The sequence below is a fragment of the Emydura macquarii genome, unplaced genomic scaffold (assembly GCF_026122565.2).
Source record: "Emydura macquarii macquarii isolate MOO-44397 ecotype Brisbane River unplaced genomic scaffold, CSIRO-AGI_Emac_v2 contig_2863, whole genome shotgun sequence".
Lineage (NCBI taxonomy): Eukaryota > Metazoa > Chordata > Testudines > Chelidae > Emydura > Emydura macquarii.
In genome coordinates, this window is record NW_027133000.1 from 582806 (window position 1) to 654894 (window position 72089).

Consider the following 72089-nt stretch of genomic DNA (forward strand, 5'->3'; position numbering starts at 1 on the left):
TGAATTGATTTTTAGCACAAAATGATGGAAAAACTAGCAAGATGAAGCAACCTCATGAGTTCTTTTTGTCTTGAATCAAAATTTCATAATATGTTGGGTTAAAATAGTGTGAGAGATTGGCCACATTTTAACCTGCACTGAAAAATACAACCTTTATGGTTTGGGATTCAACACAAACCAAAATTGAGCTTGTATCTGGGGAAAGAGCAAGCAAACTATATTTATTGCAATCACTGTTTTGCTTTTGCAAGAGAACTGGTATCTGACCATAAACTTCACTTGCCTGATTTTAATTATATATACAAATTGGCTGACAGTCAAAATGGATACAAATGCAGCTATGTGTTTTTTATTTCCATCTAGTAAGGCATTATTTTACTGAGGAAGTAGCTTTTCATACTTCAGCAAGAGAGCACTGATCCATGTTTAACAAAAATGTCTTGATACAGACTGTTTTGTGACCTTCACTTTGAGGTTGTAGTCTGGTATAGCCCTATTGAAAGACACTCCAACTGTGGGTTCAAATAAACTCTACTTGCCTCACACAGGGTGGTATTCCCACATGCACGGGGGCCAGAACAAGGCCTATGACCCACATAAGACTAACACAAACCCTCAAAACAGGGCTTAAGTAGGATTTAAGGGGTGCAGAGGCAAACTATGAACCAGGGCTGAATTTCATCCACATTGACTTGAACGGGATCACTCACATGAGGAAGGCAAGTAGGAATGGGATCTGAGTTTGTACAATAGCAGACTGGATTTGGAATTTATCAGGACTTGATACAAAAAGAATTTTTAACTCAATATTATGTAACTTTCCTCCTGTAGACTTTATAAGTAATATAAAAATCCAGTACATTCTGAATTCTAGTTAGTTTGAAGCTGCTCGGTTACATTTCAGTCAGTAAAGCTTAAATATCAGCAAGTCAGCTATAGGTCAATATTTGATCCAAATGAAAGAGCAAGAATTTTATGTTGTGTTTTAAATAATCCTTACAAACATTTCTATGTTTAAAAAACAAAACAAAAAAACACTGTATTTTCATTCTGATGTAAACATATGTCTTATAATTCCTTTTTTTTTTTTTTTTTTAAAACTCAAATGTAAGCAGGGCCAATAAGTCATATGATATTTACAACCAGGGTTCATCAACTGAATCTTGACTGCCAACCTATAGCTTGGATATTGGTTCTAAGATAGAATAGCATTGTCTGTTTCATGCACAATACTACACTTTTCACAACTATCACAAATTTACTCAGGGCTTTAGGAATACTCATCCACTGACGTATAGGGTGAGCTGATAAAACTCGAGGTTGTAGAGGTGGTTTTGGAATCCCTGCATGAAGAGCCATTGAAGCTTGTGTCTTGTGAAGCAGCTCTTTTCTTACGGGTGGACTTGGAATTATCTCCGTTGTTGGGGACAAACACTACTGTTGTGCTAGACTCCATTCTGGAGACAGTATACAAGCTACTTTGTCTGGTGGGATGAAACCTAGCTGCCTTGAGCTCCAGCTCATCATAGCTGGACACCTCGATAAATGGGCACCAACGGAATGCTCTCTTGAAACCAGCTCGGAATCTGAGATGAAAGATACTTGGTGAAAGCATAAGTAGTAGTATTGACCACTGGTCATTCATTTAAAAACATAAACCCTTTGGCAGAAGCAGAGTGTGCTGCTGGTAAACACAAATACCCTATCAGATATATGTATCTTTTAAATCTTCATATCTTTATTCAAGTCATTGGCCCTGATTCAATTCTCACTGAAGCCAATGGAAGTTTGCCTGACTACAATCTGAGTAAGGAGGACCTGATTAACTGACAGAAGTTCTTTTCCAACTTGGACTTTCCATTTACCTTCCCTATACATAGCCTTGGTCTAATCTTGGACTCCCCTTCTTTTCCCACCTTTTGTAAATATAATAACTGCACCACAACATTGCCCACAGGATAATCCTTTCCTTTTACCTCTGATGAAATCCTCATTTGTGCTTTCATCTCTGTTCATCTGGGCTAACATGTATTTTTTTTTATTACAGCCACAAATTCTATTGTTCTAATCTATCAAAATATGGAGAATGTTGCTTTACTTTCAACACATACAAAAAACCACTTCCACATCATACCCCTGTCCTCAAGCAACTCCACACATTGAATTTCCTTTGCCTTGTTCAAACGCCTTATGTGCTACATTTAGCAAATGAATTGCTGGCATGAATGTTTGTAGAAACACCCAATTTTAAGCAAATGTTAGAAAATGTTTCCAGAAAGTGAGTTTTGAATTTTTAAATGACTTGCAAATATTTTTGGTTGTACTACCCAAATGACCATTTTGTAGAGTACAGGAGCCATGAGGGAATAAAGTCAAATCAAAAGACTGAAATGACAGTCTAGTTTTTTTTTAAAAAAGGTATTCACAACTTCTGTCTTTCAAATGATTTGAAGGAGCTGAAAAATTCAAGTATTATGACCATATTAATTCACAATACTAAGTCTGACTTTTCCCTGCCTTCAATCTTGTGTAGTCATTTAAACCTGAGCAAGTTGGGTAAAATCCTGGCCCTAGTGAAGTAAATGGGGGAGTTGACATTTGGGCCAGGATTTTATCCATTGTGTGTAAGATTCTACCATTCTGATATGGTAATGCCTTTTCTTTTGCACAGGGGTAAATGACTACACAGGAAGTAAGACTGTCGAGAATTAGGCCTGCTGTACATAAAAGGGACATGATAAACGTGGACATTTCCCTGACATTTTGAAATGACCATTAAACAAAATTAATGTTTAGGGACATAGTCTGCCACGCCTACACTGTATGTCTACACTGCTATGACAGCAGGCATGGATGCAGCATCATCAATTGAGCGGGTCTCTGTAGACCCACTCAGTTGATCAGAGAGCGCTCTCTGGTAGACTCAATTAGTCTCCCTCCCCAAAAGGAGTAATGCTGCGTCGATGAGAGAGCATCTCCTGTCGATGCATGAAGATGCCTCAGCACATCAACATAAGTACATTGATGGGAGATAACACTTGCGTATCTCGCATTGACCGCCCTCGCCAGTGTAGACCAGTCAAGGGGAGAGAGATTTCAATGTTGTTGCATCAGATGTAAATCCTACTGAACTTAACCCTTTTATCTTAAATTAGACTGCAACTGAGAAATGTTGGATAATCAGTGTGCCAAATGACAATTATATTCATTAGAGTGCTGCAATCATTTAAAAATATTTGCATAAATATTGTAGCAATTATACTTGCCACTTGAGACACTTTCAAAAAAGATTAAAAAAAAGTCAAGTTACGCATTGATTTAACTTATGAATTACGTCACGGCTCTTGATGGCTTTAATTTAATACTACTAATGCAAACACTGAAAAAGAGCAGATATGTAAAGATAAGGGCAGTATCATCTGTGAAGAAGTGTAATGGCACATATTCTGAATAGAACTTATTTAGACCCTGATCCCGCAATCTCATCCAGGCAAAGTGACTCATTCCCATAGAATAGAATGGCCTGATTTTTCAAAATGGTAAGCACCCACAACTCCCAGTGAAGTCAACTGCAGATGCAGTTCTCTTGAAAATAGGAACCTAGGAGTTTGTCTAAATTTTGTTCAGCATCTCCGACTACCTATGTTTTATTAGAGTAATAAGGCTATGAACATTCATTTTATTATCTGATTCAGACTGCAATGTATACTAGAAATATCTCAAATATGATCTAAAATACTACCAGAAAAGTTTTATTTGAAATGGCATCCTGCCCTGACGGACTGCTCTGCAAAGTCATGCTATAAATATCTTTGGAGTAATGATTAACTAGCGAACATATAGATTGCAGCATACACCACTAACAGGCACTTTCATTTACATTTGTTGTATTTTAAACAATTAAAGCCCAGTTTTGCAAGCCCTGACAAGTGGAACTTCTGCTGATTTTTATTAGGCACTCTGCATGTGGAACTTGGCAGGCAGACCGGGCCCCCAAGGCTAAATTTTGCCCTTTCATTTGTCAATGCCACAAGTGTTCAATGGAAGAATAATATTAGCATTGAACAGAAACCTGAAGGAGGCTTTCACCTCACATGGTTATCTTTTTCTTTCAGTGGGAATCTTTACTATTGAAGTGAAAATTACTCTGCTTCTTTCACATTCAAATCCCTTATATTCTGGGTAAGCTCACACATACCCAATAGTTTCATAATTCTCTCTTACCTCTTATTAAGGCAGCAGTAGATAATGGGATTGTACATTGTGGAGCTCATGGCCAGCCAAAAGCTGGCTAGGTAGATTTGCTGAATGTATTTCCACCGGTTTACATTTTGGTAGATCCCAGTAACTATGAAGTAAATGTGGTAGGGCAGCCAGCAGATTGCAAATGTCAACACGACGACAATCATCATTTTTACCACCTGAAAGAAGAAAGCAATAAGGCCATTTTATAATGTGTTCTCTTGTTTTGTTCCTCGTACAAAGGTGTCCACATCACAAGCACCACAACAGCTAGCACCAATTGGGCCTCATCTTAATAGTCTATTAGTTAGTGGTGTTAAAGCAGGAATGAACATTTTTATAGCATTTTTGTTTTTAATCTGAATTTCTTGTATTTCCATTTTTCTCTGGAGAACAGCATCCTCCTCAATAATAGCATGAGAGACTTTTATAGCATTATCCACATTGGACTTCATACAAAAAGTGACACTTGCTGTTGGAAGCTTGGACTTCTACAATATTATCATTTTCCTAGGTCATTAGCCATAGGATAAGTTTATCCTTTAGCCACTCTTGCATGGCTTTATTGCCCCAATTATTTTGTAGAGAAGAGACTCCTCTCTAGCAGCTAAACAGCTATATCTCTAGGACCTTTTTGGTAAATGGGAATTGAGTGAGCAGCGGTCAGCAGGGAATGCCCACCAGCAGCAACCTCCATTCTCAATTTAGTTTCTGAAGGTCTATGTCCAGTAGTTTGACAGGTTGATGATCTTTCTTCATCATCTTCCCTGGTTTGTGTGCAGCCACAAATCACAATAAATGACAAATGAAGAATGGCTTTGGTCAGTGTGAAAGGCAAGGAGAGAAAGTCATGCGAGACAGAGGAATTAAGCATTAAGCAAAAGAGTTTCTAGCTGCCATCTTGCCCTCTTCAGCTACAGAAATTGGTAGTCCAGTCACTGTTTCTCAACACAAAATATCAGAAGTAAGCATGGTAGATTTTATTTTGTGTGTAAAATGAAAACTAGCCTAATTAGGCTTATAATGTAAGTCTGTTGGGCGTGTGTGTATATATGGATGTGTGTGTGTGTGTGTGTATATATAACAAGCAGAACTGGTATTGCCACCTACAATTAAGTTTGCCTATCACTTCCCATTATAAAGTCCCTGTTTTCATTTTGCTTTCAAGTTTGCCAAACTTTAAGCACTAGAGCTGAAATTTTCAATGTCAAGGGTCTCTCTCACAGTGTATTATTATTATTATTATTTTTTTTTTGTGTGTGTGTGTGAAAGTTTTAGCTAACCCTTGTGATTTCCACGCTGGCTGTGAATCGCTTCTGACTGCAAAGTGGGGTGAATGGCCCCTTTGGGGGGCATGTAGGAGCTCCTCAGAGTCCTGGCCAGGGCGACTCACAGGGGCAGCTCAGGCGGAGCAGGGGTGCTGAATGCTTCGAGGCCAGATTCAAGCTGCGGCTGCACTGGTGTGTTGAGACCTGTGGGGGCAGATTCTGAGCACTAAAGCCCTGACTGGCTTCACCCCTAGTGGTCCCAGAGCCTGGTTCCTGTGGCAGTGACTGTTTCCTGAATATGGACTTCTGCCTCCACTCGTTTTAGAAAATATAGCCCTACGCTGTGATCTTACATGAGTAGAATTTGCCAGGCAAAATTGTTGCATACATCCGAAACAAGGTCCTAAATCTTGTGTTGACAAATCACGGTTTGAATTGGGATATATTTCATTCCTTTGGACATGCTTTCCAGCTGTTCATCTGTGATGAAATTACTCCTGCAACTATATATTGTACTGCTCGAAGACTTGGTGTATATTTTCACCACAGTATTTTAGCATCTAATCCCTTTATTTTCAGAAGGCCCTCCTCTTGGCCTCCAGTTTTGCATCCACATTTTTATGCCTGCATGGAACTGCGAGCTCAAATGATAATTGCAAGCATATTTCATAGCACTTGGATGTCTAATTGTTTGCAGCCAAAAATTAGTTAGCTACACATCTGATACACCACATATTATAATAAAATGTGCCCATAAAATTACCCCTGAAATTATTTACCAATGGAAAAAAATTAGGTGCAAAATGGGAGGCTGCTAATGAAAATCAGACCCCAATTCTTTACAGTTCTGAAAGTCAACTCACTATCTATACAGCACACTCCACCCGTGCAATGCTTGAGAAACTGAAGCAGCAGAGCCATTCAATATTGTATTCGGTTTAAACTGGCAGCACACTGTGATTTTTCATGCCCTAGAGCTGCAGGAATTGCTATGACAGTAACATTACAGGTTACCAATTCTGGCAGCACTAAAATGTGCTAACCCTACAATTTCCAGAGAAAGTAGCCTTTCTGTTTCTAACACCTAAACTGTTACAAAAGCAAGTTAATGTGTAGTCACATAAAGGGCAAGTCAAGCCACTCTACAGGAGTTGCAGAATTAAAAGATCATCTGAAGGTCTTCTGAAACAACACAAACAAGCCAGTGAATGCAGGGCTGGCTTAAAAACTTGTTGCTGTCTCTGCCTTGAATTTAGTGTATGAAAATTTAGCACAAGCACTGCTGCAGAGGAAAAATTGCTTAGATAGTTGTACTGGATTTGTGCAAAGTTGACTTGTTTGGATGGCTAACACTCTTTCTGTTTAGTCGGCCACAGGAAGTTGTGCACCCTAGAAAGTCAGGCAATGAAGCACATCACAATGTGATTGTATGGAGCTTTCTTGGGGTAATGATTCTAGGTGTTCTTAATTGAAAGACAAAACTACTTGACAGTGATATGGTCTGATACTCCTCTCACACCAGAGTATATCTGGAGTAGTTCCACTAAAGTAAATGGACATGTATGTTGTGTGTGGCCTATAGATGTCCCCCGGGATTTTGGGGATTTTGCTATGAACTTGTAAAAGGTGTCATTTTATGAGAGAGAAATATTTCACCTATGTACACATAATTCTTAAGCAAAAAAGGACCAAGGCAAAAAAACCCAAAAACTTGGCTTTTTAAAATTGAGCATAAATTTGCATTTTTTGTATATTTACAGTGTAAAAACCAGACATTTCATTGACATTTTGCTTGAAGTGAAAATTGGGAACTGTGAGGTGTTCCAAAACCACGAAATGAAAGTGTGAAAAATTTCATACTCAGAAATCTGCCCTGCTGTGTGGCTTATAATTTGATATCGAATCAGGCCCACCAATTCACCTGCAAATATACTCCTACGTTCCTCACCTGGCGAAATGCATCATCAGCACTGGGAAAGACAGGAGTACCTGGATCCCATCTCAAGGGGCTTTTAAGGGTTGAGAGCAAGGGTGTATGTGCAGAAGTTGAGGGGAGAAAGGATCAAAGGGAGTTGAAATGGAGTGAGGGGATGTGGATATATTGGGACAGAAGGGGAAAGTATGGGGGAAATGGAGAGGAAAGTCAATTTGGAAAGGAGCAGAAAGAGAGAATTATAGGGAGAAGACAAAGTGAAAAATTTCTCACAAAATATAGGCTACATTCAAGTAACTGTGTGAACAAGATTTCCTTGCTTTTCCTTGCTCTCCTTTGCACATGTGTCAATCTCTCATTAGTGAATAGTACAACGAAGGAAAAAAGAAGCTGAGAGCAAAGCATGCATATTAAGAAGACAGATAAACTGAAATACTGTATTGCCCGGAATGCAGGTATTCAAACTCAGTCTGCATACTCCATGATTCAAATAGCAACTTTAGATTCTCTTAATTCAGTACTGGATGTATATATAATGTAACAAACAAAATGTAATCCACTATAACTCAACGTGGGACCCCATTCAGTCCTCTTGCTCTATCCAAACGCTATTACATATAGGTTTTTTCTCTCCTTCACAGTGACTGGTAGCTAACAAATAAGGTCTACATTCATGGTTTATAAATACAGTGCCCCTTAGTTTGACTCAGTTAAATGAAAAATCCTGAAAAGAAGGAACTCTGGCATGAGTTCAAGCAAAGAGTTAAGCTAGAACACAAGAAGTGTTTGTACATAATTTCCCCCCATCTCCAGATTATATCTACATTAGGTATTTTAGAAAAAAATCTCTTCCGGTGCTATTGCTCATTCAACTCCAGACAAGAGAAGTGCGTCTTAATAATTGCAATTTCTCATTAATCAGCAGCATGCAACACAACAAAGGAAAGAGTCAGCTGAAATGTAGTGTATCAAAAAGAACAAAACATGCTTATCTAGTGTGGGTAAGGATTGCTTATGGCAGTGAGACCTTGTAGGATCCCCTGCCTTGTAAAATATTTGATGCTATTTTAAAAATGAATGGGAACTAAAGAATTCTATTAAATTCATGAAGAACAGCAATTCTGTTTTATTTTGCACACATGGAAATGGTTAGCCTAGGAAGGGCTGAACAAAGTGATCTATCTGATTCAGATGTATCATAGTGAGACTGGCTTTGACAAGATCATGAATGGAAGTCACACTTTGCTGAGCCACTCAGAATACTTAGCACAAGATTCTTAGGCATGGCAAAATCCTCCTGTCCACACTGTACTGTAGCATTTTATTGCCTTTCTGTTGCAAACTTGACCGTTATTTCTACAAGGTGAATGAGATTGGATTCTGATCTCATTTGCCCCATGCTGTGTAACTTCATCAGCTTCAGCAGAGTTACAAAGAGGCCTGCTATATTAAAGTACATCTGTAAGTATGTCTGCATTTATACTTTCATGGATTGTTTAGCTACAGTGAAGTGATAAAATTTGCAACATGTTGTCATGCTGGCTGGATTGGGGGAGGGTCATTTATTACGTTATTTAACATCAATATGTCAGAATCATAATAATTCATGTGAGATATGCCATGTCAGGTACTATTAGAAAGGCTGTAATGTGCTAAGTAAGATGATGATGTTTATGTTCATGTATTATATTTGTAATGGAAGTTATGGGTATAGTTGATATATCTGTATTTCAAATTGTGCTGTGTCTGGGCGACACCCCAGACAGGATGGCTGCAGCACTAGCCTGCTTAATGGCCCATTAAGAAAGTCACAGGTACAAGGGGCCCAGGGGGAGAAGCCAGGGATATACCTGATGAGTCACCAGGACTTACTCATGTGACTCTGGACTCCATTTTATTCCTGTAAATTTCCACAAGCAGCATGGCCAAGGCCAAAGGACATAAAAGGCAGCTGCACGACATCCATTTTGGCTTTAGTCTATCTTTAGTCTCCAGCCTACCTCTGGATCAGCTCATCTACAACTGAACTGAAGCTGTGAAACAAAGGACTGAGACCCATCCAGGTACTGGATGTATACCAGAGGGACTATACAAGCCTGCAGACTCCACAGTTTTTCTAGAAACCTGATATATATGGACTTTCAAATCATTTGTATGTATCTGATTGATTTAATCCTTTAACATTTCTCTTATTGTTTGTTTCTTTCTTTTTATAATAAACCTTTAGTTTTAGTTACTAAAGAATTGGCTGGCAGTGTGGTATTTTGGGTAAGATCCAAACTTATATTGATCTGGTACTGTGGCTGACCCTTTGGGGTCAGGGGAACCTTTTTGGTAAAAAGCATAGAATTTAAATAACTGGTCTCTTTACTGGATCTAGTAGCAGATTGGGAGCCAGAGACTGGAATGCAGTAAAGGGGGCTGTGTGTATTTTTATTTTGGCTTCTTGATAACCAGTGTGGGGAATCAGAAGCACTGTTTGTGGCTGGTTGGGAAGTCTGACTTCAGTGTCACCCACCAGTGCTGGGAGAATCTGTTCTCCTTTTACAGCCTGCCCTGACCTTGGCATTTTCAGGTGGCTACCCTAGGCACGGACAAGTCACACATGTATTTTAAGGTTTGTAAATAAATGGATATTTTAAAGTAAAACTAAATCAAGTGTGTTTTTGCTTTTGAGTTTTGCCTTCCTTTGGTAGGTGCCTTTTCTCCCATTCCCCAATTGCTTGCTAACACTTAACTATTCGTTCTCCTAACCTTTGGCTTGAACTTTCCCTTTTCTTGATTAAGGCTAGATTGTGGCTTTGCCACAAGCCTTCCAAAAGGGGCAGCAGTTAGTTGTACAGCTCCAGATCAGACTGGAAGCCAGTCTCAGTCTGGTTCCTTCCTTTCTTCCTTGCCCCTCTTTAGATGGGGGGAGGGGGGGGGGAGAATAATCTATCAGCCCTATACCTACTGCAGCTGCCTTGGAAGGTATATTTGGGGGGGTGGAGCCAAGGCTCTGCACACTTCCCACCCTTGGCTACCACATGCTGTGACTTGGGTGGCAAGCCAAATGAAAAAGGGATGTTATTACATCCCTTTCTTCCATATACTGTGCATGTAGGATGAACCACAATCAGAACCTTTTTAGATAATTAGCAATTGAGCCCATAATCATCACTAGTGTACCTTTATTGATGTGAGTGGACTTATGCCACAGATGAGACAGCTCTTGAGAAATCAAACACTGTTGGAAATAATAAGGTTTACCATGACTCACTGTCCTTTCTTTATTAGTCCAAAGGCCACCTGGTGTTGGTTACATCCAAAATATCAAATATAAGCATATATAACATCCTTATATTCTGTAACCAAGCCACAATACAATTATAAGCTTTGGCTAAAACACCTACAACAGGTTCAGGCCCAGGCGATACCTTCACATCATGGTATGACTCCAGAGGGGTAAGAAAAGCTCTGACAAAGAATGCCTAGCAAACTTTGCTTTACATACACCGCAACAAACAAGTGTTATCATTGCTGGTTATCGGACCTAAAGCTAAAATTAGCAGAAGCAGTTAAGGGCTGAACTCTGCTTTCTTCAAGGTTTTTCACCTTATCACACTTTGCCATATTTCTTTTCAAAACAAACTTGTGTACCTCATTATTTTACTGAATCTGGCACCTAATTAACCATGTTTCCTGTATTTCTATTACTCAGTCCAGACCTTAAATAAAACTGGTATTTCCAGGGTCACTACAAATTTAACACAAACAATACCTCCGTCTCATCAACACATTTTTTTGGTCATATGCTTCAGGCCCATCACTCAGGTCAAGATCCAAACTCAGTTTAAAACTATAATTCATTCAGAGCTAGTGTGGGCCTGTATTCCTAGAAACACTGTGATTTTTCACATCATTTTCACAAACCCAGTGATTTTGTTACCTTTTTAGTCTCTATCAGCAATGCTTTCCTGAGAATAGTAATGTATGCAGAATGGGAACAGTAAAGAATCACAAGGTTTGAAAGCACATATAGTCTTTCAATCAGATAAGACAGGTGCCAAGTTCAGCACTTCATAAATTGTTTTGTTATTCAGATTTTTAAGCCACTTTCTGCCAGTCTTTTTAAAAATCTACCTCTACATTCCACCTGAATAACCCAAAAATAAAAGTTAATGATCTCCTACAAGTTGTGGACCCTTTTACAAAATCAAAGCCATTCTACCATTTTTAGAAACAGATTTGGCGACTGGCATTATTAAACTATACTTCACTGATCTTGTCTGATCCTCTGGACTTTTATTAAAGCTGGTGATACCTCTGAGTTTTGTTAAAAGAAAATCATCCAGTCTGACTCTTTGTGAAATTCTGCCAAATAAAAGAAATGCACATAGAATTTCCTCCAGTCTTCATAATTTGCTGTTGGCATTTGCTTAAAAGTCACAAACTTGGATTATCCACAGTATAAAGAAGGAGAACTCCAAATGGGCCTCCTGGGATGGCATGGAGTAAGAAAAGGACAAAAAGAATCAGAACCTAGAGATGGGAAATGTCTGTTAGGAAATCTAGTCCATCCCCTGCCAATGCAGCATTGTTGTGTAATCAGAGCTTCTCCTGTTTTTAACTGACTTAAGTGAGAACAATGTGATGCTCAACTAAGGTGGCTTGTAGCCAGGAGGGGTGGTCCCCCTCGGAGGAGGACCCAGAGAGGGAGCCAGACCCACCCTGGCTGACAGAGGCCTGCCCCAGGGGAAACCCTGACCCGAAGCAAGGGGGCGGGCCTAGGCCTTTAAAGGGCCCAGTGGCCCCACCTGACCGGAAGCAGGGGGCGGAGCTAGGCCTTTAAGAGTCAGGCTGGTGAGCTTAGTTGGGGAGAGATGGCTGAAGGGGAAGGATGTGTCACCTCCTAAGCTCCTAGCTAAGGCTGGGCAGGGGAGCTGTGCTGAGAGGGAGCGACCGGCCTTAAACCCAGCCTGGGGATTGACAGAGGCCTCCCCCAGGTACCCTACGGCCTGGGAGTTGGAGGAGGGCCCACCAGAGGCCCCCATGGCCTGGGAGCCAGAAGAAGGCCCATCGGGGCTCCCCGCTGGCTACGAGCCTGAAGAGAGCCCCCTGGGGACACCCGGGGCCTGGGAGCCGGATCTGCCGGAGCAATACCGAGCCTGGGACCCCGAGAACCTACCGGCCCTGCCCGAGGCCTGGGGACCGCAGGACATGGAAGAGCTACCCTCCGAAGATGAGCCCATGGAGCTGCCCGAGCTGCCGCCTGTGGACGAGGAGGGCCTAGCAGGTCTACCACACCTCAGCGACCCAGAGGAGGCAGGTACCGGGGGTTTTGGGGAGGAAGAAGCCCAGGGATAGCCGCACGTTAGTGGTTGAGTCAGGGGCAACCCGGGCAGTGTGTTGTGGCCGGAGCCCTGCCGACCCTGTGGCAAACGCCGTTGCCATTACCTGGGCTGGGACGCAGTGGAGACGGGCGGGCCTGCATCCCCCTTCCCTAGCCTCTGTGAGAAAGCCTTCCCCGCCGTGCCGTTCCAGAGAGCGGCTGGCTTGCCTGGCCCGCCCCGCCCCGCCTGAGGGCCCGGCTTTAGACTGCTTGCCTGGCCCGCCCCGCCCCGCCTGAGGGCCCGGCTTTAGACTGCTTGCCTGGCCCGCCCCGCCTGAGGGCCCGGCGCTAGGCTGTTTGCTCTGAGAAGGGCACAAGACTGCTCCCGGTGAGAGGTAGCTGGGAGGGGTGGTCCCCCTCTGAGGAGGACCCAGAGAGGGAGCCAGACCCGGACACTGCTCCCCGGTTCCAGGGGCACGTCCACATGGCTGCTTATTGATTTATATCCTTTAGCCCTGCCTGCCTTTTAAATAAAAAATTAGTTATCTTTCTATCACTAAACTTCATATTTAACCCTTAATTTATGGGCCAAATGAGTCTCACTAAGTCAATGAGGATGCATGATGTGAAAGTGAATGTAGGATTTGGCCCTAGCTCATTGTCTTCCTGAAGTACTTGAGATAAAAAGTTCAATAGATAAATTAACTGGAAGTAAGAGGCCAAAACATTTTTCTGCATCACCAAAGAGGAAGTTAATTTTACTTAGCTCATAGAATTTATATTTGCTACTTCAGAGATAGCAAAAGGTTACTGTTCCTGAGAAAAAAAGTTACACTTGACTAAGTATTTCACTGCTTGGCTAAAATTAAATCAGAAATAATTACAGTAATAGAAGAAGTGCAGAGGCTTTTAACGTAGTCCTTTTGGAGGAGAGTGCAGGATTTGTGATCTGGAAGATGGACTTAATTTGACAAAATTGCTCAAATTTAGAAGATCAAGGAGCTCAAAGAGGCAGGAACATCCTCCATTTTTATGAATTACCAGAGGAAAATAGAGGGAGAAGGCCTCATAGCATTTATCTAATTATACCTAAGTGCCAAGTTTTGAATGAGTCAGCACAGGGGGAGAAGGCACAAGAGTCCATTTTTTCCCAGTGCACCCATGTAGGCATCACTGCTATTTTTTGCTACTAGGGTTCACTCTAGCATTGCTGATAGTGCAAAATCAGGTCAGAGGGGCCATGTCTAAGGGTGTATCTACACTGCAGTCACAACATGTGATTACAGCTCCTTTAATCTAGCTATCTTGGGTACTAGATTAATGAAGCTGTGACAGCATGGACTAGCTACTCAATAAGGTTGTTAGGCCACAAATACATCCATGCTGCCACAGCTTGACTCCTTCAGTTCCCAAGCCAGCTAGATTAAAGCTAGCTCAGGTATGTTTACGTGACTTGCATGCACATTACCAAGCCCTGGCAAGACAGCACAGGAAGAGAGGGAGAACAGCTTATTCACTGTTCAGTCCACTTTCACAGTGTCCATTGTAGGCTCATAATACCTCTTCCTGCCACCACAAGGGGGCATATAGTGCTTACTTTCTGCAATGCTCCACAGCTATAAAAGCCATAATTTAGGTCTACACTGCTACAATGACCTTGAACACACTGTTCTCTTCTTTTCTTTTTTTTAAACATTTCTGATTTGTTATTTGAGTCTAAATTTTGTACTCTACCTAGGTTGAAATTCATCCCTGTGCAGTGGGCCAGTACAAGGCCTATACTCCACTTAAATCTCACTTAAGATCTCAGCATAGGGTTTCTGTGGGACTTTAAAATAGTGCACGAACCTTGGGCTGGCCCTCGGCACAGGCGGGAATACCTCTAAACAGCACTGATGGGCACAGATTACTTGATTTACCTAGCTAGTACATGCAGGTAAGGCAGAGCTTTACATTCCAGCTCTAGAAACTGAGATCTCATTAGCCCACCCCTAACAATGGGAAGTGGTGCCTTAGAATTAAAAGGAGCCTACACAGCTTGGTACTCTTGGAGACCTGTGGAAACTATGACTGGAGAGTGGCCATAAAGGCCTTCTCCCCCCCCCCCCCCCCCCCCCATTTATTCTTTATTTTAAGATGAAATAAATGCCTGCTTTTATAAGTAAGCCCTTTTCCGGTAAATTTATACAATAAGACCCTTAAGGTCATAGAATGGGAAGGGACCTTGAGAGGTCATCTAATTGATGATGATTACTGTGTTTCTTTAGCATTTATGGTATGAAAGCAGCATGGAAAAAAAAACACTAAATATTTAATAGAAGAACCACTTATTCTTCTGATGTGAACAAAAGTGTTGCCTGAAAATGAAAGGCAGTACGTGTCTCTAACAGAACTTTTTTCAAAATATATGGCTTAATGCAGCTTGTAAAGCAGTTAGAGCTATTCTTTTATTTCCATCATAATTGTGCATTTGCAAAGGTAGTAACATCTTTTCTTCAAAAGTTTGAAGCAAAACTTTGGGTTTATTACCGCAGAGGCAAAATCCCAAACCAAACACAAAAAGCATGTGTAGTTAGAAGTAAATTAATGTCAATGATGTCTGAGTTTTACTTATTGTATTTGAAATACTTGAATTCTTATTCAATAAGGGATTGTACAATAGTATCAAGTATCAACTAGACAAATTGGAGAATTGGGCCAAAAAAAAAAAATCTGAGATTCAACCAGGACAAGTGCAGAGTCCTGCACTTAGGACGGAAGACTCCCATGCACTGTTACAGACGGGGACTGATTGGCTAGGCAGCAGTTCAGCAGAAAAGGACCTGGGAGTTACAGTGGACAAGAAGCTGGATATGAGTCAACAGTGTGCCCTTATTGCCAAGAAGGCTAAGGGTATATTGGGCTGCATTAGTAGGAGCAAGGCAGCAGATCTAGGGAAGTGATTATTCCCCTCTACTTGGCACTGGTGAGGCCACATTTGGAGTACTGTGTCCAGTTTTGGGCCCCACACTCCAGGAAGGATGTGGGCAAATTGGAGAGAGTCCAGAGGAGGGCAACAAAAATGATTAGGGGGCTGGAGCACAAGACTTATGAGGAGAGACTGAGGGAACTAGGCTTGTTTAGTCTGTGGAAGAGAAGAATGAGGGGAGGATTTGATAGCAATCTTTAACTACCTGCAAGGGGGTTCCAGGGTGGATGGAGCTAGGCTGTTCTTAATGGTAGTAGATGACAGAACTAGGGGCAATGGTCTCAAGTGGCAGTGGGGGAGGTCTAGGGTGGATAGTAGGAAAATCTTTTTCACTAGGAGGGTGGTGAAGCACTAGAATGGGTTATCTGGGGAGGTGGTGGAATCTCCATTCTCAGGTTTTTAAGGTGTGGCTTGAGAAACCCTTGGTTGGGATGATTTAGTTGGGGTTGGTCCTGTTTTGAGCAGGGGGTTGGACTAGATGACCTCCTGAGTTCCCTTCCAACCCTAATCTTCTGTGATTCTATGATCAATTTGTTAATTTAACGTAGACTTGCACCCAAAATGCGGAACAGTACTTCTGAGGACACTTTGGGAATCACCACTGACATATAACCTTTAATGGAGTATATCAAGAGTTTCAATTGTGCCTGCCCAGCTTTGCTGGCTAGTGTGGCAATAGCATACTAGTGCTGTCAACACCCTGCTTTTCCTCTCCCTCCCGCATGGAGTGTCTAGTGCCACTGTTGGCTGTGCTGGGGTGTTCAGCCCACACTTGCCTGGAAAGGGTTAATGTGGAGGGAGACGGGACTAATTAACCCAACGGGCCACATGTGGGGGGAATCTGGTGGTTAAGTAATCCCCTGATGGGATGAGGGAGCCCAACTGAGAAAAAAATGAGCTGGTCTGGCAGTATAAAGGCAGGAAATTAGAAGTGGGGGAGACTGCTGGGAAAGTTTACTTCCTGGGAAAAGGGAGGTATGCTTGGAGCTACAGAGGTAGGTAGCCTATGGCTACTCCCTGGGAAGAGGGAGTTTGGGATGGCAAACCCAAAGGAGTGGAGAAAGCCAGAAGGTACAGAAGCTCAGATAAAAGCAGAAAGAAATAGATCTTCTCCGCTGACTAGAGGGTCCTTGCGCTGGAACCTGGAGTAGATGGTGGACCTGGGTTCTCCTATGAGCCACTACAGGAGTGGCACCTGTTGCAGTGACTGGGAAGACTGCCTGAGATTGCTGGCTAGAAGAGACTTTGATATTACCCCTGGAAAGGAACACATGTATCGTGACCTGGCTGGAGGGCTGAGTCACAAAGAGGCGGCGGCAGCAGCAGCAGCTCGTGGAGCGAGAGAGGGGCTGCAGACCCAGAGAGAGAGAGATGGGGAGATAACGAGAGGACGTGCAACTGCGGTAAGGGTTGTTGACCTCATGAAGCTAATCCCTAGAATGGCTGGGAGGAGTTGCCATCCTAGTGTTGAGCACCCTGTCACACTGGCATAAGAGTCCCCAAATACTTGCCCACTAATGGCCAGATTTTGCCAACTTGTCAACCTTAGTTAGACTGATTAGTTCCTTATTCCCATATGGCTATTTGTGGAGTATGGTACAACCCAACTTGAGAAAGGGTGGCAGGATCTAGCTGTAAGAGGGCTGATCCAAAACCCATTGAAGTCAGTGAGAGAACTTTCATTAAGTTCAGTGGGCATTGGCTCTGTCCCAGAAAGTAAATACAACAGCCCCTTGGATGGGTGCAAAAAGTGCAACAAACTCAGTTGAGGATCAGTCAAGGATTATGCAAGGACTGGAATTGTGCCTAGCTTCCTTGTAGGCACACAAAAGAGAATGTCTTCTTGCAGTCTCTCCCCACCTGTGCAGGGCTGTATATGACCACAGGCTGTTTCACTTCATTCCAGTGTCCTGTTTCATTTTCACACATGGCTTATCAATCGCAGACTTGAGGGGCCAGATTTGTGTGACACTTCTCAATTTTTTTCTTAGAGTAATAAATACCCAAGTATTTCAGATATTGACAAGTAGGTATCATTTGGTTTTTGTGCAGAAATTTTGACTTTGTTGCTCTCTCCAATGTGTTCACCTCTTTCCTAAAGTGTGGTGCCTAGAATCGGAAACACAGCTCTCCAGATGAGGACTCATCCATGCTGCGCAGAGCAGGACAATTACCTCTGTGGTTTTGTTATTGTCTCCCATACAATGCTCCTGTTTATACATCCCACAATATTAGCCTTTTTCACAACTACATCACATTGTTGACTCAGATTCAATTTGTGATCTGCTGTACTCCCGCCTAACCAGCTATTCCCCATTACATAGCGGTGCATTTGACTTTTTTTTCTTAAGGGAAGTACTTTCACTTACTTTTGAATTTCATATTGTAGAATTCAGACCAATTCTCCAGTTTGTAGAGTTTATTTTGAATTTTAATTCTGTCCTCAAGTACTTGTAACAACTCCCAGCTTGGTATCTTCTGCAAATTTTATACACATTCTCTCCACTCCATTATGTAAGTCACTAATGAAGGTATTGAATAGTAGTGGACCCAGGACTGAGCCCTGTTGGACCCCACTAGACATGCCCTCCGAATTTGACAGTGAACCATTTTTAACTACTCTTTGAGTATGGTCTTTCACTTAGTTATGCATCCCCCTTATAGTAATTACATCTAGACTACAGTTAGCTAGTTTGTTTGAGACTGTCATGTGGGACAGTGCTAAAAGCCTTACTAAAATCAAGTTATATCACATCTATTTCTTCCCCCTATCCAACAGGCCAGTAACACTTTGAAAGAGAAGACCACTGGGGGGAGGGAGAGAAGGGGGAAGTGATTGTTGGTAGGGGGAGCCAGATGAGGAGAACCTGCTATGCCATAACAAGGCATGCTAGCAGTGAGTATGCTCTTCAAAAGTCCCTATCCCGCAAACTCTTCCTCATATGATCATCCTAACTTATATGAGAAATCCCTTTGAAATTAATGGGGCATTTTGTATGTCTGGGCACAATACTGGAAACACAAATGAGAAACACTTTTTATTAGAAAGATTTTTTTTATATTGCTAGAGAAAACAGATTTACATGAAAGCATGGGAAACAAGAGATTTGTGACAGGATTCATAAGCATTCCCCTGGCTCCTCACATCTCATTTGACATTTATGGATTCAGGCCATTTGTGGAAAGATATTTAATTATTAGTTTAATCACTGTAAAGGGTTTATTGATGTTGTGCTGAACACTATAATTTTCACAGGCCTGTAATGATCTAAAACATTCTTTTCCACTTAAACTTCATGCATTCATTCCAAGTAACATTTTCTAATGTTAGATCAGAAATTGACAAAATGTTTGTATTATTAATTAAGGATCCAATAGAAGAAAATTTACAATTGTTTGGCTAGGTTCTTCCAAAGATAATGTTCTGCAATTAGAGAGGTGTAAATTATTTCAGCCAATGGATTATAAAATTCCTTTAATTAAAAAAAAAGGCTGAAATTCATCCTTGGATGACAGAGCTTGCCAACTATTTTTTCCTGGAGGGAATATCCAGTTAACAGTACCACTGCAGTGGCATATAGTTACAGGGCAAAACTGCGACCAATCTGTACTTGAAATAACTTGGTTAGTGTGAACACGCTACATCATTGCCATGTACAATGGTGCTATCCCACCAATTAAATTATCAATGACTCTCTAGTGTAGACAATGCTTTAAAAGGACAGTTCAAAGGGACTGAATTTGTTGACTTACTCCATGGCTTCTGTGCTCATCCATGTTTGATGCTAATTTCACATACCATAAAACTGGAATTAATTTTCATTAAGTCCAAAGTTCATTCTTCTAGCTTCATTAACCAAACCGCCTGTCCTGCTTGTTCACATTTAGCAAACCTGGCATTGAAGTTTAATGATCTAATAAATCCCATAATTAATTTTGATGGATGTAATAGGTGGCTGCATGAATTGTGTGGCAGGCAGCTGACTCCCCCCTAGCGGGTCTCACACTCTGGTGGCTTGTAGTGGGTCAGGGCATCTTCAGTCACCCTGTCTTCCCCAAGGAGGGGGTAGGGACCCGGGCCCACCCGCTCCTCCAGGTCCCAGCCCAGGGGCCCTATGAGAAGCAGTTATGTGCTGCTGGCACCATACTCCCAACTGCACTTCTCTTCCCCCGGGCTAGTTTTCCCCCTCCTTCTGGCTTCTTGAGCCTGGTACCTTCCTCCACAGAATCTCTGCACTCTGGTCTGTTCCTCCTCACAACTCAGCACTCCCAACACACAGCACAGCACTTCTACTCCTCCCAGCTCATGCCCTGTCTGTTTGGGGGCGGAGGGTTTTTATGGAGCACCTGGCTGGTTCCTAATTGCCCCCAGCTGCTCCTAATTGCCCCCTAACGACCCTCAGCTAAACTGCAGGGAACAGAGCCCGGAGCATTCTGAGGCTTATATATCTGCCTTCAATCACTTTCCTACAGCCTTCTGCCTTCGCTATATCACAACTGTCATAATAGCCTCATGTTTTGGGATATGGTCTCTATCAACACATCTGAACAAATTACATTGTCCACTTTATGCTATATATTAAAAATGGCCTTTTTGTAGTATTTCTTGTCTTGTAGCTATGTCGTCTGTTCTTATCAACTCTATTCTTAACATGCTTTAAACTACCCTGCTTTACAGCATGTTGTGCATCTACCATGTAATATTATTGCTTCATTTGACTTAGATGGTGAGGCTTGAGAATAAGTCTGGCAAATCTTGATAGGGATAATAATATTGTCTCATTAATTGCAGCTTTAATCCCTTGGCTTTTTCCTTTTCACACACTATGGGGAAGCTGTTCATATAATGAATTCCATTATCTTCCCCTGATATGTATTTTAATAGCCAGCACATCTATTTGTTATCTTTTCTACAGGTGGAAAAATTATCTTTTCCTGTAAAGATTTGGTGTTATCTTACAGATAAACCAGCTTTTATTTAGAGAACATTTAATTTCCTTTCCGGAGTAAAAAAGGGCTTGTGTCAATGACATCTGTCTGAGATGCAGCAAAGGAGGACAAAGTACCAAAAGTGATTTGACTTGTAAGATACTGCTTGGGAAGCAGTGCTCCTTTAGGTTTAACGCGATAGTGGCAAATGCACAGGATCGTGGCATGCATGCAGGTCTAGTGCACTATATATATAAATGCAGGTACCTGCAACTTTGAGACTGCAGTGTCTTGGTGAGCGTGTATGTGTACACAGATGGCATGACAGATGTGCATAAGTGTATTTGACTATATTACCATCAAGTAGCAGAAGTTTAGGAAATAGAAATGCTAATACAACTATGGTTAATTAAGATTTTACTTTTATCTCAGTGATTATTTATATTATATTAAGCTCCCTAAATGAGACTGGACCCCCATTTTGCTAGACCAACATATAGTAAGAGGAGAAGTTACAATGCTTTGACAAGACAGATAAAGCGTTTCCCTAATTTTACAGATGGGGAACTGAAACACAGTTTCAGTGGCTTGTCCAATGTCATTGAGGAAGTCTTTGCAAAGCAAGGAATTGTATCTAGACCTCCTGTGTCCCCAGTGCACTACCTTAATTGTGAGACCAAGCTTCATCTTTAGAGGAAGAGGCCTGTAATTTTCGAGATGTGTGCTTGGTTCTCTCCTCCATATCATGTTTGTGCAATTGAGTTGGGAAATGGTGTGTGGAGGTTGTCATTTCACTACCAGGATCAGTATTGCCCCTTGTTCCATTCATCTCTCTTCTGGAAGGATGTAGGTCTCCTAGAAAAGATTACCATCCTCTGATATAGTCATTCCAGGAAGGATTCTCTATGGAGATTTCTGTGTAGGTGGTGAATTCTTAATGTTGGAAATGCTACTTTTGAGGCTGACTTCTGCTGGTGAGAGAGACAAGCTTTCCAACTTACACAGAGGTCTTCTGGAAAGCTTGTCTCTCTCTCCAACAGAAGTTGGCCCAATAAAAAATATTACCTCATACACCTTGTGTCTCTAATATCCTGGGACTGACAGGACTACAACAACACCGTATACAACTTCTGAGGTAGGCAATTCCAGAAATAACATGGGAGTAGCAGATAGAAAAGGAAGAGTCACAGGGCAAGGCAAGTGACAGTCACTTGGTTGTGGAACTTTGTAATGATGCGTTGGTAATGTATAATTTAATGTCCTGAAGAGTATTTCCAAGAAGGAAATAATTTCTCTCTCCAGTGTACTTAGCCATTCAATATGCCATTCAATTTGGTCTATTAACTGTGGAGGCAGAATCTAAATCGGTCAGTGGAAAAAAAGGACTAAGAATGCCCGACAACTGATTCAAATAGTATGTCAATTGTTCCGGAAACAGAAACAGTAGCTAAATAAAGAGAAAGGGTCCTTCTGTGATCAGAAATTGTGAAAGCATGAAAGAAAATATTATTTAAGCTTGCCAGTGATGAGAATTCTAACCCTGAAGTAAAAAGTATGAGAATTCAAGAATGTGAAAACACTTTAGACTACTGTCTAATGTCAGACCGTCGCACCAGTACTTCTCCAGTATTTTGTGTATTTCATATAGCATAGAGTGAATACGTATTAACAATGGGTTCTCTGCAGTGATGTACAACAGCATTGTATGATGCCGTATACAGGAGCCTGTAATGCTGGATATGGAGTCTGGCCACAGCTTGTCATTTGTCCGTGTTCTGATAACCTGGGCAGCCTGCTCTCTCTGGCCTGGGTCGAATGCCAGGGAAAAGCCAAGAATAGTTCCCGAGGATTCATTTGTTGAGCTATATTGATAAATACCTTCTCAGTCATGAATTTGTCAAGGATCACAGTCTTAATATTCTAACAGTGATGGAGACAGGGCTCAATCATATATGTAAGGTGAATCTAGCAGAGTCCTGTCTGCTTTGTTACACGTTGAGGGTGGAGAAGTGGCTATGTCTTAGAGTGCTTTGTTTTTAAAATTTATACTGGATATTGTTTTCAGCACATTACTTTGAAGTGTTTTTGCTTTTGGATATCTTAATCTAATGTTGTGTTCAGCCTCTAGAGGTTCACTTGAAAAAAAAAAGTGTGTGTGTGTGTGTGTGTGTGAGAGAGAGAGTGTAAATTTATTGTTTACCTACCATAGCTTTTCACCCTTTTATTCTGGCTGAGTTTTCCAATTTTCACCTCAGTCTTCTAACCCTGCGTCAGAAACAAGTAATCCTGTCTTTTTATATTTGTCTTCCCACAGCTGGTAGCTTCTAAAATTCACATCAAAGATCAGACTTTTGACTCTATTATATCCAAACAATCAACAAACTATTTGGAATATCTTTTTTTTTCTTTAGTCAGCAGTTTTAGTTATCTATCTTTTTGTACTTTGTGCTTCTTTATCTCACACAGTTTAACTGATCAGAGAGATGGTTCTCAGCAATCACTGTTTTAATATCTAACTTTCCAAATTTGTTCACATAATTGACACTAATGCACCTGCATGCTCACGCATTTACTTCCCAGGATACTATGACACAGTATGTTACGTGTACTTCCAGGCTCATAGAACCACAAACACTTGAAAACATTTTGATACAGGCCACATCTGGTTTATATTTATACTGCATTGAAGAAGGATGTTGAGTTGAGGCTGTATGTTGGCAATGTCAATAGAAGAGAGAATGTAGACAGTCAGAAATGTTGGAGAAGTCATGAAAATTGTCAAAAGACACACACAGTGGAGTATCATTAGCATAAAGTTAATAGGTAAAGATAAAGTTAGAGAAAAGATGGAAAAATGCAGTGGGATGAAGAATTGAATTTCCGATTCTTGGTCTAATCATTGGCCCAAGACACTTACTTCATCTTATCAAAACCATCTTTGTCACAAAAATTGTACCAGAATTGTATTGCTTCCATCTACTCTGTGAAAGATGATAGTAAGTTACTACTTTGGCCTTTACAGTATCTCTTGGCTATTCCCTTTTTACAGTCTCCGTAAAGTTAGAAGCGGAATTGGAATTGATGACCAAATAAAATACAGAGTGGTTGAAAAGCTAGGGATGAAGGTGTATTTTAATTATAGGGTGGTTTTGATACTAAAACTTGATGGTTCCCCATATTTATAAACGTATTGAAAGTTTCTCAGCTTTTGGGCATTGAAATTGTTTCCTCATCAAAATGCTTATAGAATGAGAGCAAAGCAGAGAAACATGAGTCAATTCTCATGGCAAAGATTTTTATAAGAAGGAAAAAATCTCCTAAGTCTCAGTCTTGTTGCCGTTTTAAAGTTCAGATTAGTGTTGGGTAAATCTCAAAGAGATGGGCCACTGAATTAGGTTCTGGGAAGTATCCAAAAGTTCAGATGTGTTTCCAGTGGTATCCTTCAGACCTGTATATGTTAGCAAAAAAGATCTCTAACCACATTTCCAATTTCTGCTCTTGGCTTTGCCAGAAATAATGCAAAAATTGCCTCTGTTGCAATATTTCTGTCCTTTCCTCTGAGTCCTGGCTGAAGCAGGAAGCTGAAAGATTCACAAATGGAGGACAGGGGGGATCCAAAACAAAAATCAGTTCCAAATATTGGGGGAGGCTTAATTCAAGTTTTGAACATAAATTAGGGCAAGTGCCGCTGCAGCTGGGTAGGGGCCCAAGACCACTGTAATGGTTAATCTGGCCCTGGGCTGGAGCATCATGTGGGTGGTGGATCCTCTTCTGTCTCTGTTGGGAAAACTAATACTCTCCAAATGAATTATCACAACAGCACTCAGGATGGATTGGGTGGCAAACGTTACCCATGTTGTCCTGAACTTTTGAAATGCTGAAAGCCTGGGGCCCTCCAAAATGCCAGGAATGGTTTTACTCATCTCTAGTTGTAATGTGATCTTCCTCAAATTCCACGTAATTCGGAAGTTACTTTGAGAAGAAATATGGGTGTGTTGCAGTGCTGCATATAGAGAGACAATGGGAATGTCTTCAAGTGCTGATAAGTTGTTTAGGTCTTAACCATTTTCCTGGCAAACTTCTAATGATGTTTTTAGAAGGGTTATGTGTACTATTCATTAATGGCTAGTATTTTATTAGCATTGATCACCCTTCCAAATAATCAGTACCATTTGGCTGTACTTCACTGCTCAATGTTGTACACGCTGATTGCTATTGTATATTTACTTTCATAATAAGATGCAATCAGCACATGCCCTCCATGTATTAAGGTAACTAACCAAGTTTATCTTAATTTGAATAAAGGCAGAGCAGTAGCGTTTTTTTTTTTTTTTTTTTTTTTTTTTAATTGAGTTTTGTAGGAAGAACAAATGAGAACCTAATTTGGATCCTGGTCTATTAATTTGCCTTTTGAGTGACAATTACAAATGTATCTTTCCAAACACCAGTTGCCTCACAAATCATACCTGAGACCACAACAATCTAACTGAGGAGCTTGCTAAGGGCTCCACTAATAACACTGCTGATGCAGTTACTGTGCATCCCAGGCACTATTAATTCCCTCCATATACACTTGCAAAGCATGAATTCCAGTGCATGCCTATTGTAGGCAGAGAGATAATATGGAGAGGCATAACGAAAACAGGAGCTTGCTATCATGTTAAAAAGCCTTTAATTAAGGAGTCATTTCTTGTCTCTTGTGTACATTTGAAGTCCTAAATGGCCATTGTGTTAAAGGATTGAAGGGATTTAGTTGGACTATTAGCAACACAAAGTAAATGCCAGCTACTCTCTTCAAAGCCTTCTAGCTTTCATCACAAGTTGTTCATTTCACTTAGCCACTACAATCAAATGTGCTGAATTTCTGTGATAACGTGGGAAGGTTTGGCTCCCCAAGTTCAGGAGCTTGCGTTTAATATTTTCTTCCAAACTCATTTTTGCAAACTACATTTGTCACACACAGTCATTTCTCAGTTTATCTTCACTATTAAATCCTTGGACCCTTCGTGGTTTCTTTCTATGACTTAAAGAGGAGGTGTAGGTAATAAGCCATATAATTGCCCACTTAAGAGTTTGCACTGCTAGCGTTCTGTAATAATGTTTTCTTTGTAAACATAGAAGACATGTTTTTGGATGGGTGATATTGTCCATGACAGATTCATTCCTATGGTAGTTAAGGACCCTGTTAAAGACCAAAAGAGAGCACTTTGGACATGCATTCAGAATTACTGGAAATGAATGTAAAGCATTTAACTTCTGGGGAAAAATATAATTAAGTACATTTTCCAGATTTCCTTCATAGTGTGTCAGTTTTCACTTAGTTTAAAATGAACATGTCCACCTCAGTATTCCCCACAAACAAGAACAGAGTTAAGGCAATGGCTGGTAAGAATGTCTGTCAAAAGATGGTTGCTTAGGCACTGCTCAACAATTGCTTTTTTTAAGAGATGCTGTTCCTTTGCCCTCCAGAAAGGAGCTGTTCAAAATCCTCACCAATGTTTTCTCCATTGGGTTTTACTCATCATTAAAGATGTGGGTTCAACTTGCAGGTGGTAACCTAAACTTCTTTAAACATCCAGGACGTGGGTGAGTGAAATGGGTTGCAACCTATACATAGAAAACATTGCATTTGTCCCCCTGAGAGACAGCTCTGCTATCAATACATGAATGTAAAGAGGGACTCAGGGCTATATGATGTATCCTGGGCTCAGAAACTCTCTTGGTAGCCCTGACCTCTCCCTTTCTAGGTTCTCTATTCTAAGGGTGTGATTATTAGTACTGTCTAAAAAACCCTACTCCTATGTTTCCTTTTATGTCTACAAAACAACTGAAGCATCAAAGAATCTATCCTATAGTTTAATGCATGCTGCATCAGGACTTTAGGAGGTTTTTTCTGTTATTATGGTGGAATGGTAGCAAGCCAGAGTTTTATATGTCGATGTCCAACAAGTATGGATGGGGTTTCATTAAGGCTGGTAGTTATTTACATTAACATAATCTTTGTATTCCAGGATTACCGCAGTCTAAAACAACACTAGTAGCATGCAGAGTTTAGTGGTGTAATCCTATGTGAATTTTAATTGTGATGGAGAGCTGGCGGAAGAGTTGAAATAACTGATTCACAAGTATTTCACAAAGTGTACCATTCAGTTTGTTATGACTCATGGGATCATGTTTATTATTCACAAGTGTTTGGATAACTTTCCTATGACTTCAATCAGACTAAGTATGTGCTCACCAAACAAGTTAGGGTTCAACAACTGGCCACAGTGTTGGCAAATCCAGAAATCTTAAAGAATTTTAGAATGAATAAATATTTATCTGAAAATGAATAACAGAAGGTCTTATTTATTCGTTACTACCCTACTTAAAATGTTCTGTCACCCACTTAAGAAGCAGAAGTAATACAATGTGATCTGGGTGACCAATTGCACAACTGGCGAGTGAATTGGTAAACTAAATGGTTCACTAACAACGTATGATGTGAAATATTGATTATACAAATAGTTACAACTAATGAAATACATTGGAAAAAAGTTCCAGAGAGCATCACTTCAGCTCTGTAATAATAAAACAGGACTCGGAGGCCCCTAGAATAGGAGTAGAGTTTAAATCCAAATATTTACATATTCTGTTTGAACAACAACCAAATTAAAAAAAACCCAAAACCCTGTCAAAATCAATTCCGATTTTAATTGAGAGTTCTTTTATAACTGTCTCAAATGCCAGCCTGTTTGAAATAAAATACTTCCAATACTTCACAACATAATTGCTAGTGATTTCAGCAGGGGAAAGAAATCAATATAAATGTACTTAGCAAGGCTTAATGGAACAGTACCTTTCTCTTCGCTTTGAGCTGCTCGTGGTATTTGTCAGATGTGTCACCTGGAATCTCTCCTCCCCAAAGGGTAATTCCAACTATGGTATAAGTGATACCCATGACAAGCAGTGGAAAGCAGTACACTAATATAATCACAATGACTTGATACCTGCAACAAAAGAGCATTCAACTGATAAATGCTTTGAGAAGAATTATTCGGATAGAATTTTCTGATATTATGAGAAATAAACAAGACATTTCTGTATCTAATGGGTTGGATCCTCAGATGGAGTAAATGTATGCCTATTTTACAGCAGTTGGGGATTTGGCCCAGTATCTTTTACTGTCATTCATGCAAGTCTTGTGTAAACTGCATTAAAAGCAGACTGAAAACTGTTTAAGATCTGAAATTATTAACAACACCTATAGATCTGATTCTGAACTCATACCAGTAATAATCAGGAGTAAGTCATAGAAATCAATGGAGTTACGCCATTGTAAAATAGTGTGTCAGACCAGTTTTCTGGGTACACTTCAATATTGCACAATAAAGTATATATAAACACAACTTTTTAAATCAAAATATTTGAAAAACTGGCATCTTTAACTATTGAGACAGGAGTACAGACTTCCTCATTCACCCTAAAATGCATGGTGATGCTTCAAAAACCTATATAACACATGTCATAGTTCTGATGGCAGTGTAGTGAACTGTTATCAAAGAGCAAACACAGAATTTTATCTTTGGTCTTGACAGGTAGATGAAAGAAGATCTCCTTCCATATAAATTTGTCACTCATTAGTAATGCGCCATCCCAGATTCAGGCAGATTAAGGGCTAGATCTTTAGCTAGTGAAAATTGGTGTAGTTCCATTGTCTTCAGTTGTGCTACGTCAATTTACACCAGATGAGAATATGGCTGAAAATCTCTGGACCCCTCCAGGTGAGCCTGGGAGAGGTACTTTAAAAATATACTTCAATTTATACGTAGACTTATTACGTAAATAAATGTATTCTAGGTATAATTTAAATACATCAGCATTATATATGAGAAAGTTTGCTTTACATCTTTAAAATATCAGTACTTGGTTTCTTAGCCTGCAAGTTATTCTTGCCATCCCTCTACAAAATTAAAATAAACCTGCAGTTTAGGTATAGTCACGCATGAGTTTGAAAGAAGAAAAACTTACGTAAAGTTCTGTTTTGGACCACCAGGCCATGCTACATAGCAAAGGGCTCTCTCAGGCATCACTTTGGTTTTGGAGTAGAGGCACTGGGGAAATGCAAGCAGGAAAGCCAAAATCCATATACTCCCAATGACCACTTTAGTTACAGTTGCAGACAGTCTGGGCTTCAGGGGATCGATAATGGCCATGTATCTGTACAAAAAAAAAAAAAAAAAAACCCACACAAAAATCCTTCACGTAAGAAATCTCCAGTGATTACTTTGTTCCTATAGCATAGCAGATTATACAAAGGAGTGAAAAGATGCCTATTTTCTTGTCTTGGGAAGGCCTAATGGTATTATATTCTTCAGATGATCAGTCACCTGATCCAGCTCCCATAAACTCAATGGGAGTTTTTTCCCCCATTTGCTTCAGTGGAAGTTGATTCAGGCTCTTACTGTATGTCTACACTGCAATTAAAAACCCATGGCTGGCCCATGCCAGCTGATGCGGGATCACAGGGCTTCAGCTAAGGGGCTGTTTAATTGTGGTGTAGCCATCCAGGCTTGGGCTGGACCCTGAACTCTAGGACCCTGTGAGGTTGGAGGGTCCGAGAGCTAGGGCTACAGCCTGAGCCCAAATGTCTACACTGCAAATATTCCATGTCTGGAACCCCAAGTCAACTGGCATGGGGCGGGCCAGTCCTGGGTGTCTAATTACAGTGTAGACATATCCTAAAAGAGCATTTTCTAGTAGGATGTTCTATAACTAAGAATGAGGTTGCGTAAGAAGGAGAGAAAAAAGTAGATTCATTTCACTATGTTTTTAAAAATCTATGGTATGCATGGTCAACCATATCAGTACAGCAACTGATCCTCAAGGAACTAGTTAAAGCTTCCAGTGAAGGAGTTGATTCATGAAGAAACAAAACTGTATACCATACAGTGTCTCTTTTGGACACACAAGGCTTGATCCTACTCACTGCACATGCTGAAGTTGTGTTGTAATGATTGGGCCAACAAATTTACCTTAGTTGTGAGCTTAAATGATAAACAGTTTATAAGATGATACAATAACCTATAATAACAAATATCGATGGAAAATAGGTCAAGTTGTTTTTAATAATGAATGTTAGTGCAAGAAAACCAGAAAGAAAAACTAAATTAGTCCAAATATAAAGGCCAAGTTCATACAATTCATGGTAAAATCATACTTGGTGAAAACAAGCTGTGGAACTGAAAATTAATGAACCAAAATTGGTGTGTCTGATATTGGGACTAACTGGTGGACAAAATAAGGGGATGGGCTAGTCCACCCCCTTTTTGAGTCCTTAAAGAAAGAGTTTGGGAGGAAAAAATGAGAAGAACAGATAGAGGCTACTGCAGTGAATTTCACCATCCTGCACCCACGCCATTTGCTGGGAAGACGAGCCTTAAGTCATCCTGATCCTGAGAGATGTCCTAACCAGACCGGGCCAAGAGTGGGATCCAAATGACATCACCACCCTTACCAGCTCCAGTTGAATCCTAAACACCACCTGAGATTCAACAGGGTCAGACTTTAACAACAGCAGTGCCAGCTCATCTCAACTAACTTCTTTTACTCAAAAAGGACAGTTATTACCATATTTAATACAATCTAAAACACTGTCAAACAAGGGTTTTTTTTAATTTATTTTTTTTCTCCTGCTAAACGGAATAAGGAATGTTGTTAAAATGAACATTTTATGTTTCAAACACTTTGACTGTTTTCCCTACTTTTCTGTATCTTTAATAAAAGGGTTTAATAGTGTGTTTGCCATGATACTAAGCAGGCTGAGGATTCTTTATACCAAACTTCATTTTACGTGGTTTGATGCTGGACAGTGACTGGATTATGTTAACACTTTGGCCCCTATATTCCATCTAAATTAATACAACAGTGGTCCCACAGAACTATCTGTTGGAGTATGACAAACCAGATTTGGCTCATGATTAAGCTCTTCATCTTAGGATGCTTCATTAATCTTTTGCTGTAGATAACAGATTTGTTGTAAAAATTAACAACCAAATTGTAAAAGTTACATTGGTGTCCAAGATGAGCATATGGTTACAATCTACTTTAAGAGCTGCTCTGTATCTAGAGAAACCTGATACATACCCATGTGTTTTATTAAGTAGGCATACGTTTCCTTCAGTTTCATGTAATCAGCAATACAAACAAGTACAGATTCTGACTTGCCCCTGCTTAGGCAAGCAAGGTGGGAGGAGGGTGAGAGAAACTTTATCTCCTTGCATCCCTGCACGAACAACAGCAATGATGAAGGCACCAGTAGAAATATGTGGCTAAGGTAGGAAAATGATTGCAACCTCACGTGATCTCACAATTTTGTTGGTGATGCTTGAGGCAGAATAGCATCTGTCTTGTTCTCCTGTGACTGGTTGGCTGTATGTTTAAGGTGGTACCTCATAGAAAACTAGCAAAACATGGGAAAAGACAACCTTTTAAGTAACTACAGTCTCTTCAGGAGAACACAGGATAAAGAGCATGATGGAAGGAGCAGGAGATCTGGGGAGAGGTGTGAAATAAAAAGTGAAAATTAAGTTAATCTTTCTGCCTTTTGATCTCTGTATTGATGGAAAAAGCAAATCAGAAGCAGGAACTCCAGTGTGCGTGCGTGTGCGTGTGTGTGCGTGCACGCAGGCTTTTTACATCTCTCTGCATAGCTCTGCTTTGATCTCTAAAATGAGCTCCAAGTTAACTCCTTCTCCACTAAATTCCCTGATCACTCCCTCCTCCCACTTTACCTACCAACTACTGATTCAAAGACTGATTTACAGACTTGGCTTTTGTTATTAATTAGCACATTTTGCAAGGCATAGGCCCAAACTGTCTTTTAAAAAAGAGATTTCTTTTTGTAAAAAGCAAACTAACTTGCAGTTACTGAGTACATTTATTTGATCAGACACCCAGCAGTTTTCAGAGCCACAAAACTGGAAGCCTGGACACTCTTTGGGCTTCTAGAATCCCCACCAGAGAGCCAACAGCCTGGAAGTCTTGGGATGGACCTCCAGGGTCTGTGGCTGTGGGGCAATGCTGCCACATGATTCTGGAGACCTCAGGGCTTTCTGGCTCCCCATGCTGCCTGACTCTCAAGCAGACAGCCCTGGGATTGTGGAAGCCTTGGTGTTCCTGGTACTCTGTTCCTAGATTATTGGGGTTGCTTTGGGACTAGAGGTTAAAGAACTATAAATTAAAGATGTAGTACTCCGACCAAGAATGTCTGCTATGTAAATAAGAACAAATTAGGAGATCACCTTTGGTTATGTTTGTTTCAGTGTTGTTTTCTTTCCACCCACTCATGGTATAGGGAACCCAGAAGGTACCCCATCTTCAGTTCCCTCTGTCTGGGGTCTAGTTTAGTGTGTGTCTTTACATATATAGTTTCTAATGGTGCTCCAGTCCCAAACCACTCCCTCTTAGTTAAGGGATTCCCCAGCCTCCTATCTGAATTTGTGCTGTGCTCTTCCCTGGTTCCTTTAAATTGCCCGCCACTGTGTCCACCTAGGTTGGCAACAAAGCCTTTATGAAACAAAACATTAAACACAACCTTCATAGCAACAGTCATTTGTCCAAGGCACCTTTACTAGGGTGCTTTCTTTTATGGCTAGGAGACCAGGTCCCACCACCTCAGTCCTTCCTCCACTGACCTATCTCCCTTTCTATTATTACAGAAGTGTTCTAACTCAAGCCTTTGCTTCATTCAGAGTCTTTCCACGGGGCTCTCCCTTATTTACCCCAGATGCCTAATTGAGTCACATGACTTTCATTTTCCCCACGTGGGGAGGAGAATTATCTGTGTCACAGGTGGACTTCGACCCATCTCCTCTGAAAGAGTCAGCCACCCTGTGATAAGCACATAAAATAGTGTCATATGTAGTCTGAAGTGGAACAGCAAAAGGAAAGATTTACTCCAAGTCAAGAGAAAAAGCCTTAAGAGTCACCGAAGCAAGTAAAAAACCTCTCAATCTCTTGTTTTATGGAGCACCTCTTAATACAGGTAGAGATTATCAAGCATTTTTTGACAATATTTGGCAGTGCACACTTCAGCATGCCAGTTTAATTTGACTGATAAGGTTTATGACTACAAGGGTATCATCATTAGCAGATTGTGCTTAATACTAGGGAAAAACAACAATCCAACTAATAATGATTTTCCAGGCATCTAATAGACTATCAGCATGAAACACTCAACAGTACAAGAATACAACTGTTTCATGCATGCAATGCCAAAAGCCTTAATGTTAACTGAAACACAAATGGTAGGTTTAGCAGCCAGGAATCTAAATGCTTTATGGGCATAACAAATAAAAGCACATACAAAATGGGGCAAAATAAACCAAACTGAAATTCCAGATCTGGATATAGATTATTCTGAACAGAAACTTCTAAAAAGCTGTCTGCTCTGGATGGCTGTTTAATGTTGAGTAATAGAATGGTCAGATTTCTTAACCCTGAGATACAAACAATGATGATGGAAGATGCTGGGCACATGCTGGGATTGGGAATGTTTCCAAGCAGATACTTTTCCTGCATATAAATAGTTTTTAAATGGCTTGTCATGTCAGTCTGTGACCCTTGTCAGGGTCAGACTTTTCAAGAGTGAAACAACTTGCATGTGCCAAACGTGTGTGTGTGAGCACAGCTTGGGTAAATGTATACACCTCTGGCCATCTCCATGTTCCTTCCCCTGATTTATTATTTATTTGTATTGCAGAAGTGCTTAGGAATCTCAAACATGAACCCATTGTACTAGGCCCTGTACAAACAGAACAAAAAGACAGTGTCCTGTGTTCTTGCCCCATCCTTGCTCTAAATAGGAGAAAGGAAAAGTGGGGGGGGGGGGGGAGAGGAAGGTGAAAGCAAAGACAAAAGAGAAATCTGTCTGGGAAGATAGGGGACATTATCTTAAGAACATACAATCCCATCAGGGATAGCATGAGCTGCAGGGACATGTAGTGCTTTGATATCAAGAGAACGATTGGGGCAACACCTTATCTAAGTGTGAGGGTGGGGGAGGAGGTAGGTGAAAAACACTGGGCAGTGCTTCTGTCCTTTTAACCTCTAGAACACCTCATCTCAATTGCACTGTACTCAGGGCAGTGTCACAAGTTCTCCTTTGTGCTCCTCCCAGGGTGCATAATGACCCAATATCTGTGCCCTGCCTCTGCACTATCCCATAGAGCAACCTGATTTTTCAGAGATACTGAGTACTAGCAAATCCCCCCGAAGTCAGTGAGAATGGCAGGGGCTCAGCACCCCTCAGAAGCAGACCACTAATGATTTTGCAGTAGTTTGTAGCATTACAAAATATACAAGCCACACACCTGCAGAGCTGAGGGTAAAACCTGTAAAGACCTCTGACATTTTGATTTAAGAGAAGTATGTTGCTATCAGCAACAGAAGGATTCCTAGTGTATATCTAAGCAGTAACCAGCCAACAGAGTGCAATGTAGTCATACAAGTATACGCTTTGATTCTTCAATTGACTATGCATGTCTGGACTGCTGTGCCCAGGCAGAAACCAATTTACTTCAGCGGGGCTCCACACAACATCCCTGTTGATGTGCAGGAAGTATAGAATTGGAACTGGATAGTGTTCAATCTTGCTCTCACTGAAGTCAAGGGCAAAAAATTCTCATGGATGTCAGCTGGTTCAGGATGAGACCTCAAAAGCCTTTTGGCTCCAGTGGGAATGAGCAGATACACCGTGCCTTTGAAAAATCATGCTGCAAATGACTAATTGAACAAAAATAAATGGGGTGTGTGTGTGTGTCTGTGAATCAAAAATGCAAATCAACAGAAAAAGATTTAGTGCAAAAAAATTAACTCTATGCTTGTTCATCATAACAATCAGTTGAAAACTGTTATTATCCCATTCAGCATAAACGCCAAATCAACACTTGGAAGGTAATTACAAGATAGAATATACATACCTAGAAATGGATCTATGTAAATACAGCTAAGAACCGATGACAAGTAAATATGTGTGTTCAAAAATTTCAGTTAAGTCAGCACCTGCAAGAATGACTTGTGAATTATTCATCCTCTGCAGTAAGTTCTGCATATAGATTTCTGTTTTTAAGAATCTTTAGGTGGTAGTTAATTCTGAACTTTCATCATTAAACTTTGCTATTTGGGTTGCTGTGATCATATTAGAGCAATCATATGGCTACTGAGAATTTTCTGAGGTATCCGTTTGGCAGTCTCTATGGTAGTCATTAGGCTTGATCCAACTCCTATCAAAGTCAATGGGAGTCTTTCCACTGATTTAATCAGAGTTGGATTGGGACCCAGAATACCAAAGTTGATGTGTAATGGTGTTATGAAACTCTGGACTCCTTTTCCTTCACGACTGATCTTACCAGCTGTGTTCAAGAGAGAGACAAATTTTGTTTCCTTCAGGTCTGCTCAGTTTGTCTGGCCAGAGATCAGGATTTGCTGTATGATACTTGCTTATTATAAGTTCGCCAAATCAGGAAAATCTGGCCAACTCCTGAGGAATCATTAAAGGTCCAGTCCTGACCCAAATAACATTGATGAGAGCATTTAGTCATTGAGCAAAATCAAATACCCTATATTTGTGTGAGTATTGTGCTCTGTTGGCTTGTTACTGCTCACAAATAACACAAAGATCCTTCTATAGATGATACATAACATAAAACTTCCTTTGTTTTACTCATGTGTTTAAAGGCCTGTATAGTATGTTTGGAGCTACAGGACTAAGAATTCAGTCCCAGCTCTGCAGGTGTTATGTTCAGATAATAGATTCTAAATAGTTATGGCTTATTTTGATTTCGCTTGAGTGAAAAGGAAAAAATCAGCCTGCTCTAGTGGTGTCTCCCTAACACATATTTTTAAAATTGTGAAACGACTGAGCAAATACTTTTCTTATATCCCACAATGTGAGGGAATCAGGAAATGTGTATGTTTAAAGCAAGCTAAATGCCATCCCAGATCACAGAAGCATAGTTCAGTCCAGTTAAGGGTAATAGAACCTTCAGAGGATGGGAGGGAAAAAAAGCAGCTAAGATGGACAAGGGATTGTGAACTGTGTGCTAATAAACAGAGAGCAATTTTTCTGCATTTAGTACATTGTTTGGACAATTGCAATAAAAATACATAGACATTGTAAAAACAATGCCAAGTTCTAAATTGAATTTTACAAATGCCCATCTGTAGACCCAGTTGGAATCCATTAACACTCCTAAATGATTTGTCTAGCTTACTTACAGTTTGCTTGTAAACTCATGTAAGAGGAAAAAAATTAACCTCTTCAGCACAAGTTGGAACAGGTAACTGGGATATTGATAGAGGGAAAGGATTAGAAGAAAATTATAAAGTTTGCATAAAAAGGGTCATCTGCAGTAGAGACCACTACAGTACTTGACAGTACATAAACTCTGTTTCCTCAAAGCTGTGATTGGTTACCCAATATTGTCTACTGCATTTCCATTTGGAACTGACTGATAATTAAGAAACTCAGAGATAGAGGGACAAGAATCCTAATTCTGGGTGGATCTAATTAAAAACACTGTGGTAAAGAATCATTCATGTGATACCTGGGAATAGCAACACAAGCTAGCCAACGCAAACCTGGAGGTTTCTAAGACATTTTCTAAATGACTAAACATGCTTAAAATATCATTGAATCATTTAACTGATAAGTTATGTGATGTCAGTTGAAAGTGCTTTAGATGATTGTAAGCTGTTTAGTGACCTGTTGGACTCAACTTTCTATAACAACAGGGCAAACATCTATGAATCATTATTAACCCTTTAAAATTATTTATAGATGTACCCTTAATAGAAAGTGTGACCATAAAATGTAAACACAAAAAGGAGTCTCCCTCCAGTGGAACTCTTAGGACTATTCAAATGAATGCTAATGTGTGTAAATGTACACATGTATGTAGTTGAGCTTGATGTGTTACAGTAGGGTGAATGTGTCAGACAACTACAAAGTACAAATTATAAGCAGCCTGACTTTCACCTATGAGCGCCTATAGTATGAGGACATAAACACAAAGTGCCATATTTTAAACAGCAACTAGAGGACACCCCCACCTGGAATTCCTACATTTATTAAGCTCCCTGCTGTAACACATCCTGATCCTCTCTGGTGAGTGTGGAGGACCAGGAACTCTGTAAGCAATCCTCGTCTTCTTTTCTTTATATTAAGTTCCAGAGGGGTAGCCGTGTTAGTCTGTATACAGCAAAAACAATGAGAGTCCTGTAGCACCTTAAAGACTAACAAATTTCTGTGGGCATAAACTTTCGTGGGATGCGTGAAGTGGAAATCACAGATAAGAGGTATATATGTACATCCAAGGGTAAGAAACATAACAACGGGGAGGGCAACTGCTAACAAAGTCAGTTCAGTTAGGGTATATGAGGCCTATTCACAACTATTGATTAGAAGGGAGAATGTTTGAACAGTGAAAATTACTTCTTGTAATGAGATAACCATACCAAGTCCCTATTCAGACCCAGTCTGATTGTGTCAAGTTTGCAGATGAGTTCCAGCTCTGCAGTTTCTCGCTAAAGTCTGTTTTTGAAGTTTTTTTTGTTGAAGAATGGCAACTTTCAAGTCAGCTACAGAGTGTCCTGGGAGATTGAAGTGCTCTCCTACTGGCTTATGGAGGTTACCATTTTTTATGTCTGATTTGTGTCCATTTATTTTTTTGCATAGTGACAGTCCGGTTTGGCCAATGTACATGGCAGAGGGGCATTGCTGGCACATGATGGCATATATTACATTAGTAGATGTGCAGGTGAATGAGCTCCTGATGGTGTGGCTGATGTAGTTAGGACTAGAGTGTGGTTAGGACTAGGATGTGGTGTCACTAGAGTCGATATGCGGGCAGAATTGGCAACGGGGTTTGTTGCAGAGGTAGGTTTCTGGGTTAGTATTCTTGTTGTATGATGTACGGTTGCTGGTGAGTATTTGCTTCGGGTTGGGGGGCTGTCTGTAAGCAAGGATAGGCCTGCCTCCCACGGTTTGAGCGAGTGAGGAATCATCTTCTAGGATAGGTTGTAGATCCTTAATGATGTGTTGGAGAGATTTTAGCTGGGGGCTGTTGGTAATGGCCAGTGGTGTTCTGTTGTTTTTTTTGTTGGGTCTGTCCTGTAGTAGGTGACTTCTGGGTACCTATCTGGCTCTGTCAATTTGTTTCTTCACCTCCCCAGGTGGGTACTGTGGGTACTGTAGGTGACTTTGTTAGCATTTGCCCTCCCCATTGTTATGCTTCTTACCTTTGGATGTATATATATACCTCTTATCTGTGATTTCCACTTCATGCATCTGAGGAAGGGGGTTGCAGCCCACGAAAGCTTATGCCTGCAGAAATTTAAGGTGCTACAGGACTCTTGTTGTTTGTTCTTTATATTAAAAGATTTAAATTATAAGCTAATGTATATACACACAACAGTTCAAAATAAACTACAAATTCCTGAAAACTATTTACACTGTGTCCCCATATCAATTGCATTTAGATAGCCCTGAGCAGGATTCTAAAGATCAAGTCTTTGAGGAGGTCTGATCAGTCTTCCAGAGCGTGTTCTCGCTTCTGTTGAGTTTGTGCATGGAGTTCCTTGTGGAGGGGGCTCACTTCCTGACAGAGTACTTACAGAATCCAGATCCTCTCTTTGTTGGGTTGGGAAATATTGAAGTTGAACCCAATTTCTCTGGAGAAGTCCTCTTTGGAGTCTCCACTAGGTGGGATCTGGGAGTTTCTGCTAAGTTCCGAACTGTTCCAAATGACTAAAGCTTTCGAGCCAAACTCTGTTCCTGAGTCTCAGATTCTGAGCTGAAGATATGCCAAATGAAAGATGACTGAAACAGTACCTTCCAAATGGGGTGATGAATGTAGTTGATGGTATAGATTCTTTAGCAAGGAGGATTTGCAAGGTGCCTGCTGTAGCATCCAACTTTGAGAAGACTTTGGCTTCTGATAACTGAGCTAATGAGGGAAGCGTGTCTTTGGGCTTTGGTACTATAACCATGCCTACACACCAGTCAGTGGTTTCTTCTATCTGGGAAATAACCCCCATCTCTTCCATTCTCTTTAATTCTTCTTTGACTTTCCCTAGCAAGGGTATAGGAATGTGCCAAGGGACTGTAAGATCAAAGGGAATTGCTGATGGCACCAGTTTTATTTTGTATTCCCCTAACAGCTTTCTAAGCCTTGGGAAGATGTGTGAATACATCTCCGGTATAGCTTGCTTTTTGCCATTAATGCATTCCCGTTTCTCTGCTAGGTGTAGTACTTGTGTAAGCAGGGGAATGGTCCCACTATGGTGGGGAACTTTCCTGCTCATACACTACCCCAGTGGAGTTAGATAGCAAAAGGATCTGAGTCCTCGCTCCCAATTTCTTTACCCAGAGGTCTGCCTGACCTCAAGGACTCCCCTTCCACTCTCCTGTGTGGCAGAGTCCTTGTAATCCTGACAAGGCCGGGCCCAGGATTCCTGTGGGAGGGGGCGCCCAATCCCCAATCTTCTTGTGGTCTCTTAGGAGAGGGGCTACTCCTGGGTACTCTCTCCACACTGGACATTTCCCCGACCCACTGATCATTGCATATAGTTCCAAGCAAACACAATTTATTAAAGAGCAACCAATTTAAAAAATAAGGAAAAAATGGGAAAGGTTAAAGGAAAAGACATAACCCCACTCTGTGGGCAGGGAGAAACCACAAACAGCTGTCTCTGGAAGGTAAGGGAAGATCGCAGTCTGTTCCTCACATGTCCCAGGCCTCCTTACTAGGCTCTGGCTATGCTGCAGGGATGCAGCGACTTGGACATTTGCTCTGGGGGTGGCCATATGCCCTTAGGCTCTAGATGTCAGGACCCTTCTTCTCAGCATTGGCCCTCCCTTTGGGGTTATGATACCCCTCCAACTCTGTCTTACCCCCGGCCAAGAGGTCTTGCATTTCCCTGCACTGGGCCCTCTGCTCAGGGTCCCTCTCACTTTTCCCAGCTGCTCACTGCAGTTGGCTCCACTCTGCCTCCAGATCAGCTCAGCATTCTGAGCTGCTCCTCTGGTTCTGGCTACTGCTGCTCTGCTCAGGCTGTTTATCTGGCCTCCAGACTCACTCACTGTCCTGCCTGCCCTGTCAATCAGGCTGACCTGGAGCATTGGCCTCTCCTCATTGGCCCTGGGGACTCTCAGTCTCAGGGTCCTGATTTCTCATCAGCCCTTCCCCTTTCTTTTGGTAATGGGAGATGGCCAACCAAAAAACCCCACTAAGTTTCTGTAAGGGGCCACTAGTCCCCTTACATTTGCACGGTTGGCAACCCTAGTAGGGGAGTTATCAGTCCTTATATTACATATTAATTGTTGAAGAACTTTCTGTCCTGTCTCCAGTTTCCCAAGGAACTTGCCACAAACATACAATGTCATGTTTCTAGCTAGCTAGTGACAGAGTGCAAGGAGTTAACAAGTGAGCCTGCACTCTGACACCAATTAGTTCCCCTGGAGAAGGCTGACAGTGGTAATTGAAGCTAATTATCTAATTAGATGGGGAGCCTGGGTGAATTAAAGAGACAATTAGCCCAAGACTGATTTTAAAAAAGGCACAAGAAAAGTGAGGGATATAGGGGAACTGGGCTCACAGAGATCTCAGAGAAAAGAGATCTTTGCTCCTCTCAGGCCTGGAGAAAGGGCTGGAAACCCAAGGAATACTACACAGTTTTGCTGCACAGGACTATAAAGGTGTTAGTGGAGGGAACATAAATAAACAGCATGGCGTGGATACACAATCACTGGAGATTTCAGTGATTGTGTATCCGCGCCAGTCTTTACGGCTCTCCATCCTGGAATCAATTATAATCTTTTTTTGGATATGTGACTGCTGTTCTTGTATCAATTTTAAATTTAAGGTTTCAACCATTTAGATTCATGACTGTATACCAAGGTATTCTCTGTTCTATTGAGGATATAGCCCCTAGAAGTATGAACTCGTTGTTATCTGATAACACTCTCTGTTTCCACTACTCTTGTTGACCTGCATGCTATTGCAAAATGTTCTATTTTGTGTCATCTCCATGCATAGGTGGTTGCCATGCATGTTAGCTGGACATAGTTGCAAGCTGTGTCTTGCCACATCTTCAATAGCTTTTCCAAGCTTCCCTCCTATCAAGGTTCTTTGGTCTCCTGTTTTCTAGTTGTGCAGTGTTCTTGTGGTGTAAATCTGGTCTGCCTGCTCCTTTCACATCTGTGTCTTTTTCTCATTACTGTTTGAAGTACTTTCCCCATATACTGCTAGCATGTAAGTCACAAAGCTATTTCTTTATGGCTTCTTGGATTCTTACTTTTGCTAGCATGAACTGGTGTCTCTTATTAGTTCTTCTATTCCATATTTGGAATAATCAGCAAAACTATGTACTACGTTAATAAGAGTCTGAGACTTTTCCCTTGTCCCTGGCACCTCCTACTAAATTTGGCTCTTTCAGATATAATATTCTGTCTGCCTATGAAATGGGAATCAAATGCCTCTTTCACTTTGGAGTGTTTGTTCTTTTCCTCATAAGAAAATAACATCAGAATGGCCATACTGGGTCAGACCAAAAGTCCATCTAGCCCAGAATCCTGTCTTTCAACAGTGGCTGGTGCCAGATGCTTCAGGGGGAATGAAGTGAACAAGACAATTGATCGAGGGATCCATCCCCTATTGTCCAGTCCCAGTTTCTGGCAGTCAAAGGCTTAGGGACACCCAGAGCATGGGTTCATGGAGAATGGACCTATCTTCCAGGAACTCAGTTATACTTTTGACCTTCACAACATCTCCTGGCAATAAGGCTGACAGTATGTTGTGTGAAGAAGTACTTTCTTATGTTTGTTTTAAACCTGCTGCCTATTAGTTTCATTGGGTGACCACTAGTTCTGGTGTTATGTGAAGGGGAAATAACATTTCCTTCTTTACTTTCTCCATGCCATTCATGATTTTATAGACCTCCATCATATGTCCCCCTTAGTTACCTCTTTTCTAAGCTGAGCAGTCCCATGCCTTCTCGTCTCTCAGAAGGAAGTTATTCCATACCCCTTATTATGCTTGTTGCCCTTCTCTGTACTTTTTTCAATTCTAATATATCCTTTTTTGAGATTGGGCAGCCAGAACTGCACGCAGTATTCAAGATGTGGGTGTGGCTTTATATAGTGGCATTATGATCCTCCAGTGAGGAGTAGCATGCACAGGATAAAAGCAGCAGCAGCATCATCCATAGTAAATATCAGGGCATTTACCTGGTATTCTTGTGCTTTCTCTATTAAACCAGAAGTCATCTAGAATTGCTCAAATCGATGGATCTCAGCTGGCTGAGTTGCCAAAATCAGACTTCTCTCACAGGGCCATTTGTTCTATGCGCTCCATTGCTGTGCAGGGACAAGGTTCTGCCTCCTTCCTGCTGCAGCTTTCACAAGTCTCCTCCCTGATTTTCTATTTTCACTAATCTGGCAGTCTGGGGGTCTCATCTTTCCTTTACTCCTTCTTTAGAGAGAGGGATTCACTCACTTCTGAAACCAGGTGGTATAAGGACATAGACACAAAGATCCATGCTTTAAGCAGCACCGAGAACTCTCTAACAAAAAAGTTCCTATGTTTAAGCTCCCTGCTGATCCGTATCTTAGTCCCCTCTGGTAACTGTGGAAGACCAGGAACTCTATTACCACTCCAGAGCATCAACAAATCCTACTGAGGCCCACAACAGCTGTCGGTGGTCAGCACCTTTGAAATATAGGCCACTTCTCTTTTGGTACCTAAATGTGGATTTAGAAACCAAACTTTAGACATCAGTTGAGTCAATCTCTGTCCAAAAGCTAAAGAGTTTTGTATTAAACTCAATCTATCATAGGCCAGGAGATAAACATGGAGTGGGGGTTTATTTTACTTCTTCAGGAAGAGGACTGGAAATGTTCACATTTGAAATAATTTTTTTTTTTTAAATTATCACCTACACATGTGTTTTCAAAAGAAAGTGCCATAGTATCAGCTTCTGGCTGGCAGATCCTTGAGGAGTACATGTACATAACTGAACTGGAAAAAAAGTATTCAGGAAGAAAAGCCCCACGATTCTGCATTCTTGTTCCAAGAAGACCGAAATGTATCATTTTAGAATGAAATGTGTGGGAAATCCAAAATGCACCTTGCAATTGTTACCCATTATACTATAAGTAAAGTCACTGAGAAAATGAAATTGATACTGTGGCACTGTCAGATTTGAACTTCTTAGTTCAACATTTGGTTTGAACTTGTCAGATGTTTCCTGCTTCAGATAGGGAAATTTGGAGGAAGGGACTATTATAAAAATTGTCTATATGTCTGCAAAGATTGGCGGGGCAGCCTCACTTTCCTCACTATATGTGATCAAGTAGATGACCTATGTGAAACAGACGAGAAAAAACAGTCTTGTTCAATGCAAAATAAAGAAGAAAACAAATTATGTTGTTTTTGCCCAGCTAACTATCTAGTTATCAATGAATCAGTTTGCAGGCACATTTTGAGTTCACAAAGCTCACATAGAACAAGACACAATTTTTTCTCCTGTGTCAGCAATGGCTGATCCGAATACCATGTGAGGAGGAAGATCAGCAGAAGCTTATTTCACTTGTTTTCAGAGAGAGAACACTATTTTGATATTTTGACTTTCATATTTGTTTTTGTCTGCAACTATGAGGGCTAGAATCTTACTTTTAAATGAAACCTGAGGTACTCATATAATCACAAGGCAGGGGCTATAAAAAAAACACCAAATTAAATTTCATGAGACTCCCAATAAAATTGCTACACAGACAGCGAGAAGATGATTTTCATCTGGGTTCTCTGATCTAGTTGGGAAATCACAGAAAAAACAATAAATCCCTACAACATTTTATACCAGTGTCTTTCTCTGGCACACAGTGACCTTGGCTAGCACAATATTATTAACACTAATTCCATCAGTTAGTGGAAAGCAACACTGTTGTTTACTTTCATCAATGTAGAGATCAGGCAATTACATCTTTGTGTACAATTGTGTTACAGTCGAGACAAATAAAACTAATTACCCATTAACTGTAACTTGAAAATAGCAAGTTTGGGAAACAGCAGCTTCTCTCCATCCATCTCTTTGGAAATGTCACTGTAGAGAACTCTAAAAGAAATGTCTTCTTGCAACATTACAGGAGAGAGAAATGCACCAGCACATTGCACATGCACATTTCTTACAGTTTAACAAAAAATTTCTGACTACAATGTCCCTGCTCCACAACTCCTCTACATACAACATATTTGAATAAAAGATATAATGGAAGTGACAGTGCTGCTTCTATGTACTCACATATGAATACAATTATGATGAAAGGTAACTAAAATTTGATTCCTAGCCCCTATCCGCATTTATTGTTGCAGAAGATTTTTATGTGGCTATTCTTTATTCTTTATGTGGCTATTCTTTTTATACATAACCTTCGCCTGCTCTTTCACAGCCATCCTCTATTTCTCAAGCCCCCTCTGCCAATGGCAGCAATGCTTAGCCATTGTCGTCATGTCCTGCACCACCCTGACCCAGTATCTTCCAGACCCTGCAGATTCAGAGGCTATACAGGTGATGAACACAAATGCCTATCTTCACTGCACCTGCATTGTTCTAATGCTACCAAATCACTTCTGTAACTGGCCATAACCTCTAGCACTTCTATGTATCTGAGGATTTTTAGGTACTTCCACTTAGCTGTGGTCCATAGACACTTCCCTGGACCTCAGTTCACCATACTGTGAATTAAAGGGAAAAAGTGTCCCTATGGAATAGGTGATGCTATAGAAGACTGCATGAAATTGGGACCTAAATTATACTACTGGAAAGCAGCTGGAGGTGAGTTAGGCAGGAACAAACAACAGCTAACAGGGGTTCATTACACATATATACCTCAAGTGGTTTGTCAGGAATAGAATTCATGCAGAGATAGATATTAACATGGAGTATATTAAAAATGAAAAGCTCTCTTCTATATGCAAAACTGCTTGTTCCAAAATTTCTAATGCCTAATAACTAATACCTTTTAAGGGGATTAAGTGATAATCTGTTATAGCGACCAAAGTTTCAACACCATATGTTTAAATAGCTTGAAGGGTCTAAATTCAACCCCTAAAAATCAAGGAATAACTTCTGAGTTCAAGGACTGGGATTTGAAATGATAGCATCATAACTAATGCCATAGGGCCAAGGTATTGCTTTGGTACTAAATCAACATGTGACAAATGTCATATGTTCAGTACTTGGACACAATGGGGGAAGAACAAGCTAGTATAAAACCAGGTCTTTAAGCAAAAATGGATATTTGAGGTTTTTAAAAGAATGACTTTTGGAGGCGGAAGGAACCAAGAAATCAGGAAAGATGAGCTTTTCGAAAGCACATGAGGGAGCTAAGTTAGACCTGGTCAAAAACTTTCAGTTGAAACTCTTTTTTGGATGGAAAATGGGGTTTTTGATGAAACCAGAAATTTGTGAATGCATATGTTTTGGTTTAAAAATTTGCATTTCTGGGGGGTGAGGGGGTGGGTCAGGGTTTATCAGAAACCAAAAATTGAATATTTTATACTTCTTGGCAATGGAAAAGGGAATATGTTTTTTGGATTTTTTATTATTTTGTTTCATATGATTAGGAAAAAAAATGTTTTTCTTGGTGTGTGTGGGTGGGTGGGTGGGTGGGGGAGAAGCTTTTCCCAACCAGCTCTATGATAGATCCCCCACTGAAAGTCAGTGGGAGTTGTGCATCCCTTCGATGCCTTTGAAAACCACAATCTAAATGAACAAAGTTCTGTAGGTGAAGTAAAATGTTCCTAATTATAATCGATGTTCACTTATGATTTGTCATTCTATGTGGCCTATGTGCCTTCTAGGTTGGTGTGTGAGTTCCCCTTTATGTGCAGAACCCCTGGACACATGGTATGGAGGATGTTTGTCACCTTACTGGCACCATTGAATCTGGCCTGGACCCTATTTGCATTTTAGGAGCCAGGGAACAGGCCAGAAGCTGGGCAAGGAAATTGGATGCATCTTCCTTTATCACCAAAGCTAAATTAAAAGAAAGGATAATGCTGTTTCAAAGTTTGTGAACATTTCCACCACACTAGGGACCACCTGCTTCAAGAGAAGTTAGAGCTGCAGCTTTGGTCAGGTGGGACCCTGGTAACATGAATTCTTAATTTTCCACACCCAGGCCAAAGACTCTGGGCTGAATTCTTCTCTGTGTATCTCCACTGACGACAGTGGAGTTACACAAGGGATTAATTTTGTCCATGGTTTACTTTTTGTACAGAAACTCATCACTAGCTCCTTTAATTTCTTAGCTGCATATTCTCTCCATAAGTAGTTATCTGAACAGGACAATAACCAGTTATAGACGCAATGCAACTGGGTTTTGTGACTGTGAAAATGTGTGTGGGTTTTTTTTTAATAGCAGCCCTTGTTTAGAGTTGTATTTGGGCACATGTGAGTGACACTGGTGAGCTCTCTAATATGAACATTTAATTTACAAAATGTAACTCATAAATGTTATAATGCGTTTTACTGTAGGTCTGTAACATATGAAATGTATGTGTTAAAAAAACATTAAAGGAGTATTTTTTTCAGTATTTCACCTAAAACCAGTGGGTCACATCTTCAGCTGATGTACATGGGCACAGCTCCATTAATATCATTGGAGCTATGCCGTTCAAACCAGCTGAAAAGCTATCCCTGTATTGTGAGGCTATGGCCCATTGGAGTCAATGGGAGTTTTTCCGCTGACTTTAGTGAGATTTGGATCAGGCTCTTGGTACCTTTTGTCAAATTTAAAAATAGAATCAATAGTAAAGTCAGCAGCTACTCTCCACCCCCAAACCAACACCTCCCTCCCTCAGCTCCTATCATGTCTCTCCTTCTCTAGATGCCTGTGTAAATAGATGGGCCTTGCTCTGAAAATCACCAAATCTTGGCTATTCTGGACCAGGTGGGACAGCTAGTACTTTCATTGAGGGCCTCTCCCAGAACATTCTATTGGCAGCTCTCTCTTTTGTGTTGAGGGGGCTCCAGCTGGAGTACCTCAGTGGGTGCAGCTAAGGTAATGTGGCATGGAGAGTAAGGCAGTTTCCGAAATAGGCTGATCCTAAGCCTGTTTTAGAAACACCATTTAATAAATAGGCTGCTGCAGTTCACCCCTACCCGCCTTTAGCTTTAGTTTCTGGGTTGTATCTGTAAGGTTTCTAGAAATGTCTGCAGCCCCCAAGTGAAAGGAGGTTGGAATAACCAGGCTGTTCATCTCTTGAAACAAATCCATTAAATGAGACTTTGCGGATACTATCGTGGAAACAAAGAACATTGTCATTGCTTCTCTCACAGCCATTGCAGAGAAGTTTAAAAAAGTCTTTATAAGGCAATCCTAGGCAAAACTAAAATTGGATTGAAAAACTGACCTTTCAGGGACCTTGGCAGAAAAGCAGATTTCATCTCTGATACTAAAGGTGATCTTTCTCTCACCCTCCAATCTCAAAAATGAGGGAAAATAGCTAGTTGTGGAAAAGTGTCAATTTTCCTCACAAAGAGTTGGACTTTCCTTGTGCCTTTGCTTTCATTCCAGGATATACTGATTTGCAATATGTCCCTGGTAATGTATTACATAGCCTTAAACATGAGTGTTCCTCAGATTAAAGAGATTCCTTTTGAAATAGGAAGACCACCCAGAAGGGTGCTGTTGAAAGAATCAAGTAGAATCAGCCTTCCCAGCTAAAGAAGGACTGAGGAGAGCTCTTCCTTTTTCTGACCCTCCTGATCCCACTATGGTTTATATATTGTTTGTGTTTCATTATGTATATTTGTTAGGGATAAGCATAAAGTATCAACCTCTAAACTTTGGAGGTAGTCAATATCTGAACCTTGATTCAATAAAAATTTGCTATTTTGGCAAATTTCTAGTATTAATACGTTATTTCAACAAATTTTTTATATACTATTCATTTCCAGCCCCATCACATTAGTGCAAATCTCATGCAAATTTTGAACAATTTTATTGGGAGCAGAATACCAATGATGTATAATTTACATCCCAACCTGTAGGATAAATATGAAATTAAAGAATTAGGGTTAGCTTAACTTTGGCTAAGAAAATATATATGTCGTAAAGAAAGGCCCTGATTAGCAAATAGAAGGAAGGTCTTGAAAATAATAAGTCATAAGGCAGCAGAAACAAAGTAGGGAGGATGTCTGGTTCAAAGAATAACTAATGAGATAAAAGGAAGTTTCTAAAAAGAAGGCCTCTGACGGATAGGAATGACTGCAAATGGTTTTGAATAAAACAAAGAGAATCTGTCTTAAAATGAGCTGCTAAAGCCCTTCCCAATCCACCCACCAGTGTTAAATTCTATATGAACCCAGATGCAATGAAAAACTGTTGGGCAGCAAGATAGAGGGGAGGAAAGGCCTGAGGAGAAAGGAGGATTTAAATCTTAAGACTGGAAATATGGATGAACTGTCTCACACTGGTTTTTAGCTAAAATCTGTAATTTGCAATGACGTCGTTTGTTAAAGGATATAGAAAGGAAACTCTTAAAGGGTTCATTGCTAATACCTGCCTGATCACACTGGTGCTGACCAATATGGGTCTAAGCACCCCTGGGTTTAGCCCGTTGGTTAGTATTTTGATTAAATGCTTATAAATGTTCTGTTACCGTTTGGATGTAGTAAATGCTCACTATTTAGGCTTTTTTTAGGCCTGTTTAGAGCAAATATATAAGTACCATTTATCCTTTGGATTTAATAAAGGAATTTATCGTTAACTTAGTGTGTGTGGTGGTTTCCCATATTAATAATTTCAAATATTATTAATAATTCCAGCACAATCCAATTCCTGTTAAAACTGATTGGAAGCAAATTCCATTGGCTTTATTGGAAGCTGGACCAGAACCTTAAATGTTGAATCCACCTAAATCTCATGAAAATGATGTAAAGTTGTGAAAAATTTGATAGCTATAGGTGTTCATCAGCACCTCTCCCCCGGAAGATCAAGACTAGAATGTACAAAAATTAACCATACTTGTTTTTTGGGGAAAATAAATCAGCTGTCTTAAATGACCTTCAAAATAGTACGGTATATATGACAATATTTTTCTACTGTAGTCTAGGCTTATGAAAAGAAATTGTATTTTCCATTTACACAGGATCTAATATATTAATTATACTTTGCCATTCTACTTGTAAATTATTTCCTCTTTCAAAAGCAAGTGAAGACTTTTGAGGACAAAACCCAACCTAATTATCTAACAAAAAATTATCTGGATTTTGTTCATGAAGGCTAATGGATTTTTTAGTTTGATAGCTCTGCAGAAATTAGGGGTGTTAAATTGTAAACAATACGATCTAAAAGTAGAACAGAAGTAATCTAAACCAGGAGCTAAAAGTAGAACAATTAACAGGAAAATGACTTTGAGAGCTGCATTGCTACTAACAAAGCTAGATCCTCAGCTGTTGTAAATTGGTGCATTTCCACTGGCTTCAGTAAAGTTATTCCAATTTATGCTAGCTAAGGATCTGGTGCCATATATTGAGAGAATGAAGCAGGAAGATGAAGAATGAAAAAAAGTGAGGAGGTGAGTGTGGTGGTCTCAGGAAAGTGAAGAATGATGGTCTTTTTTATTTAAACCAGAGGAATGGGATCCATGAGCCCTTGGTTCTATTTCTGACTCTGCTACATATTTCCTATGTGACCATGCCCAATGCACTTAGGTCTCAGTTTTGAAAATGTCCGCGACTTTTGGATGTCTTTACTTTTGAGTGTCCAGGCTAAGACAACTCTATACCATGAAGTCAATTGGGTGATGTGGATAGTCAGCAGTGCTGAAAATCAAGCCCTATGTGTCTCACATTGGCACCCAAAAATTGAGACAGTCAAAAGTAAAGGACGTTTGAAAAAGAAGTCCTTGATTTCTCTATGCTTTACCATCACCATCTGTGAAATGGGGGTGGGGGGGGGGGAATGCTAACTGATCTCACTGGGATGCTGGACTGCTTAATCCATAAACTATTAATATTTACAAAGTGGCTAGAGATATTCAGGAGGAATTGCACTATGCAAGTGCATTTTTATTATGTGATTATTTTTGTTGTTGTGATAAAATTCTCAGAGGAGAATATATTTAAGTGATATTCAAAGCAAGAGACCTAACTTTGACCTATCTGAAGAAATTAACTATCTGGGTATTCTGATATTCTCTGAATACAGATGTCAAAGTGCAGAATTTCTTTTACTTGCTCACAGGAATAAGTCAAACAGGCAGACATGACAGAAAGGGTAATTCACATTCACGAATAGTTAGAGAAGTGGGGCCAGGAATTGCCAACAATCACACATAGAATTTGCATCCTAGATTTGTTAGCAGATTGCCTTCCTGGAAAGAAATACCCTTTACACTGCTAACTTTGTTGTGGAGGGTTGGTATATTTCAGAATAAATAACTATTCTGAGTAGATTCCATTTTGGGTCTGAACTTTTCAAAGTAGATAAAGTGAAAAATAAAACATGATTAGTGAAACATGGAAATGTATACATATATATGTAATATCCCATGATTAGACTTACGATGAAACAAAGCTGAATCATGAACTGAATGCTTTGAAAATACTAATAGACAATGGCTGACCCTGTTACATATTGGGTATATGGTATGAATCTGATGTTATCAACAAGGAAAATGAAAATAAGAAATTGAAAGTCCTTGATTCATTACTGCTATCTGTGGAGAGCACACCTCACCAAGTACAAAACGTTCCTGATATGAAGGATTCCAATTTCAATGGGGTAATTTGTTAGGGTAGGTATGTAGTGACCCCTTTTTTTAAAGTTTGGAGCCTGAGAAGGTTTTACCTGTAGCATCTGCAGATTAATTTCTAGCTATGATGCTTTTACAGTATGACTTATTTTAAGATGCCCTGAATTAGCCCAGCTAGCCAGGCTATGAGAATTAAGATATCAGTATTTTTAGCAAAAGAAATGAGTGTTCAAGTTGTTGCACATAGAAAGAAACATACTGAATTAAACTTCCGTATAAAATCAGTTATGTTTTCACTTCAGAAGTAAATTCTGGCATGGATATTCCCAAACTCACTTAACTAGAAAATAAACCATTACTGAATATAGTGGCCTTTTGGAATTCACAGATCAAGATGATTAATCTTAAAATATCAAAAACTATGAACTCAAGGATTTGTGTGTGTGTGTTTCTCTCAAAGCAACCAGTACTCTTGAATGCACTATTTAGGAGGAAGGTTTTTCAGAAGCCAGGCCTATTGGGATGCCATCACACCATCAGACATAATCCATAAATCACTGGAAGCCATACACCTAGCCAACTACACAAAACTGGGAAAACACAAACCCTGATTCTTCGGGTTTTATTCAGGCAAAACTCTCAATGTATGCAGTATTATTGTAGTACTCATCAGGATATTAGCGACACAAGGTGTCTGAGGTAATATCTTTTATTGGACCAGCTACTGTTGGTAAGAGAGACAAGCTTTCGAGCTACACAGAGCTCTCAGGAGGAAGAGGTATTAAATAGCTTTACTCTCTCACCAACAAAAGTTGGTCCAATAGAAGATATTACCTCACTCACTTTGTCTCTCTAATGAAGGCAATAGCATTTTTGCGTAAATGAGGGCTTCAGAATGGGCCTGATTGTAAAAGGAGTGTAGATTTACTGGAAAGAAACAAGCTTTCCAGTTACCAAGAGCAACAGACTATTTTTATGGAGCAAACAAAGAACTCTAACACTGTGTAATTAGTTTACAAGCAAAGGCAGTGAAGTATGGAACATTAATATGTTCAAATAGAGTGTTAGATAAATTTGCTCAGCAAGAGAAGGGTGAAGCAACAGAGGAAAAAGAAAATATTGAGTATGTAGGCCCAAAGCTTGATTCTGTTATATTGATTCTATGTGAAATACCCTTATTCTTTTAGTATGTGACAAACCACCACAGCAGTTTCTGTGAGGCTTTGTATTTTGGGTATGTAGGGTGATTTGTTCACTATTAATAAGTTGTCTGAAACTAAGATCTGGTCATTTATTATCCTGTTTGTAAAGTTACCAAAGATCATTCTGTGAAACTATTGCAATTGTTAAAGTACATGTTTTAAGATCACTGCTTAAAGTAACATCAGCAAATGTTCTAAAACAAAAAATTAAATGTTAAATAAAAATATTTTATAATAATAAATATTTTAAAAAGAAAAATGTTATTTCTAAAAAAAACTTGTCTTCCAGTTACAAATTTTAAATAAATATTAAAAATTAATATATAAATAAATAATATGTATATATATATAAAAAACCCAAAAATAACAAAAAAGGCGCCAGCCTCAAATATTAAAAAAAAAAAAAAATAACAACTTTTACAACCCAAACGGCTAAAAAATGCCCACCCTAATAACCCTAAAATCCACCTCAAAAAATGAAAACAAAATAAACTATAATAAATAACAACAATGGTCATGCTTGCAAAATATGGGTGATTAATAATCACACCAAAACACAAATGCAGCATGACAAAGCAAAACGCATAAAATGGTATAAAAGCTTACTCCTATGAAAGGGGAAAAAAGATAAGGACTTTGGGTTTGGTTCTACAATCATCCTCCTGGAGCATCAGTGCACCAACAGACTCCTGTTCCCTCCCTCGTGCTTAGCCACCTGGCCAGTGAACTAACACAAGCAAGTGAGGCTAGTAACTATACTCCATCTCTGTAGAACTTTGTGTGTGTGTGTAGGCAATTGCTTTTTAAAAATTTTGTATTCACAAGAAACGTGGCATATTGCCTTGTCCCCCTGAATAAGATCCTGCTGTTTATTTTATAAGTATAACATTTTTGGTGGAGAATTGCGAAAGGGGGAATATTGGCATACATCTCAGTTATTGCAAATCTGGCGTGCACACCATTGAAGAAAGGTACCTTGTTTTGAAAAATTGCCATGGGCAGGGCATTGTAGCTGCGCCAATATTTCCAGTCACCACACGAAGGACCTCGTACTACGTGACGGTCACTGCCACTCACACTTTAGGAGTCCGCACTGCATGTTGAGGTTTGAAGTAGGCAAGTCCCCACTCGCAAGTTAGGAGCTTGCACTGCATGCGAAGTGTGTGAAGCCTATGCTGCCAGCATGTTAGGAGTTTGCACTGCATGCTGTTTACACATAGGAACCCGGGGAATCTGTGCAGGCAAATTTTCTTAACAAAATTGAGTGCACAGAGGGGGCTTCACTGTGTTAAACCCTCTCCTTTGCTGCCTCCCTGGTATAGGAGCTCATACTGTACCAGAGTTTCGGCAAACATAAAATGTTTAAAAGGATGCAGCTGCAATTTGACTTTTAAAAAAAGCATGTAACAGATCAGGAGTTAATAGACTCCCTAAATAAAAAATTAAATCAGGCCAATAAAAAAGGCATCTTCCACAGGGGTACAGAACCAACTGAACTCCCTTCAAAAAACGCTCCGAGAGGACAGGCAAAATAAAAGAACCTTAGAAGAAGAAATTCAGTCTAAAAATAAAATTAAAAAAAATGAAATCAACAATGCAAAAAAATAGTAAAAAAAAAAACCCAACTGACCCTGGAGCAGGGCAGAGCACCTGCTAATCATAGCTGTTGTGAATCCCTAATTAAACTGTTAAAAAACGTTGCTGTTAGCCTGTACCTTAAAATAATCTTACACGGCTAATTGGTTACTTCCTCCCCCGACACACACACTTGCACTTCTGTTTTTCTAAACTTTTAATAAAAGGAACTTTAAATACACTTTAACTGTAAAAAGTTTTTACCAACACACAAATTAAGGCAGCTGTGTTGCAAATATTGTACTTGGTGGCTCAAATTTTACAAGCACAATATGGCACCTCAAAAAATAAATAAAATGCATAATAAATCAGCTCAGTACAAACAGTTTGTAAAACACACAGCACTCAAAATAAAAAAATAAAAGGTTTTATAATTACAAAACCACGTTGCCAGTAAAACATTAAAAGTTATAGCAGTCAGTTCCTGGGATGAGGGTGGGTCAGTGACAAGGAGGAAATTCCGGCAGAGAATCAGCCCTGAGTGCCTGTCCTGGGCACTTTAAACAGTCTGGTAAGAAGCTCAGAGGGGATGAAATAGACTTGGGGAGCCGAGTAAGTTCCTGGGGCAAACCCGGAACTAGGTAGAAGGAGATAGGGAGGCTTGACAGGAAGGAGCCTAGGGAAACAGAGATGAGGAATGAGGACCTGGATTGCTGGTTATAGGTTCCCTGAGTTGGAACCCAGGGTAGCGGGTAGGCTGGGTTCCTCTGCTAGCCACTTGCATAGTGGCATAGAGCCCTGAGCTGGGATCGAACACTGTCCAGAGATGGCTTTTGGACAGTTGTTCTATTGGATTTTGTAACCCCAAAAGGAGTGGATTAAATCATGCTTTGGCCGGAGGGCTGAGTTTTGGGAAGAGAGAGAGACAACTGTGACAATGTCAGCAGGGGATGCTATGTGGAGAGAGAACTGAAATGCCATGCCTGGCCATGAGGAAGGGCTCCTGTGGTGAGTGAACTCTTCCCCATGTAGGCATGATGGAGTGAGTTAAAAAAAAGAGTAACAACCTGAATCTTCAGACTAGGAAAGTCAGCATGAAAGTGAAGATATTTGTTTTCAATTTTGTGTATTTTATTTCTCTGGGAGTCTTAATTTCCTTTACCAGAAACACGAAAACGGCAGGGGAAAACCTGTTATTGAAACCATAGTGGGATGTTGGGATAAGACCAAGTTTTAATTAAAAAAATTATGGATTTCCCATTGAGAGTCATCTGAATGGAAGTTAATTATAAAACATTAATGGATGATTGAAGCAATAAATTGTAACCACTTCAAAGTTTTTTTTACTAAAAGGAGCCTACACCAATGAATCGATTATAAGCTACACTGACAGCTCCCTGGCAAAAGAAGTGCCTGAAACTAGAAAACTCTCGTAACTTTGTTAGATTCTGCCATCCTTACACTGCACAATTTTTTATTCTTCAATCAGCTGTACTGAGAAAAAGTGCAACTTTTACAAGTACTAGCTCACATGAGTAATGGGAGGCAGAATTTGGCCCTTAATGTTTATTAAATCAGTTTCATTTTTTAAAAATTCATAAGAGAATTTCCTGTTCCTGGCATAAGACATATATTTGCCTCTCTTTCCAATACAAGTATCCTGCTTCTGATGCCAGTGTTGCCCCTCTGCTGAGTAGTAGCAAATTCTGGGGCCTTGCAGGTTGGCTTTCCAGTGAAGGAGAAATCAGTGATGCAGAGTCTGGCTATATCCTAAACGTAACTTGCTTTATTCACACACATATATCAGTCCTGGAACAGAGACATCACAAATAGCACACAAGCAAATAACTCTCAAGACATCTTAGCCTGCACACAAGTGCTTGGTTCCTGGAAAGCTACTCCAAATCCAGAGAGTAAAGCAGAGAGCAAACTGTCTAGCTGGCACAGCTTCCCTCCAAGGAATACTGCATATAAAAAGCTAATCACTCAGTCTGGTGCTAAAGCAGCCCCTTACTGCTTTACCTTTGGAAAACTCTGAGGTTCCTAAACAACCTGAAAAAGGACAAGTAGATGAGAAAATAAATTCAGATAAACTTCACCATGATGTTCTTACAAACCTGCATGATGGCTGTGGGAGAAGACTAGATATTTTACTGAGGCTATGTTTACACTGGTGGCAGCAAAATCGCCGCTGCCAGATCGATCTTTCAGGATCGATTGAGTGGTCAGCGAGACCCGCTTAATCGATCCGGAAGTCGACTGAATGAGTCCACCCCCTCAAGTAGCGTAGCGCTGAGCTAAAGGGAGCCGCTGTTCCCATCGGCTCAACGCAATGTGAACAGTACGCAGAAGCAATCGACATGAGTTACGCAAACTACTCTGCATAGTTTGCGTAACTCCCGTCGACTGCCGCCGAATCACGCGGTAAGTGTGAATGAGCCCTCAGTCACACGATAGAGTCCTAGAGGTACTGAAGGAAATCCACACCACCTGAGACTTTGATCAGTGCTCTTCCTGATAGTTAATGATATCTGGGACAGTGAAGAATAACCTGTACTGCATGAGTATGAATAGACACAATCAATGCAACTTAGTTATAGGCATGTACTTTTTTTATTGAGTCTCATAACCTTGATTTTAAGAACTTCTAATCATTTGGGATATAACAGCTTCTTTTGCAGAGGTGCATTAATTAATGCCAGTCCTTTGGTAGCATTTCCCCTAGTGTTTTAAATTTGATGGTGTGGCATATGGCTCTTAAAATTTTTTTCTTAACATTGTTTTCTTATATTGTATTTAAATTCTGTGCTGTTTCCTATGTGCCGACAGGCTACACGGAAGTGATTTATAAATAAAATAATAGTAACATTAACATTTGCATTTCCATAGTACCTTTCACATGGGGAAATCAAGCATGTAATGGACTAAGAATTGTAGCACTGCTGTGAGGTAGGCATGAGAAACAAATCACTTCACCCACCACTGAAATGCATAGTATATGTGCATAAACATATGTATATGTGCATAAACATATGTATATGTGCATAAACAGGAGTCATCTGTTTATCAGCACTTACACATCAGTTTAAGACAGGAAGTGAAGAATAAATACTTCCAACATTATCAACTGGATATGTTAGCTTGGCAGAATTTAGTTGCTTGAGTTAAAATTTGACCAGGATACCAGAAGCAACGTCTGGCTCTTGCAGAAACATGATGAGATCTTTAATGAAAACAATCAATAAGCCAATGTTGTATCTCTTCTCTAGGGAAGTGACATCTTCCTTTGATGGATGTGCAATCTATCTGGGTCCCATGAAATTCCCAGGAGGGTTGGGCCTTGGATCCACCTAGGGAAACAGTTTAGCTGGGAATCCCAATGAGAAGCATGTGGGAAAGGGTTAAAAGGTACAGATCACGTGCAGTTGGGTGTCTGGCCCAGCTGCTGGGTATAAAAGAAGAAGAAAGGATGCAGTGGGAGTCTAATAGAGACAAGACTCAGGAAACCGTGGCAGCTGATCTCCTGCTTGATCCTCAGAAAGGGGAGATTTTTGTTTTAAAAGACTCTTGATAAACCCTGCAGGGAGCTAAATATTTGTTTAGACCCTGGCAAGAAAAGGACTTTTCTTGCTGCACAGTTCATTGCAACAGCCCCCCACCCCTGAAAAAGATGGATTGAATGTGGGTTTTTTTGTTTTTTATTTCTGGGTGCAGGTGTCTTTGTGGGAGGGAGATGTCTTCCTGTGACAAGCTCTGGTTCTGATCTCTGAGCCCAGTCACTTGTTCAGAAACAAGTCAGAAGGAAAAATAGCATCTAGTAAATTTACAACACTTACCTGCCTTTCAACCTGTTAAAACAAAGTCAAACATTTCAGATAAGTTTTAGATCCAGCAGGTATGCTTTAGGTAGATGAGTGGAACAGGGAGAGGGACAGGTGGTTTTTCACTCAATCCAGAAATACACCAATCTCTCTTCCTTGGGGACTTTGCAACACAAAACAACTTCATCTTTGATTCCAATCTCCTAGAATAATTAGCAATATTTGGTGTAATGCAATACCTCAAATTTTTCTCTAAAAAAATGCACATAAAAGCAGCTGGATAGATATGAATAAAATCTTGGGGCCAGATCCTCAGTACCCACTAAAGACCTTTGCAGCACTGAAGATGTTATATTAGCCTTAACTAGGCAGCTGGGGAGTTTGCTAAGTTGTCAGAAGGATGACATACCTGGCTTTATTCCACCTGCTCTCTAACTCCCCTTCAGCAGAGGGGTGTGTGTTGGAGGTGAGGGTAAAGTGAGTCAATAGCAGGAGCAAAACCAGAGAACAATGTGCACTGGTAATATGGGGCTGGTAAAATGGCCCTCATTGGCCCCAAGAGCAGAAGAAGTGGAAATGTGGCTTAGAACCACTTTTCCCTCTGCCCTGTCAGCTGTACCTAGCTTAAGTTTGAGAATTCACGGCTGAGAATTCAGCCATCCGTCTTACAATTTAGTAGAACTAATAAAGAAGCATTATGATCTTCTGCTGTGTAGAAAGAAAATTGCTGCAGCATATTTTGCTGTCTTTGCACTTATTTACGAGAAATTTTTAAAGCTTCATCTGATTGACTGAACCTTTTTAAAAATTGTCACCCCAAAGTTTTATAAATTCTAGCAAGCTAAGTGAGCTAAACCGCACGCTATGATTTTAATCTGATGTACTGTCTAGCATTAAAAAGTAATTTCAAAACCACTGCAATAACAAAAAACACGTAAAGAGTCTTAGAAATAACTACACTACATATTGTGGCAGATCCACAGTCTGAAGCCGTCCGTTTTTCTGAATGTAAACTAAATTGCTTGGGCTTATGAAGAAAGTGCTGAGTCTCTCTTTCAACACAGTGTATGTGAAAGTGATCAGGAAAAAAGGAGTGCTTCACTAGGGGAGAACCACATACTGTTCCCTGACTATTGCAAGATCAAACTAGTGAAACATTTTTGTGAGAGATTTGATGGTCACATCTCTCTTGCCAATAGGAGCCATTGTATCAGTCCCAGACCATTACCATGAAGAACACCAGGATGAAACATTGCTCCTGTCCGGTTTTCTTTCATGATCGCAGATTTCCTTGCTCTGATTATTCAGAGGGAAATCGTACTTGATTAAACATATAATACCTGCTGTAGCCACACCTATTGGTATACACAAATGGCAATGTAAAAATTGTCTCATTAGCTAAGATCAGGAAGGGCAAAGCTGAAAGAAGCTTTCTGCTAGGGGAGTTATTGACAAGAGAGTCTGAGGTTGCTTTCCCTCTGCTGAGGAAGCAAAGAAGAGGCAAATGCTTCTCTGGGATACATCCTTCTCTCCGACTGCCAGCTGCAGAAATATAAAGAGGAGGGAAATTTGAAATGCTTCCTCTAGTCACGTTATTAGTATAGACTTAGAAGCAGCAGGATTTAGGACAATGGCATGGATTATATGGATGGAGCATGTTCCGGGGTTAAGAGCAACACCCAGAACAGGAGCTGGCATAGCACAATTGCTATTGAAAGGATGGGAGCAAATACAACTGCTGAATTCATCACACAGGGAAAAGCTGTTGAGAAAGAAAGACTGAGGGAGAGGGGGGGAAGAATGATGAGGCTGAAAGAGGCCAAACAGATAGAAGAAAAAAGAGTTGAAATGAGCATTAGGGAGAGGTTTTGAAAAGGCACAGTGGTAAGTCAGTAGCTGATCTGTCAGACAGAAGAACTGCAGGGGGATTTCCACACAGTACTCCCTCACCTGTCTGGCTTTCTCCTGTAGGGATTTTTCAGCAGAAAGATTCTGTCTCCACCCTATCATCTCCACCTGACCCTTCCCTTCTCTCACCTGTCCACGGCGATCGCTGTCATGGAGTAGATGCTGGCGAAGACTGCAGTGATGGGGAAGAAGTTGTGGAAGCGGCAGTAAGCTTCCCCAAAGTACCACTCGTTGTGCAGGGCATAGATGAAGTTGATGAGGGTGTTGAAAGCAGCCATGGAGGCATCCGAGAAGGCCAGGTTCACCAGGAAATAGTTGGTCACCGTCCTCATACGCTTGTGTGCCAAGATGATCCAGATGACAATCAGGTTGCCAAAGACGGCCACCGCCACCACCCCGCCATAAGCCAGAGACCACAGGGCAATGCGCCAGGAGGGCTGCACAAATTGGTTGGAGAAGTTAGCTATTGAGGGTGCTATAGGGGAGAAGACGTTACCAGCCTGAGCTCCCAGAGGTGGCCCCCAGTTACCACCTGGTCCAGCAAAGCTCGTGTTCCAGCAGCTGCTCTCATTTGCACTCCAATTGGATGAAGGTATAGAAGTCATCTTGAAAGTCCTTCTCTCTTCCCAGCAATGGAAAAAGTCTCCCTCACGACCCTCCCCCCAAAAAGAAAGTTGGTCAACAAAACGAGAACTGCTTAGGGGAAAGGAGAGAGAGGGGAGAGGGATCAGAACAGGCTTGAATGATGCCACATGTGGCTATGCTGTTTAAACCATAAAGCACCAGGAGAACTGCTGCTTGTGAGTAGTACACGCTATCCCCTTCTCTCTCTGTGCAGCAAGCTCTCTCTTTGCTTTCAGAAGGAGAAGGGGATCAGGAGCTGAGGCGCCTTTTATAGGATTGTGTGTTTCCAGCGTCATAAAGGGAGCGGGGTGATAACACATTTTTCTCTCTGCTCTCCCTCCTTCCCTCCCAGCTTTCATTCATTTTCAGCAGCATCCACTTTCAGTAGATGTGAGGGAAGTCACAAGGAGAACGGATCCTCTCTCTCTCTTCCCCCCCGTTCCTTTCTCCCTCCTTTTATGCTCATGCTTGTTTTCTTAATACTCCTATCCCCGGCTTTGTACGGCTGTGTGTTATTTGAATCAGTTGAACATTCCAAGACTCAGATGCTAATGACACAATATATTGTCACTTCCATTCTGTGTTCTTTCAGAGCATTCTCTGAAAACATGCTGGGCATTCTGTTAGAGGCAATAGCCTGTCTAGCAGGCAGCATTGCTGGACATCGGTTACATCCTTGATTTTTATTAACACCTTCCTTAGAACAATTTATTGGAATCCTCTTTTTATGCCCCTGTCTCTTTTTTTTCCTCCTCCACTAAGTTTTTATTTGACCACATGCTGCTTATTCCTTCTGTTGTTACAGATGTAAAGCAATGATGTTTTTCTTGAGCTAATGAATGATAAATCTTGCTGCTTTCTACTTGCACTTTTTGACATGTGATAGCTAATTCCATCAGGAAACATTAATTAATTTAAACTTTATAATCTTTCTGAATAATAAATGTTTGGATCTTATGAAGCCCCCAGTATATTGAGAAACTATTGATTTCAATTGAGAACATGATATAGCCCTTCATGTAGAATTGACAGTAATGAAAGATTTTCCTAAACCTGGGGAAATCAGCAGGGTTTTATTTTCTTTATACTGAAAAAAGATCCAGTAGTCCAAGTTTATAATATTTTTATATTGTAAAACTCTACATGCTCTGAATTCTTTGGACAGATGTAAACATTTTTAGTTTACATGAACTCCTTCCACCTTTTATTATTTTGAGCAATCAGTATAGCTATCTTCATTGACTTATGTCAATTCCTGTACTGGATGAAGTGAAGAGGATGGGTTTATATCCCAATGTAATGCCTAAAACCACATATTTCTTAGTTCTTCAGCTGCAGCTGGCACACAGATTATGCTTCATGCAGATGTTGATTGGAACGCACCGTCAAACCCATCAAACTCCGACTATTTGAGGCATTGCACTCTGCAGGTAGTGAGTGCACTTCAGTGCCATTCTACTCCATAAGTCAACAATTTAGAACTAATACTTGCCATCAGAATATATTTTCTTTTAAATGTCTCAGGGTGATGGGTTGTATTCAGTGTCTCCATGACGTAGTGGCACATTCTGCATTTTTTAACCAAAAGATTTCATAGAATCATAGAATATTAGGGTTGGAAGGGACCTCAGGAGGTCATCTCGTCCAACCCCTGCTCAAAGGTCCAACCCCAACTAAATCATCCCAGTCAGGGCTTTGTCAAGCTGGGCTTTAAAAACCTCTAAGGATGGAGATTCCACCACCTCCCTTGGTAACCCATTCCAGTGCTTCACCACCCTCCTAGTGAAAATGTTTTTCCTAACATCCAACCTAGACCTCCCTCACTGCAACTTGAGACCATTTATACAGAGATGAAGTATTACTTTGTGCTGCCTCTTGGCTGGTGAATGTGGCATGTCTACTTGACTGTGGGCAAGTCTTCACTGCAGAGTTAACTTGGGGGATTGACATTTGGGGTGAGCAGACACACTCCTGAGGTCCCTTCCAACTCTATTCTATGATTCTATGACTACAAAACCATACTGGAGTTGTTGTGTCCCCACTGAAACAGAACTCACTTATGTGGGTTGTATCCAGTGGTTCTTAGCACTGCAGTCAATTGAGCTGCTCTGATTCTGCTTTGATTCTTTGCCAGTGAATTGAGGGAGAACTTGGCTGATCTTTTGGGCATATGCGGGGAATTGTGGGAAGGTATTGGAGGACAATCAACATTGAGTGATTTAGCCTGAGTCCTTATTGCAAGTGTGAGAATTGCCAGTGTGTTACTATTAGCCAGGCTTAAGTCTGTGCCCCAGGATGGATGGGCTACCTCAGGTTGAAAGCAGAACCACACTCATGGGGCCGAGTTTTTTTTGTGGCTGGGTGCTCGGTTAGAGGTACTACACAAATAGTTCAAATTAATGTTGCTGAGAAGACAAGCCCAGTGAGAGTCTGAGTCTGTTGCAGGAGTGTTCAAATGCTGAGTTCAATGAGTAAGGAGTGCAGGATTGGCCAGCTGTAGTGATTATCGTAATCTTCACTGTATTGACAGATAAATGCTGCAAATTATTGCGCAAAAAGACCTAATTCAAGTATGCTGCTGTAATTTTTTTCAGTCTGGTTTTGTGATTCTTTGTAGCAGATCTATAATTTGGACATTTTCATTCTTTCCCTTTCAAAGCCTCTTGCATTCTGCTTATTTATAACTAAATTTTGTCACCCTTACACATGCTGATAGTACTCACTGGCGGCTTTGAGGTGGCACTGTTCCAGGAGCAAATCAGAAACCAGATTGTGACTCAGAGAGCTATAGTCTGGTTCCTGGTACCCTCTTTGCTTTCATAGGGATGTAATCATCTCCATCCCTATATAATGAGCAGATTACTTCCTCCTCCACAGTGGCTCAACTGTACCAGCTGGTGCCTGAGGAGGGGCAGAGCCAGACTCAACTCAGTCTTTCCTGCCTGCCTGCAGCTGGCCTCCAGTGTAGAAGGAAGTATAGTGCCCTTGCAGAGACTGCTCTCCTGAACAGGCTGCTATTCACAGTATGGGTGGCCAGCACAGAGCTAGCCACAATCTCAATTTACGCAAGCAGTGCCATTGGTAAACTGAATCCTTAAACTTTAAGTTCTTCAGGGTAGAGAACTTGATGTCTTCCATGTCTGTGAATCATCATAGACATCATCAATGCTACATGTAAGCCTCAGGTCTGGCATATGGGAACCAAATGTCTTTAGCTCCCTCTAGAGGTGACTGGGCGAATCGCTGAAGCTTTCTACCTGCTGTGGGCTGACTTTTTGATATGCTTCACTTTGCCTCCCTCTGTGGACAAATGGGAAAGCTGAGGGTGTCTTTGCCTCCCTGGCAGTTATAATTTACATATACCTCAGGAGTTCCATAATGTTCCCCACATAGAACAATTTTTCTCTTACCCCACATCCCAAAACTGATATATTTTGCTGGATGTGACAGCAGATACCTGAAAGGGGAGATGAGTGCCAGAATCCCTGTCCAATGAGGGAATTGGACCACTCTAGTCTGGACAACAGTGGACTGAGATTAGGTAGCCAGATCACGTGTGCATAGGTTTGGGATTTAGGATCTGTTTTGGGATCTACTGAGAGGGTCTGCTCGAGATAATGGGAGTACTATCCTGCTTCCTTCTGTGCTTGGAGTTTCCCACACCCAGAGACTTAGAACCCTGTGGGAAGTGGACTTCACCCTATGGGACCAGCAATGGAGTGGAATGCTTTTGCCTTCAATGTACTGAAGTAGACAGGTGAGTAGAGCTGTCTCCTGACGCCCACTTGGCCACCACTAGATCTAATCAGGTTAATGAGTGAGGACTGAGTTCTTGGCCTTTGATGAGCAGGGCAATTAACTAAGAGTTTGAGATCAGCCATACTCCTCATACACTGTTTTGTTACTTTTATTTTATGCAAACATTTGGTTATTGTGTTTCTTCCAAATTAAAAGGTATTTGTGCTTTCATATTCCTAAGGATTCCAATATATTTGTGAATGGGGAAAAAAACACCAAGTGGACCAAAGTTAAGTTCTCTGCATATGCTGCTGGAACATCCTTCAGGACTTCAGTATAGCTGCCTCACACACCTCATAACTACTTTTGGAAAGTTCCAGCAGAAACCATTCATACTGAGCATGAGGTGGAAATTTATGCATTCATCCTGAGCTCCATTTTTGAAAAAGTCTAATAAATTATGCTGGTTCTTTGGGAGTTATGGGAGTTTGATTTCATCTTCCACAATTCCTCTGAGTGCTGAAAGGCCTTTCAAAGTCTCTCACAAGTCACTGCTTCAGGGATCTGTGTCAGGAAAAGTGGGATAGATATCCAGACTGCAACAGCAGGGATGTAGAGCAAAACTGCACTTGACACAGCATCGCTCCATACCGGGGATAAGCTGCACCGCTGGCATTTATATTGGTGCTGTCCCACCTGATCAGTTCTCTGTGGTTCCATTCTCTAATGTAGACACAGCCTTACAATATCATTCCCTTCTTTCATCTAACTCCCCAGGGTGGGACGGGAGGGCTTCAAGGAATGATCCTTTTAGCAGCTGCTCTGATGGCTTCAAAAGTTTTCCTCAGTTGGGTTGCTTCTTGACTATTTTAAAATGCACTGTTTATCAGTCTTTCATTGAAATTTTTAGTTACAGCAGAAGAATTGCCATCACTCATCAATGTTTAACACTGTCCTATTTGTTATGACAGCTTGTTTGCATTACACTATTATCATGAGCCTGTCAGGGCTATGAACAAATAGTTTTATTGCTTTTATTTATGGAGCTGTTCTTTCAAAACAGCTGGAAATCCATTTTGACGCCGATTTCTGGATGTTGTTCACCTATGCTATAATCCTGTTCTCTGTGCCAAGCCTGAGTACCTCAGCAAGATACTGGGGAACTCCACGAGGGAGCATATGGGAGTGTGTGCATGTGGGTGGGAAGGGGAGGGAGGGAGGGGAAGGTGACAGAAATAATTCGGTCTAAGCCACAAAGCAACAGCAGAGCTTCTCTGCAGATGATACTTCACCTAATGTCTGGAATAGCCTCACCAGCTGTAGTACCCATGCACCACAGAGAGTAGACCAGTGGACCATGTCGCAACAGATCATCTGATTCCAGCCCAGCCTCACCCCTAGCGCCCCTTCTCTGTCTCACAGGGGTACAAGTTCTCTGTGCTTCCACCACTCCTTCCCTCCTAGTTTATGCAGTGGAAGCTCACTAGCTTTTCTGGAAGGGTTCCTGCACACCAGTACAGGAGGTGGCAGGATTTGTACCTCACTGGAGAATCAAAGAAACTACTGAATGTCAGACAGCAGTTCTGTTTGCTCATGGCACAGTAAGGGTGGGCATGGTGCTGTAAAAATGATAGAAACCACATCCATTTCTGTGTGTGTTCTCTAACATTTCTATACACACAAGGTCAAACCTGTTATTAAAGCTTTTGGATATGGCTAAAGTTGACAGATTTATTACTATGGAGGAAATCTTATAGTAGGGTTTTCATATGCAAATTTGATGATGCTTTTTTATCCTCTATACATTTTAGTTCTTGCATTGTCTGTATTCTTCTGCCCTATCCCTTCATCATATATACAGTAAAAGGTGTCCTGACTGGTGCCATGGGTGAAGGAACAAATGTAGCGAATAGTTTGAGAAAGCCATGCCTACTGTATGTCACAGTGCTGTTTTGCTAAATCCTTGGTGATAAAGGTGGGATTTGAACAATGCTTCTGTTTTTCTAGCTTAAGTATTTATCGAATGTAATACATTTCAAAGGACTAGGATTTTCATTCAAAGTTCTCAAAAATAGATCAGCATCCTGAGCTTAATCTAAAGCCTGTGGGAGTCTTTCCCAGTGGGAATCTTTCCCCTGACTTCAATGGACTTTGGATCAGACCCTAAAAAAAGAGGCACGTCTCCACAGTAAGTGGCAGCCCAGGGCAGCGAGTCTCCAAGCTCGGATTGACAGACTCGGGATTAGGGGACTCGTGCTACCATGATACAAATAGCTGTGTAGACACTGCAGCTTGGGTAAGAACTTGGGATCTAATGCAGTTTGTTTGGAAAATGTCAAGATGTTTTGACATTTCTAAACACTTTTCCCCGTATATTTTTGGCTGAAACTAGTCACCAAATTTGACCCTAATTTACCGAAAAAATGTCTCCCAATTTACCCAGGAGCACTTTTCTTTACAAGGGGTTTCTCAAGAGGAGTATCCCCTAAAGGCATTTCATTTTTCCTTGCAAGCATTTTGTCTGGAGAGAAACATTTACCTGAAGCTTTTTCCCTTTCTGTGTCTCAAGCAAGATGTTCTCCCAGGCTCTGTTCCCTAGTACAGAGATTTATTTATGATCTGATATCTTTGATATGTGACACTTTTTTTGCATAAATACAAACTTCAGCACAGAATGGTTTTAGTCTTGGGATTGTCTAATTTGTCTAATTTACCACATGCCACAAACTCATTCATTTCAATGTGCTTACCCAGAGTGGTGTTTGAGTGAGGGAATTGTCCCAGTATTTTTAATCTGCTCTAGTATTTTTGATTTTACAGACAAAACAACCATATCAAGAAGCTGACAGTGTCTTCCCCTAGAAAAGTGGAAAAATTATGATAAAAATAAGGCAGAGAAATATGACTTAATCTGGCAGATGGCTGTATCTGCTTTAGGAGTTTGTTTTCTGCTTATCCTTCCGTTTGTCCTTATCAATGTGAAATATGTTATCATTTAATTCGGTGTCTCTTGGTGTGGAGAGTTCAGTAGAATATCAGAGGAAGTTTCATACAGAAGAATTTCTTTGTTCTTGGCAGAATGAGGTCATTTGGGGGCATGATGTTAGCCTTAATACATAATCCTATTTCAACAAATGCACAACTGTTCAATTTTCTGCTGCATAGCGGTTTATTTCCAAAGTCTTTTCTCTACTCCAAAAGGTATCTTTTGAAGTGGCAATATATTTGAAATTATTTCCCCTCCACTATTTTCCTTGAGGAAGGTCTGGGTAAATGCCTTTGTTAGAACTAATGTCTTCAATATTTTGCAAAGAAATCATTTACCTACTCTGTAATGACCTTATCCTTCTTAATTGTTGTTTTAACTAATGGTAGTCCAGCAGATCCTATTACTCTTTTGCAGGTAAAAAGGCTCCACAAAAGGGTCAATCTCTGCTTCAAATCCTGCACTTTTTCAAATCCTAGAATGTATAAGAACATGATTTTGATTGCTAGAAACCATGAAGCATTCAGCTGGGAAATACCTATCCCAAAAGAGGTGTGGTTGTGCCCTAAATTCATTCTTAAGGTGTTTGTTTGAGCAGAGTTGCAACAGGTTGCCAGAATGCAGAATCAACACAGGCAGCTGTTATATTATTAAGTAAGCATTCTTATTTGTATAGCATCATTCACAGCCACTAGTTGGTCATCAGTCATTTAGAAAAAGTCCATTCCTTCTGTTACATGTGTGATTGCATCAGTGTGTGTAAGCATCATACAAAACAACTGGATTTACAAAACTGAAGAGTTGGCACAAATGCCAGATTTTCAAAGGTAGTTTGGCAACTAAAGACATAGAAAGTGCTTAATGAGGCAGTGGGAGGTAGACACATAGGTGTCTAAAGTGATTTTTCAAAAGCACCTGTTTGCTTGTTGAGATGCCTAATACTTTTGAAAATCTTGCTTTAGGGCTTAATTCAATCCCTGCTGAAGTCAGAAACCTTTTTAATTGACTTTCACTGGTCAACATTTTCAAAGATGGTGAGGATCTACAGCTCCCATTGACTTCCTTACACCTGTTACTGACTGCAGGATTGGTTATCTAACCTAGGAGTAATTACAGGAATAAGACATGAGAAAAAGGAGGGATATGAACTCAGGCACACTGTCCCAGAGAGGATGTACTGAAGGCTAAATATTTGCAGTTAGGGCTGACTGGGAAATGACAAGTGCATTTCAGGGCAACTTTCAAAGTTTCAGAATTTTTGGTTTTGTTCCCAGGCAGAACAAAAACAACACTCTGAACGCTTTTGCGAAAACACAATTGTGTTAAAATGTCTGGGTTTTTGACTGAAACCTGAGCTTTTCAATTCATGTATACATGGCCTGGTGGTTAAGGTCACTGGCCTGGGATGTAGGAGCCTAAGGGCGTATCTATGTGGTGACTCAGTGCGCAGCAAGCTGGAATGTAAATCTACAGTGGACTAGCCTGCCACCCACTAAGTTGCTGTGTGGACCCTGCTATTGCTCACTTCCATGGTGCGCTTTGGCCTACTGCTATTTGCATCAAAGCTCACTATAGAACTTTTAGTGAGCAGAAGCAGGGTCCACACACAGCCAGCTGGTCACAGCAGGCAAGTGCGCTGTAGATTTACATCCTGGCTTGCTGCGCACTAAGTCTCCGTGTAGACAAGCCCTCCGGTTCAAGTCCCTGCTCTACATAATTCAGAGCAGAGTTGTTCATCACACATCACTCCAAATCAGGCAGAGCAGGAATTTGATCCTGGGTCTCTCCCATCCTCAGCCAATGTCCTAGCCAACAAGAGAGAGATCCATTCATTTTATCTACCTACCTGATGAAAACTTCATCAAAACTGATGTCTCTGCAAAACACTTCAATCAAATAGCATATTTCTGTGAAATTTCATTTAGTTAAAAATGTTCCAACTAGTTCCATTTGCAATGGTGCCTGGAGGTAACATTTGTTTGACAGCAACCTGACTTGAGGTAGGTACCATTACAAAAGCAGTATTAGAACGTTATGGTGGCCCTCATGAATAATACATAAGTAAAAATAATATTATAAATTGAGGCAAGACTACAGTTGGGTTCATATGATAACATACCTTCATGGCCTCTCATGTCTACTCTATAATAAATATATTAGGAAACAAACAAACAAACAAAAGAGTATTTTCTTGACAGAACAGAAGAACTCTGCTGTAGAACCGATAAAGATGTTGTTACATCAGCTAATCTGCTATTGGATGAATAGGAGTTGCCATACTGGAGGTCCAGCTAGTCCAGTGGCCAGCCTCTGACAGTGGCCAGTACCAGATGTTTCAGGTGTAAGGAACCCCACAGTAGGCAGATATAGGAAAATCTGCTCTTTGCATTAGGTTTCATCCTATTCTTTGATAGATAGAGATTGGCTAAACTTTGAAGAATGAGGTTTAATGTACATTTTTATCATTAATTATTATAATTCTGAATATTCTTCTTGCTAAATTCTTGGCCTCAATGACTTCATGAGGCAATGAGTTCCACAGTCTAATTTCTCATTGTGTGAAAAAGTATTTCCTTTTATAAATTTTGAATTTGTGACCTTTTAATGTCATTGGCTTCCAGACTGAATATTGGTTATGACTCACTTTCCTTTGCACAAGTGTAAATAACTCCATTTAAATTAATGACTAAATAAATACAACTAATGAGGAACCGTAATCAGGCCCCTATTTCATCAGTTCTTTTTGGGGTGAAAATTCACATACCCAAGTACTCTCTTAATGGTTCAGTTATATAATGAGGTGCTTTAAAGAAATTGTTAGTCACGAGACTAATAGTTATATGAGCATGTACACATTCTTAAGATGAGATAATGATGTTCATAGAAGGATCATTTTCAGGGGGCTCATGTCTGTTATCCTTACTCATGCTGAATAATACCTAGAAATGGTCATGTATGGAAAAATTAAAAAAAAAAAACCTGAAAATTTTGAAATCATTTCCACTTTGTAGGGCTAGAAGCAGAACTGGTTTCTGTTTATTGCAATTTTTATTGAAAACATTGTCAAACAATTATTCAAATGTTTACTGAATTTTTTCATTTATTGAAAGTCTTTAGTAAATGAATACTTTTAATAGGAATTTTTTATCAAAATGGTTATATATAATTTTATGAAAAAAATTCCATGACATTTTTCATTTTCAAAAAGGACCATTTTTGGATGAATAATCTTTGTTTGAAAAGTTTTGACCAGCTCTGCTAAGGAAAGACTCCCATTGAGTTTAATAGGCTCTGATTCAGGTGCTTAGATACTGTATGGTTTGATCCTGCACCATTAATATCAGTGGAAGTTTTTCCTTTGCTTTAATGGTGCAGGATCAAGCACATAGTCTGGAAGTAGTCCCACTGTATTTAGTGGAGTTACTTGCAGAAGACCATGTTCTTATGCATTTACTGATGTTGGATAATACTTTACTGCATTGACTTTAGTGGGAGTGCTATACAGAAAGGTACTACACAGCAGGTATAAAAATGGTAGATTTCCCCTGGGAAATGTGGTGAAAGGAAAATGGAAATAAAAATTGTTCTGAATTAGTTTTGAATCCAAACAGTCTATTTAAGGGGAAGTCTTTCATTCTTAGTTGAACCAGATCCAGAAACAACAATAAAACTCTTTGGGTAGCGTTAGCCCATTGAGGTCTCAGTCCTGTGAGATATCATGGGTCTCCTGTGAGATGCTGAGTGGCCACAGTCCCTATTGACTGTAATCTATTAAAGTTGATCTTTCACAATATGCACTATAAATTTACTGCATATAGGACATACATACTGCATATAGGAGATGTCTAAAGCTGCTTTGTTCCACTCTGCTAGTGCAAGGCAAGCCTCAAGCTGGCTTAACCAGCTACTTGAGGATTTCTTCTCCATGGGTGGCCTTAGGGCTTTTCATGGAATTTTATACTATCCATCCTGAGAAGCCCTATCTGATGCAGATAATCTCATCTAAGAAAGATGCTAATTCCTCACAGTGCATGATGCTGAATTCTGCTGCAGAATGCAAGCCTGTGATGTAGTTCGTTATCCTAATACCTCCAGTTGGGCATGATTTGGATGGTTCCTGTGAAGGTGGAAAGGAATGATCCCTTGATTTGTATAGGCCTACTGATATTTTGTGTGTGTGTGTGTTAGTGTTTCAGCCTTAGCTTCTGCCATCACCACTCAATTTCCTGTTCTTCCCTCTTCATCTGCTGTACAGGTTCCAAGAACCATTGAGATCTGTGTGGGAGATGAAGTAGAAGGGAACGTTTTGGGGAGGTGGCCAAGATGCTGATTGTCCAGTCTTTGTATGATGTCAGTGACTCACTAGGTCCACCACTCCTCATTCTGTGAGTGAGCTATAGTTGTCCCCCACTGCTTGGAGTTGTCTTTTGGGTCAAAATATAACCTGGACTGAACAGTGGCTAGCTACATGTATGGGTTGGTCCAGAAATTACCTGTCAGAGTCCTAAGAAGGAGAGAGAGAAAATTAGGCTTTGTGGTTTCGCTGAACTTTTGTGTCCTCTTTGCCACTTCATAGAGGTGTTGATTATCCAGCAGCCTATTGCCCTACCCTCTCTAACAAAAATGCATAGCAATGTGTATATTTATGTGCACATATAAAAAAGGGAATCTAGTACCAAATACTTTAAAATGATTAACTATTTATGTCCTGAAAATTAAAAGATGATTTGCATGTTACCATGCAATGTGGTATAGATATCGTAGTGATCTATTCCCATCAGTTATAGGCCAGGACAGTGTAGTAACTACTGAAAAAGCAGTGCTTCCTTCTTAATGTTCCAGTAGTTTTATGTTAAATAAAATACCGAGCCTGATTTTCTGCTACCTTGCACCTGGTGTAGTTATTTACATCTCTTTGTACTGAAATGAGTACAAAATATGACAAATCTATCTTGGCAATATTTTTAACTCCCATTGCCCTAGGGTAAAAATGGAAGGCAGTGAAGAATAATTTTGAGCATTGTATTTCTGTTGTTGCAGAATTGGTATGATTCATGGATTCCAAGGCCAAAAGGGACCATTGTTGATAATCTAATCTGACCTTCTTTATAATGCAGGTCTTGGAACATCTCTGAATGTCTACCCTTCAAAGATGCTTGTGCCTCATTGTTTCCACCTGTGCTGTTATGATTCCTGTTAAGGAGCCTGATCTTGCTGCCTCTTCGCTTACATAACCTCTGTTGATTCCAGTGGGATGCCCCTTTGTGGAGCACTACAAACAGGTCCTTAGTAAAATGTCTTGCTCCGGCATTTTCAGTGACATTTCCTCACAAACACTGGAATAAGTGAGACCTCTCAGTATCCTTCTGTCTGTTGTGACAGCATTGATGTCCTTCCCTTCCCTTGTTTCTCACTTTAGGCTGTGTGTACATTTCTTGATGCGCTCTGCATACATTTTACAACATAGTCTTTTATGTTACCCAAGTTGTTTTCCTGCTCCCTCCAGAGCTCTCTTTACAGTCTACAGAAGAGTCATCTGACGCCATGTTTTTGTAGCTTTTTTTCAGGCATTTCTTGCTTTTGCTTTTTCTCTGGCTGTTTGCATGTCTGTCTCCCTCTCTTTCTCCACACATAATGAATGAAAGGAATTGGTTTTCTGTCCCATCCCCACTCCCTTCTGGCAACTGCTTATGCTAAGTCATCCATGTTCTCTTAACATGCTTACAAAAATCCTTTTATAAAAGTTATTTAATAATGGCATTATAGGAGCATAGCAATTA

General features: G+C 40.5%; 1 protein-coding gene across 1 annotated transcript; it reads right to left on the reverse strand.

Annotated features, from left to right (window-relative positions):
• Positions 1-1270: 1270 nt before the first annotated feature.
• On the reverse strand, positions 1271-59566 carry TACR3 (tachykinin receptor 3). Its single transcript, XM_067568214.1, has 5 exons — positions 59091-59566; positions 28662-28850; positions 27490-27640; positions 4225-4421; positions 1271-1586 (listed from the first exon to the last, which is right to left on the reverse strand). The coding sequence occupies exons 1-5, from the start codon at positions 59564-59566 to the stop codon at positions 1271-1273; spliced, it is 1329 nt and encodes a 442-aa protein (XP_067424315.1).
• Positions 59567-72089: the final 12523 nt, after the last annotated feature.

What these genes read in the sequence shown, in the direction of transcription:
- TACR3 (XM_067568214.1), bottom strand. Translation starts at nt 59,566, where the DNA reads ATGACTTCTATACCTTCATCCAATTGGAGTGCAAATGAGAGCAGCTGC. An exon ending in GGTCCAAAACAGAACTTTAC is followed by an intron (nt 27,641 to 28,661) that starts GTAAGTTTTTCT and finishes CTTTTGTTGCAG; the next exon opens with GTATCAAGTCATTGTGATTA. An exon ending in AGCTCAAAGCGAAGAGAAAG is followed by an intron (nt 4,422 to 27,489) that starts GTACTGTTCCAT and finishes TTCTTCTTTCAG; the next exon opens with GTGGTAAAAATGATGATTGT.